Below are 72,089 nucleotides of genomic sequence, written 5' to 3' on the forward strand. Positions count from 1 at the left end.
AAGGTAACAAAACCATGTAGTACGCGCCTTTGTTTGTTTCGATCGCTACGTAGTCCGTACACTTTCGTATTGTTGATGATGATCTTCTGCGCCAGTGTACGAGTCAGTTAATTTTTTATCACCAACTTGCACGTAGTAGAGTCAAGTCAGCACTCTTTTCGAACAAGAAAGACTCACAAAGGGAAGCGAATATAGAAAGAAGAAGCACTACTCCTCCTAGGTGAAAGTAGAATATGCTAACTCTTATTATTCCAACTTCCAAGATGCAAGTGTGCCACCATCCTTAAGATTAAAGCTTGGTAGAAAGTTGTATGAAAATATGATGTTTTAAGTAGTGAAATCACTTTTTACAATAAAATCAATAGCATCAACCTTTTGGTTACAGTTATTTTTGACTTTTATTTGTCATTGGTTGTTAAAAAGATATAAAAATGTTTCACTTGAAACATGATTTTTTTTTTAAAAAAGCTTGTACATTTAAAATATTTTCTCTGTCCATAAAAATATAATTCTCATTTTTTGAGAAAATCAAACGGAACTTTGATTAAATTTATATAAAAGTATAAACATTCATAATACAAAATAAGTAGCATTAGATTAGCTATTAGTTATAGAATAGAATATATTTTTATTATAAATTTATTTGGAGATGTAAATATGAATATTATTTAATATAAATTTAGTCATACATAAACTACATTAATCTGATCGAGCACGGATCCAAGAGTTACTATTTAATATAAATTTGGTCAACCTTAAATCACTTTACTAGTATGTTTTTTTAACGGAGGAGTAGATAAGATGGGGAGCCCTCAGCTCCAGCAGGTAAAGTGGTAGGCATGTTTGGTTTCATGGACTAATTTCCAGTCCTAGTCACATAGGATGTTTGATATTAATTTTAAATATTAAATATAGACTGATTATAAAATTAATTGCACATATGAATACTAATTTGCGAGACGAATCTATTAAATCTAATCAGTTCATGATTTGACAATATGGTGCTGCAGTAAACATATGCTAATGATGAATTAATTAGGATTAATAGATTCGTCTCGTAAATTAATTTCTATCCATGTAATTAGTTTTATAATTAACTTATTATATTTAGTCCTCCTATATTTAGTCCTTCTAGCTAGCCTAGAACGTCTTATGTGACCTGAAACTTTCTTCCCTGGACCCCCTAAACCACTGCGATGAGCGGTTTTCAGCGACTACAGCCAGGATATAAATGGAATTGAATATATAAATACCAGGATGGACCTTTCTCCTCCTACGAGTAGCCATAGCCATTGCCATTTCTCCACATCCACCAATCTCAGGCAGGGAAAGCCTCTCAATCTAATCCCATCCGATCCGATCCGCCAAGATTTGAAACCAAGGTACTAATCGATAGAGATTAACCTTGCCAATCACACACATCCGCAGCAGCAGATCATCATCCAATCACAAGAAGATGAAGAAGGCATCTTCGCTGTCGGAGCTGGGGTTCGACGCCGGCGACGCCTCCTCGGGCTTCTTCCGCCCCGTGTCCGACGGCATGGACTCCACGCCGACGTGGCACCACCGGCGGAGGCTGACCAAGGTGTCGGTCATCGGCGCGGGCAACGTGGGGATGGCCATCGCGCAGACCATCCTGACGCGCGACCTCGCCGACGAGATCGCGCTGGTGGACGCGCTCCCGGACAAGCTCCGCGGGGAGATGCTGGACCTGCAGCACGCGGCGGCGTTCCTGCCGCGCACGCGCCTGGTCTCCGACACCGACATGTCCGTCACCAGGGGCTCCGACCTCGCCATCGTGACCGCCGGGGCGAGGCAGATCCCGGGGGAGACGAGGCTCAACCTGCTGCAGCGGAACGTGGCGCTGTTCCGCAAGATCGTGCCGCCGCTGGCCGAGCACTCCCCCGACGCGCTGCTGCTCGTCGTGTCCAACCCCGTCGACGTGCTGACGTACGTGGCCTGGAAGCTGTCGGGGTTCCCGCCCAGCCGCGTCATCGGCTCCGGCACCAACCTCGACTCGTCCAGGTTCAGGTTCCTCCTCGCCGAGCACCTCGACGTCAACGCCCAGGACGTACAGGTGCGTCTGTCGCCGTCGCTCTTTTTCTCTCTCTCTCTCTTGGCTGTTCGTGATGAGACATGAGTGGTGGGGTCGCGTGACACCTGGGCCCATCCCGGCCACTTGGGACGGAGGGAGCATCTGCTCCAATCTCCATGTGGGGACATCACTTTACTTCTCTGCCTGTCCTCTCGATCTAGTACTAATTCTAGGGATCTAGTGCTACTACCTAATTAGTTTAAACAATATTTTACTTCTAAGCATGAACAATTATGTTATGCAAGCATGATAATGACCACAAAGCCCGCGCGTTGCGCGGGTAATATTGGGGGAAAAAGGTTTGTGTTGTGTTGGGAAAAAAAACAAAAAAACGAAAGTTGTACTGTTCCTTAATGGGTAGGAGAACTGTTCATATCGTACCCGTTACCGTACATAAAACCGTTACTGTGCATAAAAATCCGCTACTGTAGAGAGAACTTTCACGTTAACTGTGCCGGTAACAGTGATTTGTGAGAGCGATCGGAGTTCTCAGATTGCACGTCTTTTATATTATAGTATAGATACCGGGAAGCCTAGTAGTACAATATTCCCTTTTCTAAGTATACTCGTACATGGTAGACAGTGTAAAGAGAGGACAAAACTGATACTATCTTCATAGTAAGTATATTTGAAGACATAAATGTTAATTCTATTTTTTATAAGCTTAGTAGTAAAATTTAAAAAGATTTGATTTGATTTAAATGTAAAATTGAGCAGTATATAGGCCCTGTTTGGTACAGCTTATCTGGGAAGCGTTTTCCAGATAAGCTGCACAAATAGAGTAAAAGCGGCGGTCAAAATAAGCTGGTCTGATGCAGCTTCCGCTTTTTAGTACAAATGGGAGCCGTGGGAATAAGCGTAACCAGATAAGCTGCTAAAAATCGTGACGTTTTGCTGTTGATTTCAATTTATTTTAGGGCGTGTTTAGATCCAAAATTTTTTGGGTTTTGGCTACTGTAGCACTTTCGTTGTTATTTGGCAATTAGTGTCTAATTACGGACTAATTAGGTTCGAAAGTTTGGTCTCGCGATTTCTCGGCAAACTGTGTAATTAGTTTTTTTTTCGTCTACATTTAGTACTCCATGCATGTGCCGCAAGATTCGATGTGACGGATACTGCGCAAAAATTTTTGGTTTTTGGGTGGAACTAAACGGGGCCTTAACGATAAGCAGCTTACAGGCCTACTGTTTGCCCTCTGTCCGGCCGGGCGGCGCACATGGTTGTCTCCTTGTGCCGACCACCTTCTTCAAAGTCTGTCAATAGGTCTCCTCGTGCACCTGCTTAAGAAAACTGCCACGACTAATGCTAGTACTACGTCTACCACACAGTTCATGAACCATGATGACCGGCACTCCAAAGTTTTTTCAAAGCCACCAGCAGCTTAATTCAACTACAGGTTGAAAGCGTCCCCTGGTGCCTGGAGAGCCACGATGCTTAAGTCTGTAACTCCAGCTTCATTTGGGTCTAGTACTCATTATTCATTTCAAAGGTGCATCATATCATTTCTGCTAGCCATCGATAGTACTCTGCTCGTACATGCGAAGAGTAATTAAGTTGAGCAGTTTCATCCCATCTGATTACGGCGGAAGCGCCTCTCAAATAGAATGTGATATATAGCACTTGCTCTAGTTTCGTCATTTTAGTTTATCTTAGCTTAACATGTGCAATCGAGTCAGCACACAACACTTAGCAGAGGCACATTCAGTTTAATTACATGTCTAGTGTTGTGTCACAATCGCATCACAATAGTTTGTTTCAACCTTCAATTATTGTCTACTCAAAACCCATATAATCAAAAAATAATAGCAGCTACTCCTTTAGACACTTCGTCCTATAGAGAATGCAGTTTTAGGCTTGGGATGAGTCCAAAAAAAATTAAATTTGACAAAGTTTATTATCATTTTTGTCTCCAAGTAGATTTACTATATATGCAAATATATTTATAACTAATTTAATGATGTTTATTTGGTATCATAAATGTAATTTTTAGTACTAGGCACTCCGATATATAGTGTGCACAGAGTGACCAATGCTTCCCCCCCTGCATGATGCAGGCTACTGAAATGAAAGCCGGCATGTTGATGGATCGATTTGTTTGCATTGCAGGCGTACATGGTGGGCGAGCACGGCGACAGCTCGGTGGCGGTGTGGTCGAGCGTGAGCGTGGCGGGGATGCCGGTGCTCAAGTCGCTGCAGGAGAGCCACCGCTGCTTCGACGAGGAGGCGCTGGAGGGCATCCGCCGCGCCGTCGTCGACAGCGCCTACGAGGTGATCAGCCTGAAAGGCTACACCTCCTGGGCCATCGGCTACTCCGTCGCCAGCCTCGCCGCCTCACTGCTCCGCGACCAGCGCCGCATCCACCCGGTCTCCGTTCTAGCGAGGGGGTTCCACGGCATCCCCGACGAGAACGACGTCTTCCTCAGCCTCCCCGCCAGGCTCGGCCGCGCCGGCGTCCAGGGCGTCGCCGAGATGGAGCTCACCGAGGAGGAGGCCAAGCGGCTGCGTCGCTCCGCCAAGACGCTCTGGGACAATTGCCAGCTCCTCGGCCTCTGATCGATCTCATTACATTCATCTCATTCGCGCTCCATTCCATCTTGTCGTGTTTAACAGTTTGATTTTTGGATCGTCGTAATGTTACTGTCTTAATTAAAACCGTTAATTACTGCATCAATCATGCTACTTGCTACCACACTAGCAGTTCATCCGGTGTTCAATAAAATTACTACTCCGGAGTATGTGTTTTCTAGTTGCATTAGTTAGCACTTAGTAGTAGTACTGATTTCTGCATTTGGTTTGATTGGTTCATCGTCGTAAACCATTGACGGCATTATTATCATCCCCAATTTCTTTTTGTAAGGATCAGCTCGTTTCATTTTTGGCACCGATGCAGTTAATCACTCGTCATTTATGATATGATTAATCTCAAGCTTCCTTCATTTTGGCCCAAAGAGAACTCGAGAGTGCTTGGCCTACGATGTGTGTGTGTATAGCGTGCTGAGAGAGAGAGAAACAAGAAATTTGTAACACACTCGTTCACTCGGGAGCTTCCTTTGTTTGCCTCCGATCCTTCACATTCCCCAAGTCTCCCTCTTCCTTCTCATCTATAGCAGCACCTGGCGCTCGGAGATGGAGGTGATCCTTGATGACATCAAACTGGAGGTCAATAATAGACCTGCGCAGATTGAGCCCGGATGGGTTTTCGCCCACAAGCCTTAGTGCATAGGTCCTGGACACATATCGCTACCTAGGAAAAACATTTAGCACTTTTTACACTGTAAACCGTGTGTGCGGGCCCGCCCAAGTCTAGGGCCAACGGTGGCAACCGCGCGCTCATCTGTCGGACCGCCCGTCAATAGGGCCAACGGTCTTATATATATTTATAGAGCGTGGAGAGAGAGTGACAAGAAATTTGTAGCAAACTCGTTAACTCGGAAGCTTCCTCACTCGAAAGTGGATTTTCCACACGTACCTTTGGCCGTCAGGCAGTGGCGAAGCTACGTTACGCGGTGCGATTCTGGCCAGCATAGACCCCGGCAAAAAAGAATGTATGACCCCGGTAAATCGCAGACCTAGACGGTGGCCACTGGCCAGCAGTCTAGCGTGGCAGGGCCCAGCCGGCCAACCTTGCATCACAGCTAGTACGCATTAACGCAAGTGGCCAGTGCCAAGGGCAAAAGGAAAGCCCAACCCAGTAGGCAATAGTCCGTTCGTGTCTTCTTCGTACGTGGACGTGCAGCACCAGCACATCGCTCGTCGTTCTCATCCTGGGCTCCTGGCAACTACTGCAAGGAGGCTTCGTCACTCTACCAAGCACCTAGATAAGGTAACCCAAAAGGCCAAATCCCAATTCTTCAGCTGCAATTGACGAAGAAAGATCCTATATTCAATTGAGGCAGAATAACCATTTGAGTCCCTCAACTATTATTCAAGGTTCAGTTTCATCCCTAAACTTTCAAAACAGACGTTTTAGTCCTCAAACTATACTTTTAGGCTCAATTTCGTCCTAAAGATATGAAGATGATCGTTTTAGTCCTCAAACTTTGCATTTTGGGCTCAATTTTATTTATAAGCTATGAAAGTGTATTTTGTTCTTTAAACTTTTATTTTCAACGCAACTTTGTCTACGTTCTATGTGGAACGCTGCACTGTTGCACCTGGTTATACCTCTAACACCACCAGCGATTGGAGATAGAAAAATAATATTCATCCAAAAACTCTTCCGTGGCCATTAATAATTCCAAGCTGTTATTTTTAGTGTTACCTTATAATGGTATCGTTTATATATATCTGACTAAATCATATTTGTGGGAGCAATTACTGTTACATCGAACACTATTTATTCTTTAAGAATACACGGATAAATTAAAACAATAGCAGATCTAAAATTTTGATAATTTATGGATGAAATTGTGCCTAAAAGATAAAGTTTTCTTTTTGAATAGACAAAATTTAGTTGAAAATAGAAGTTAAATGCACTTTGATAGTTTATGAATGAAATTGAGCCCAAAATGCAAAATTTGAGAACTGAAACGATCGTCAAGGGTGAAACTGAGCCTAAAACTAAAGTTTGAGGACCGAAACGGCCGTTTTGAAAGTTTAGGAATGAAATTTAGCCTCGACTAATTGTTGAGGGACCAAAATAACTATTGTGCCTTCAATTGATGAAGAAGGATCCTATTCAAATATTTGTAGAGTTCACCGGTTCCCAATTTGTTCCTTATGTTTCAGAAGAAGTCATCATATTTCTTTTGTTGATGTTTAGAGTTCCCTAATCCCCAACTGATAAATAAGGAAACATTTACTTTTTTCTGTTTTTTTTCAGTTATAAAACTTATATAAAATAGAAGCAAACACCAAACAATATCACATCATATTTTGTTTCTTTATAAAGAAAACAAGCTTCATCCATTGCGAGAAGGGAATCAGATCAATTATTATAAAGGCTTTTAATAATGAAAACAAAACTGACTTCATCTCTTGTGCTTAAGGAAATCACCTAGAGCAAGACTGATAATTAAGCTTACTTCCCTTCTCTCTCCTATATCTCAACATATAGCTCACCTACAACCCTTTTATTTTACTTGCTCTTAGTATCGTTGCTTTCAATCCCAAGAAAAAATCTTTTGTGATAACAAAATTTATAGTTTAATAGAGTTGGCTAAGTCACATCGTTCCGTTGATTTCAATTTAACACAAGTGAAGGATCTTGGTCATGAAAATAATATTTATATTGATAATATGCAAGCTTATAAATTAGTATCCATAATATTATATTGTTGAATATCATTAATATGTCTATAGTATTATATTATCACAAATTAAAAGTTAGCACAGTGTATTTTGGTAGACCCCAACAACATTTTATCCTGGCTTCGCCACTACCGTCAGGCCTCCCATGGGCGTAGGAGGACGCTAAGACTATGACGGGCCAACGAAGCCAACGTAAGGACGTAGGAGCGCGGGCCAGGTCCCGCGATGCGCCCCCGCCCTAACCTCGCCGGGCCGCTTCCTCCACCGCCCGCTCCACTAGTAGAGAAGTGGGCAACAGTCCTGGTTGGGAACTAGCTTTAGTCTCGGTTTTCTCAACCGGGACTAGGAATCCGAGACTAAAAGTATTGTCTTTTAGTTCCGGTTGCCTCAACCGGGAGTAAAGGTCCTCCTAGGCTAAAAAAACAATGCCTTCCACCTTTGCGGCTTGTGGGATTCAAACCCAAGACCTCATGCATGGTCTCGCGCGTACCTTTCCACCTCACCTACACAACATATGTGACCTTAGGTGGGATGCTTTTCTTTTGAATTATGCACATCGAAGGACCTTTAGTCTGGGACTAAAGGTCAAGACTCTTTAGTCTGGGTTGGTAATACCAACCGGGACTAATATAGGCTCTTTAGTCCGGGTTGGTGTTATCAACCGGGACTAAAGGTCTTCTAAAGCCCAGGGAACTTGGACCAGGGACTAATGGTCATATTAGTCCCAAGTCCAAGGCTAGCCGAGACTAATGTGCTGAATCGAAAGTCCGTTCTTTACTAGTGCTCTGGCAGCACCATCGTCGCCTCCGCCTCGCCGCCGTCTCTCCCATCTAATTTCCCTTCGTAAGGCCGCCAGAGATGGAGAAGAAGAGAGGGAGAGGAAGAGAAGGTCGTGGCCATAGTGGTGACGGGCGAGCTTGAGGTTGCTGGAGCCAGCGCGATGGCAGACGATGTGGCAGGAGCCGGGGCCGATGGCTAAGCACAGCGGAGGCCAGTGCGGTACCAGAGTTGTGGTTGTCGCCCTGGGGCAGCATTGGCTTGGGGAAACAATGCCATGGGCGGTGGTGGTGTCGGTAGAGGAGAGGGAGAGAGAGAGAGAAGAGATGCTTGAAGATTCATGCTGCAGAGATCAAGAATGGCTGAGATAGAACATGCGGCTGCATATACGTGCGGTCCTGCTTTTCCCTTCCTTACCCAATTGGTTCTTTGTCTCCTTCCGTTCTCCAAGTCTTCCTCTTCCTTCCAATCTATATCTAACACGATGCTGGATCCAGAGCGTATGTTGCGAATTACAGAGTCTCATAGCATACAATGTGTATTTGGGTAAGATTCTATATATGAATTTCTTCTTCTCGGTTCTCGTTAATTCGTCATCCATCGTGGTTAGCCTTGACAAGGCGTGCATCTCGTGATTATCATCCTCGTGCGGGGGTGTAATCATTCAACTCTCACGGCCGAAAATTTCTCTGTCGACTCGAACCGACAAGAAAATTGGTTCACCGATAACTATTTCTTCTATATCACCACTACAAAAACGATTTGTAGCAACGCCTTGCTTTCTATATTGAGCCGCCCCTATAAATGGTTGCCAAATGAGCCGCCCTTACAAATGGATTTGTAGGGGCGGCCGGTGTTATCAGCCGCCCCTACAAATGGCCCAACTTGTAGGGGTGGCTCTATATCCAGCCGCCCCTACAAATTGGATTTGTAGGGGCGGCTCAATATTGAAGTGCCTCTACAAATAGATGCCGAGTATTAAAAATTAAGCACTAAAATTCAAATTTTGTAAACGACCTCGGATGGAGAAACAATCAAAATGAAAGTTGTAGATCTCGAAAAGTTATGAAACTTTGTAGTTGACAACTTTTTCAGTTGAGATCATTTACTACTTGAAAATACTGTTTGAAATTAAAATTTGAAATTGTTGAATAACTCTGATTTCTCTTTTTAATCTCTGGCTAAAACTTGTAACTAGTCTTTCTCTCTCATGCTAACTTTAAATTTGATGATTTTTTTCTAAAAATTTCTAAAATCATGCCCTATCAATTTATTGTGTTCTTACCACTATTATTTTATCCATCTTTTCTTGTGACCGTGTTTTATCTATTTGAATTTTGAATTTCAAAAAATAACAACTTCAAACGTTATTTTGAAATACTATTTGATTTCAGATGAAAAAATCATGAACATAGAAGTTGCAGAACTTATCAAGATCTACAAGTTTTATTTTGATCATTTCTTCATCCGATAAAGTGGTAATAACATTGTTCACAAAATTTACATATCTCTCTTATAGTTTCATAAACAATAAGAGGGATATGTAACATTTGTGAACAATGTTACTACCACTATGTCGAATGAATAAATGATCAAAATAGAAGTTGTAGATCTTGAAAAGTTATGAAACTCTGTAGTTGACAACTTTTAAATTTGAAATCATCTTGTCAAGGAAAACTACATTTGAATTTCAAAAAAATTGAAATTTGAAATTTTTAAATGACCTCGGATGGACAAACAGCAAAAATGAAATTTGTAGATCTCAAAAAGTTATGAAACTTTGTAGTTGATAACTTTTTGATTTGAAATCATCTTGTCATCGAAAACTACGTTTGAATTTCTCAAATTTGAAATTTAAATTTTGTAAACGAGCTCGGATGGAGAAACTACCAAAATGAAAGTTGTGGATCTCGAAAAGTTATAAAACTTTGTAGTTGACAACTTTTTCATTTGAATTAGTTTAGGGCCTCAAATAATCAATTTATGTTCAGTTTTGTATAATATGTGGGGAACCAAAATGGAACGTAGACACAAGTGATCATGAGGTACAGTGGTAGAGGAGTTTACGCGCGAGTGAGAGGTCGCGGGCTTGAAACCCGAGCGGCGCAAAGTGTGCAAAAATCATGAAAAAATGCTACAACCGTAAAGTAAGGGTGTGTGTGGCTGCCGGTGGGGTCCTTCTCGGATTAAAAACAAATTGTTATTTTTTTGCCCATTTTTTCGTGATTTCTGGAAATTGATTTGTAGGGGCGGCTCAATACCCAGCCGCCCCTACAAATCGATTTGTAGGGGGCGGCTGATAACACCAGTTGTCCCTACAAATCGATTTGTATGGGCGGTCTGGGAACTGCCCCTACAAATCAGTGATTTGTAGCCACCCTTTCATAGGGGCGGCTGGCAAAACCGCCCCTACAGAGGCTTACCAGCCGTCCCTAAAAACCTTTTTCTACGTAGTGTATGTCGCTATTTTTTTTTATTTCCTTGCATTGTTGGTTCTGCACTGATAGGGGAATTTCGTTTTCCAGTAGGGTTTACTTGGAATTTGCATAATATATTACATAGGCGATGCCCAAATTCTAATATTTAGTACATGCATAGGTGTAGTGGCCGTGTGGGTGCTGGAGCAGCAGTTTTTTTTTTTTTCTTTCTCATAAGAGAAGTTGGGGGCATGCCACGTTTTTGGACTGGGCTGCCCGGCAATGACCGGTATATGATACACGAAAGGCAGATCATATTCATGGAAGCTTCCAAGGAGGAAGCTGCAGGTCGGAAATGAACGTGCGTCTAGATGTGCATGCACAACACAATTGACGACATGCATATCTTGTGTGTGGTCCTGGTCCAATCCAACGCATAGATAGTACTAGTACTATGCATGAATGAATAATCCACACGTTTTAAGTAGTAGAGTACGTACGTATGTATCACGCATGACCGAGCAGATAGTAGCCATGTATGTCGTGTCATGGAAATGGACCAACGATGTATATATATAGGACGACAACGACCAGTGGAAGAAGAATATATAGCAGGACGACAATCTAGATGATGTGGAAATGTAGGGAAAAAGGTGAGAAATGGTGGCCTCGATCTGCTTTCAGGGTCAGGCAGGTCTCTCCCTTGTCAAAACCGGCGACTTAGGAAAGGATGATGATTCTATCGTATCATCCTCCCTCAGCTGGGAAGAAATGAAGTACGAAGCCAAGACGGTACGACCGGCCGTCTATGCGTTTCACAAGTCTGTTCCTGTCCCGTCCCTTCCAAGGAAACATCGTCGTCATGCATATCAGAGAGGCCGATCCAGCAGGATTTTAATTTGCTATGGGGTGTGGGTGTGGCACACCCAAAACCTACTGTATTCGATCGGTAAACAACTGCAAAGTTTGTATATATATATATATATATTGTAATCTGGTATAAACAAAAGTACTAAATAACATAATAATAGGTCAACAATTAAGTACACAACACATCGATCAGTTGTTGATCCGATCAATATACATGCCGTGACGAGACCATGCAGGCAGGCAGGCCGGCCAATCAACTTCAGGCTACTCGATCGATCCATTGACCATTGGATTTGGATTGATCTTGATCCCCAAGCAAAGCAAAGCAAAGCAGCAGCTAGCTAGATAGGGACATGAAAACAAATGTAAAACTACTAGTACGGAGATCTAGACCCCTAATGCAAGGAAGGAAGGAGAGACGTACGACATGCATGTCGTCGCCCACGATGACTTTGTTTGAATTGAAATGAAGACCAAAAATCAACGAAAACCAGCAGCGACATTTCCCATTCCGGCGGGCTGCTGCCTCCGGTATTTGGTTGCATGCACCGGCGTGCGCGGCCCCCGGCCGTACGTCCGGCTTCTTTTTACTTTCCACGCCTCGAACTCTTCTCCAAGGTTGAATCCGGCCGGCCAACCCGGGCCGACTGCTGCCTTCTCACCTGCAGGCTGCAGCACTACCACCACTAACTTTGACACCGTAAAAAAAGAAGATTCTCCGTCATATCAAACTTGCGGTACATGCATGGAGTACTAAATGTTGACGAAATCAAAAACTAATTGCACAGTTTGGTTATACTTTGCGAGACGAACGTTTTGAGCCTAATTAATCAACGATTGGACAAGTATTACCAAATAAAAACAAAATGACACTGTACCTACAGTTCGTTTGTCGGCGCCAAATCGGCGGACCTAAAACGTGGCCTAACACAGTAAGGTCTTGCATTGCGCGCATATATATAATAATGGTGCCTCCTATTTAAGTACGCCTTCGCGAAAAGTTGGAAATTTGGCTACCGTAACACTTTCGTTTTTATTTGACAATTAGTGTTCAATCATGGACTAATTAGGCTCAAAACGTTCGTCTCGCAATTTCCAACCAAACTGTGCAATTAGTTTTTTTTCCGTCTACATTTAATGCTCCATGCACGTATCGCAAGATTCGATGTGATGGATACTGTAGCACTTTTTGGAAAAACTTTTCGCGAACTAAACAAGGGCTACGCTACTTATCAACCACTTGATCTGAAAAAGCTGATCTAACATTTTATTATTATGTTTGTCTAAAAGAAAAGGTCAGCGACGTACGATGACCACGTGGAGGATCCAAATTACACTCCTGCACTGCCCCCTGAATTTGAATGTATAGCAGTACCATATAGTAGTAGAACACATGCAAGTTGTTTCTGAATATACATACGCCATCTAACCTACCGTACCTACGTAATATTAAGCACATGCATGTCCATACCATACATCATGGATCTACTACTAGTGTGTACTCCCTCAGCTTGCTCCAAAGAAGACGATGCCGTCCTAGACTTGATCAAGTGTAAAACTTTATTGATTTTAACATAGATTTATAGAAAATAGCATCACTATTTGTATTTCCAAGTAGGTTTATCATGAATATGTATTTCATTATCTATTTAAAGGTATTTGTTACTATAAAATATATTACTACTTTGCGCCTGTTCGGATCCTCTCCTCTAAACTTTAGAGCCAAAGTCTGCTCTAAACTTTAGCACATCTCATATTAGAGCTTTAGATTTCAAAACTGAGCTAAGAAAGTGTTTTAAAGCTTCTAGAGAAGGAGGGGATCCAAACAGGCCCTTTGTGTATATATTTAGCCGAAGCTAAGATCGACTCCTTGAAAAATAAGAATAATAGTTCATCCGTCCACAAAAGAATACAACTATGGAATTTGTGCCAGTTAAACTAGTTTAGCTTTGACCAAGTTTATAGTGAATATTACTAACATTTATATCTCCAACTAAGTTTATTTAAAAAAATATATTTCATGATTAATTTAAGGATACTTATTTAGTATCATAAATGTTGATAATTTTTATATAAATTTGGTTAAATTCTAATTATTTGACTAGTCGAAAAGTGACAATTATATCCTTTTATAAACGGAGGGAGAATTCTTTTTGGGACGGATGGAGTACACATGCATCCTATCTTGTTAGTAATATGTGTACATACGTCCTCGAAAAGAGCTTAGCTTAGCTTGCAATAACAAAAAATCAATGCATGGAATCCAACGAAGAATCCCGGTATTGATGCATGCGACAATCACTAAATCACATGCATGCTCCTACAAGGAATTACTATATTTCATCTCATCTACAGTGGTACACTCAGAGTTGTACTCTCCATTCCAAATCATAAGCGATTCTAGTTTTTTTATATACATAGCTTTAGGATATGTTTCTTTTGTAGAGAAAAAATGTAGTTGCTACAACTATATGATAGATCTAAGATCATTTATAAATGTATTTATTCACATAGTGACTGTTTCTTACTTAGGATCTCGACAATACGAAACAATAGGTTGGTTATTAGTTAGTTTTCTATTGTTACTAGTAGGGTTCAACCATTTTTGTAAAAAAAAGTAACCCTAAAGAAAAACTATCAAGTTACACACTAAGCATTGCAATTATATTAAAAGATTTACTAATTTTCATTAAATCTTATAGAAAGAGGGATAATTTGTTTTTTAGGTATTTTGGAAAACAATGATATATCTAACAAAGGGTATAACTAGGTGTATAATAAAAGCTATGTATCTAAAAAAAATCAAATCGATCGGCTGGCTTAAGAACGGCTTAAGAACTGAGGCCTGAAGAAGTATCTGTGCGGCCGCGGTGTGTGTGACCGTACATATACATATCAAAAGCATGCAATGCAATGCAGTTGTGCAAATGAAAACCGCCTAACCGCCTCTGTTTTCAGGAAGCTTCATTTGGTACTGCAGTAGTTTACGCTGTCAACGACGCATACAGACGCCATTGGTTTGCTTTGGCTACCTATATCTATATATAATAAAGTCAAGCTAGTATCATTTCCTTTTTCAAAAAGTTTTTTTCTTTCAGAAAGATCGATCGAAAAAGACGCAGAGTTAAGCTGAAACCGGTTGGTTTCAGTTTCAGGGGGCTTATTAGGCGCTTAGCTACCTAGCTCCGAGTATAACCTACTAGCTAGTAGCTTATAAATAGCAGCCCTTATCATCTCACCACACAGCATCGATCAGCAAACAACCAAGGCTCCCTAAACACCCACAAACACTTCCCGTTGCTCCCTCCAACTAGCAGGGCTAGCAGCAGCAGCGTCAGCAGGCAAAGCAAGTCAGCAAGATGAAGAAGGCCACGTCACTCTCCGAGCTGGGCTTCGACGCCAACGGCGCCTCCGCGGGCTTCTTCCGCCCGGTGACAGACGGAATGGACTCCACGCCGACGTCGCACCACCGGCGGAGGCTGACCAAGGTGTCCGTCATCGGCGCTGGAAACGTGGGCATGGCCATCGCGCAGACCATCCTCACCCGTGACCTCGCCGACGAGATCGCGCTGGTGGACGCTCTCCCGGACAAGCTCCGCGGGGAGATGCTGGACCTTCAGCACGCCGCGGCGTTCCTGCCGCGCACGCGCCTGTTGTCCGACACCGACATGTCCGTCACTAGGGGCTCCGACCTGGCCATCGTGACCGCGGGCGCGCGGCAGATCCCGGGGGAGACGAGGCTGAACCTCCTCCAGCGGAACGTGGCGCTGTTCCGCAAGATCGTGCCGGCGCTGGCGGAGCACTCACCCGACGCTATCCTGCTGATCGTCTCCAACCCCGTGGACGTGCTCACCTACGTGGCCTGGAAGCTGTCGGGGTTCCCCGTGAGCCGCGTCATCGGGTCGGGAACCAACCTGGACTCCTCCAGGTTCAGGTTCCTCCTCGCCGAGCACCTGGACGTGAACGCGCAAGACGTGAACGCGTACATGGTGGGCGAGCACGGCGACAGCTCGGTGGCGGTGTGGTCGACGCTGAGCGTGGCCGGGATGCCGGTCCTCAAGTCGCTGCAGGAGAGCCACAGCAGCTTCGGCGAGGAGGCGCTGGAGGGCATCCGCCGCGCCGTCGTCGACAGCGCCTACGAGGTCATAGGGCTCAAGGGATACACGTCGTGGGCCATCGGCTACTCGGTGGCCAACCTCGTGTCGTCGCTCCTCCGCGACCAGCGCCGCATCCACCCGGTGTCCGTGCTCGCCGCGGGCTTCCACGGCATCCCCGACGACCACGAGGTGTTCCTCAGCCTGCCCGCCAGGCTCGGCCGTGCCGGTGTCCTCGGCGTCGCCGACATGGAGTTCACCGACGAGGAGACCAGGAGGCTCCGCCGCTCCGCCAAGACGCTCTGGGAGAACACCCAGCTCCTCGGCCTCTAGGCTCTATCTATAGCTGATCTGATCATATATTTTTTGTTTTGGGACGACGAAGGGAAGGGAGGAGTTCATTATTGATGCCGCTTGTTAATTATATATAGGCGACCAAATAAGATTTTTATTTTATGCTGTAAAATTATGCATGGGGCAAGCATTTGGTTCATCTATCGTGCGATGTAATCATTTGCTAGTTCTCAATGCAAGTCTTGACACCATTGTATTTTGAATCTGTATGTATGCCTACCTTTTTTTTATTTGAGAAAAGTATGTATGCCTACCTTGTAACTTGATAAAAAACTATGTGTTTTCCGGTTGCATTACAATAATTTCAGCAGGACCTCTACTTGAGCCAGTAGCTAAATATGGGTGGCTAGGTCAAAAACAGAGATACAACAGAGCCCCTACTAGAGCCTTCAAACTTGCATGGACACCCAATCCTCCCTCCCGCATCCATTATTTCTAGGGGCTCTATGCCAAGCTTATTTGGGTGGAAACCCAAATCCTCCCTCCTGCACCTATTTCTGGGCTCTATGTCAAGCCCTGAAACGACAATTTTCTTCTATTTGCGTTGTGGTAGCTCAACTGGTAGAGCATTGAGGATGACAAGTGGATTCAAATTGTCGGTGATTATTAAAAGGATTTAATGGCTCCTGCAGGAGCAGAGACAAAAACCAGGCCCTCAAATATGTGGAGAGTCCTCAAATCAAAAGTAGGGGCACTGATTTGAGGGCTTCTGCTCAAGATGCTCTCAGTTAGTATTAATTTTGCATTTGGTTTGTTTCATCGTGACACAGACGATAACATTATCCTCAATTTCTTTTTGCAAGGAAGGATCAGTTTTGTTTGATTTTGGCACTGATGCAATTAAGGCTGCTCCATCACTTGTAATTATGATATATTTCACACTTTCTTCTTATTGAAATATATTTTCCCCATGATTATCGTACGCCTATAATTTAACACGGGGATGGTGAATATCCTCGCATGACATAAAAAAACATAGACACACAAGTGGGGGACGATACAAACATTGGCATGAGTATCAAGGCCAATGGAGGAAGTCACACTAAAAGCTCCCGTGCTAGAAAAACTGCCAGCACTATTACAGAAAGGATCAAAGGTGCCTCCAGAGTAGATGAATAGGCTAATGGTGTTTCTATGGCCGTGGAAAAGATGTTGTGAGTTGTGAGCCGTGGAAAAGTTGCTATGAGCTATGGGCTGTGAGAAAGAGAAAAAACCGTTCGTTTGAAACAACTGTGAAACCGATAGACACTACTATATCAGCAGCCCCACATACCCTCTATGACTCCACATGTCAATCTCCCTATACATCTTCACCCTTTTTTCTACACATGTTCTTCTTCCTCAGGCCATCGTTGATCTGCACAATGAGGGTCCGTGAGCTCATCCACCAAGGCCTCCCCTTGTCATCGTGAGCTCATCAGCCGCGAGCGAAGAAGGTAGTCACCGACCTCCCCTGTAGCAGAGGACGAGAGGAGGGGTGGAGGGAAGCCATAGGCAGCCTCCAGCGTCCGCCGGCCTAGAAACCTAGCCCCGGGATGGACAAGAGGACGGTGGAGCAGGAGAGGACGGGGCGGAGAAGGAGCTCGTGCTCACTCGATTTGGGAAAGAACGAGCTTGTATCCTCATGTGTATAACCAGTGGTAAGCGGGTAATTTTAACAAATGTCTCGCTCCCTGTCGGTACAGAAAGTGACCAACTAGTGAATATTTGTAGTTTTGTTATACGTTGTGATCGAAGGTGGCCTAGCACTCAATGACACAGGATTTATACGGGTTCAGGCAACGTGCCCTACGTCCAGTCGGGGTCGGTCGATGACTTTATTCCTGAGCCTAGGTGCTCGAAGTTTGCTATGGGATTACAAACGAGAAGGAGAAAGATGGGGTGTACAAGAGGCCCGATTGGCTCCGGTCGGAAGGGCCAAGAGCGACGGGGACTCCGCTATGAGCTAAGTGTTCAAGCATGTGCTTGAGGTCTAAACCTTGCGGTTCTGTGGTTGTGAGCTATTGGACTAATGAATCTAAAGGAACTGAGCTTGGATGATTCGGTCTTCTTTGTTGGAGGAAGCGCAACGCCTTTTATAGATGAAGGGGATGGCTTTACAATTGAGAGGGTGAGGGACGTATGCTGCCGAGCCTTGTTGCCCACGCCTACCAAGCCTTGTTGCCCACACCAACAGGTACAAGATAGTGGTAGGCGCCTGCAACACTGTTGCTATCGCTATAGAATATCATATGCACACAGGAGGTCATGCTGTCTTTTTCAGGGATGGTGGACGTCGATACCTGCAAATACTGTTTGATGCCTAGAGGCATATGAGGAGTCACGCTATGTTCACCCAGTACGATAAATCCTGATGCCCATACCGCTATCGATGTCTAGAGACACGAGGGGGGTCTTACCGTATGGGAGTTTTAGCGACCCCTACAATACTATAGAGGGAGATGTCGGCGCCTACAATACTGTTTGTGTCAGGTGGTTGTAGAGTATTGTTCTGTGTAGGATATGGTCCCTGGTACAGTGGTTTTGACTTGTGAGCCTTGCCTTGCCTTTCTCCGCATGTCTTCTGGTTCCTACCGAGCGGACGTCCCTGGTTGGATGGCTCTAGTCGGCTCTGAGTGCGCCGGTCGGAGAAGAGCGGTGAGCAGGGTTCCTACGAGCCCTGGTCGGAGGGACGTGGGGAAAGAGTCAGAAGTAGGGCTCGGGGCAGGCCTTCTGATCGGAGAGGCCATCCGGAGGTGGCTGAAGCCTGAATTGAGCGCTTCGATCGGAGAGGTGGGCCAAAGTAGCTGACGAGCGGGCGTTGCTCTTCTTGGGCCTAGCCTTCTGGTCGGTTGCTGGACTGTTCCTTTGCCCTGTTGTTTTTAGACTCTTGGGCCAAGCCTTGGCACAGAAGCCGGTCCCCGAGGGACCTCGGGTTTATGAACTCGACATGAGCCCCCGAGCCCCCGGGTGATTCGGGTAGAATTGTCTAGGGGATTTTTTGTTTTGCCGACGGGTGTGCACGAGCACACCTGCGGGTGTAGCCCCTAAGCCCCCAGGTGGTTCGGGCAGAACTGTCTGGAGGGTGTTGTTTTAGCGGGCGTGTGTGCGTGTTTTTAGTTTGAGACGGAATTTTGTCAACCAAGGCGTCGTTGTGCAGCCGAGGTGTTTTTAGGCGCGAGGATTGGATTGAGACAGAACTTACTGATCTCGGTGTCGATGCGCACCGTGGATCCGGCGAGGAAGTTAGTTCGAGCATGACAGAGCTCACTGATCCTAGCGTCGATGCGCGCCGTCGGATTGGGTGAGGGAGTTAGTTCGGTCGTGAGAGAGCTCACTGATCCTAGCGTCGATGCGCACCGTGGGATCGGGTGAGGGACTTAGTTTAGATAAACCCTAGCATTGATGCGCGCCGTAGTTTTGAAATGGTTAGTTTTTTTAGGGGTACGATGAGACCGAGCCCGTGGGTCCTGGCGTCGGTGCACGCCGTGGGACCGGGCGGGTTGGTTTCGTGGATCCCTGGTCTTAGCACAGCCTAGGCAGCCGAGGTAATTAGTTCAGTTAGGTTTCACGCGAGTTTAGAGTTGCGGTCCCTGGATTTTTGGAGCGCAGTCAGAAGTGAAGCCGTTACGCGAGTTTGGAGTCGTGGTCCCAGGCCATAGCCGGATGTCGTAGATCCTGTCGACGCGAGTTTGGGGTCACGGTCCTAGGGTTTTTGGAGCACGGTTGGAAGTGAAGCCGTTACGTGAGTTCGGAGTCGCGGTCCCAGGCCATAGCCAGATGTCATTGATCCTATCGACGCGGGTTCGGGGTCATGCTCCTAGGGTTTTTGGAGCGCAGTCGGAAGTGAAGCCGTTATGCGAGTTTGGAGTCGCGGTCCCAAGCCGTAGCTGGATGTCGTAGATCCTGTCGACGCGAGTTTGGGGTCATGGTCCTAGGTTTTTTTTGGAGTGAAGACGAAGCGTAGTTAGTTTGTTAAAAGATCGGATGAGGCGGTGCTCGCGAATCCTGGCGTCGGTGCGCATCGAGGGACCGGGCGAGTCATAGTCGTGGATCTGGTGAGTTCGAGGTCGCTTCCTTAGCATTTGTCTTATGCCCCCGAGCCCTGTCGGGCCTTCGTGGGGGTCGATGTGAGTTGTGTGTGTTACCCCGTCTGGTTCCTCACAACCGGAGGGGCTAAGTTTCGTCGCTTGTCCCGATCGCTTGGGCTCGAAGACTAGCTCGGTGAGTTCGCTAATGGGTGTGATCGAGCAGAATCTGGGTCCGTCGTTCGTGACGGGGTTGGCATAGCCCTCTTGTGATATTCCACTACTGCTTTACCTACAACCCGGTAGATGCCTAGGTCATTTCGGAGACCGACCCGGGTGGCCTAGTGGCCTCCCCTCGATGGAGATTCTGTGGGCCTAGCGAGAGGTTCAGGATCGAACGAGAAGGTTGAGATGACTCGGTCTACCAGATCGGGCGAGGGCCGCACGATGCTCATCTATGGTTTTCTCCCCTAGCTCTATTGGTTACTCATGTCGAATGAGGCAACCGCCGCTTCATGACGCAACACGGAGCGTTCTGATGCATTTCGCTGCACGTGCGATGCTTAGTTCTTGAGCCTCTGGGCGGTTTAGGGCCCGAATCATCCTGGAGGCGCGGGCGTATGGAATGAGATGCACGTATGGATGTATGAAATGACTTATAAGGAAATAGAGGGGTTCGGTACTGCTTACCTTGATGGCTTAAGTGATGAGGTTCAGAGAGCTTCAGTCAAAAAAGTCTAACCGGGACCTACGCTTGTCAATCGTGGGTGAGTCCTCATGTGAACAGTTTTTGTATTAATGAACACATGCTCACCTTGATGGCCTGAGTGATGGGGTTTTGGAAAGCTTCGGTCGGAAATGTCTGACCGGAACCTTGACGACCTGAGTGACGGGGTTTAGAGAGCTTTAGTCAGAAATGTCCGATCGGGACCCGTGCTCGTCGTTCATGATGGAGTCGGCATGGCCTACATGGGGCACCCCTTTGCTTCCTTACCTGTCATTTGGTGTCTATCCTGAGTGATTCGATCGACTCAGGGGGTCGGATGGTTTCTTCCGGTGGAAGATTTCGCTTTGGGTTCTTCTAGGTCTGGCCTGGGGAAGCGGGGAGCCGCCCACATGCGGTGGCACTTCGGTTCCTGTGCCCATCATGTGGTAGTGGTTGATCGTGCAGTAGTGGTGGGCCATGGCCAGGCCATGTCCCTTCGATCAGGAGCCGTTCCGTCAGGCAAAGCACGTCTCATCGGTCAAGGCATGTCTTATCTGCATTAAATGGAAAAGAGAGAAATTCTTGCTCCGTCGTTCTGGCTTCCCCGATCAGCGTGTCCTTCCCTAACCGTTGTTCCCTTTTCCTTAAGTAGGAGAAGGGAGAGGGTTTTCGTTCCGTTCTTTTGCCTATTCTTCATCTGCCGTCGCCTTCTCTCTTCCTTTTTTGCCGTGAGCGTTCCTGAGAGCCGCGGAGGTTTCTAGGGAAGAAAGGGGAGAGAGCGAGGGAGAAGAGAGGAACTCACCAAAATGTCAGACTGGAGGTCATCCACCATGAGGACGTCAGTGCTGGAGGCTTTCATCATAAAGGGGTTTCTGTCGCCGCAGGAGGTGGCGCACTAGACGGTCCCTAGGAGGGAGGAGTTCCTGCAACCTCCTCCCGATGAGGTGGTTTCTTTCCTTACCTTTCATGAGTGTAGATTAGGATACCCCGCTCACTGGTTCCTGCACGGGCTCCTCAACGAGTGGGGTCTAGAGCTACAGCCCCTCAATCGGATGGGGGTGCTGCACATCGCTGGTTTCATCACCATCTACGAGGCTTTCCTTGGAATGGAGCCGCACGTAGATCTCTTCTGGCTTTTCTTCTCTAGGAGAGCTATGATGGTGGGGAATTCGGTCGAGACTGCACCGGTGGGGGGGGTTCGCCCTGTAGAGGAAGCCAAGTGCAGGAGGTGTGTATCCCACGTACACCCCATGTGACTCCAACTGAGGATGGCATGGGGAATGGTTTTACATATAGAATCCGATGGAGGCGCCGTTTCTGGCGTTCACTGGTGGGAGGCCGGTGAAGCAGAAAAGTTGGTCATGGGGTTGCACCTGCACAGAGAGGCACAAGGTGGAGGTAATCGAGGAGGAGCTGTGGAAGCTCGTAAGGCTCGTTCTTGATGGGGTGCAGGTGTTCCACACCCTCTTCCGCCACCGGGTTGCGCCGTTGGTGGAGAGAATGCGGCCGATGTGGATGTACGGTGGCCGGTCAGACTCAAACCGTGCGTCATCGGAGGACCTGCTAGACAACGAGGTCTAGAGTCGCCTTGGCTGGGTGCTACAGTTGAGGTCCAAGGATACGGTTGTGGGGAAACCCATACCGTTCAATGCCTCGGTCGTGTCCAACCTGGTATGATCCCTTATTTTGTTCGTGTTTCTTCCTCTACCTTTGCTGTTTCTTGATCTCGGGCCATCCGTTCTATTGGGGCTTGAAAGGTACAAGTGCCGACCACACCTTCCTAAGGGACCAGAGGGCAGGTCCCTACAGGCCGCCTAGAAGGCAGCGACAGACGCCCGAAAGAAGAAGAGAACCAGGGAGGTTCAACTGAAGGAAGAGAAGAAGGAGGAGGTCACTCGGTGCGTGAGGATCGAGGAACGTAGGAGCGACATCGAGTCGGAACTCACGTCGGATGATCCTACAGATTTGGATGACATGGTCTTCTCCGATGAGGAGGAGAGTCGGGAGGTCATTGTGACCTCGGTGGAGCGTCGTGACCCTACGGCAATGTCCGTCGGTGAGGAGCAGGAGGTCGCGCAGCGTGCAGAGGTTCCTGCGTCGAGGAAGCGTGTGGCGGGTGTGGACACCGTCGATGGACGAGTGGCGAAGCGGACGCGATCACCGCGTCAAGGAAGCGTGTGGCGGGCGTGGACGCTGTCGATGGATGAGTGGCGAAGCGGACGCGATCACCGCGCCCCTCGGTGGTGTCGCCGGTCCTGTCGTTGCCCGTGGCGGACACGACTGAGCGAGCCGGGCGGTCCAAGGAGCGGACCGGCACTCGTGCGCCGATGGGACTGGTGCCAACACCTGGCTCACAGCCGGAGGAGGCCCTACCTACCGTGGGTGCGGTCGAGCAGTCCGGGCAGTCTGAGGAGTAGACTGGCCCCTGGGCGACGCGCGTCTTGCAGTCGGAGGATGCTCCGTCCGCTGCTCTGGTCGGGGAGTCCTGAGCCGAAGGTCATAGTGACCCGTAGGCCGGGCAGGAGCTGGTCAGGATGACTCCACCCCCATCTAAAGTGAGGGGGCATGGGTCACAGCCTAGGAGCAGTCCTCGTGCTGCAGGCCCATCGACATCAGGCCCTGCTTTTAGAGTTGTGCCACTCACCTTCTGGTATGTTTTTCTTTCTATTGTTTTTCGATACTCCACTGGTTGAGCTTTTTGGAGGGTGACTTACCCGCACTTTCTGTTAGCGGCCGGGGGATGCCAGGGTTGAGCGTCGCTCTGACCCCCGTGCAGGAGACTTGGAGGCCTACCCTGCAGTGTTCCCTCCCGGGGGTGGGGCCCCCTGGGGCGGCGCTGATAAGGCGGCAGCGGCGGCGATCCTGGTGCCAATGGCGGGGGTTGCATCGGAGGTAACTCTCACGGCCCCTCCTCCACCGGTCATGGTGGAAGAGACGAGGGAGGGCAAGCTCCCTATCTTGCTAGGTGGAGGGCCGCATGGCTTATCCTTGTCGTCGGAGCCAAAGGCGCCAAAGGGAAGTGTGGCCGAGATGGAGTTGGGACGCCTGGCGGCGTTCCATGCGAATGAGGTGGTGGACATCCTGTCTGACGACGAGGCGGATGTTGCAGCGGAGCCACTGGTGTCGCCGTCGGAGCCGGCGGTGGTCCAGTTGGAGGCTGGGCCCTCCGGTGGTTCGCCGGAGGGTGACCTAGAGTGGCCCTGCTCTGAGGACCCATCGAAGGCGCGGTTCATCCTCTGGGATTCTCGAGAGTGTCAGCTCTAGGATATTTTTGGGGGGCAAGGGCATGCCGTAGTGTTCGAGCTCACCAAGCTATAGGCGAAGCTTGAAAGTGCCCGAAAGCAGGCTCAGTTCGCTCGGTAGTTGGTTGAGGGCGACCTATAGCTCGTCGTAGAGGTGAGTTTCTAGTACTTATACTTGCCCTTTGAATCTTTTGTCGGTTGTTTTTAGCATGCTTGTTTTTCATAGGATATAAGGAATATGTCGTCCCACAAGTCTTACTTCCTCTAGGCGGAATACGCCCGGATGGCTGAGCTCGAGCATCGGGTAGAGTCCACTCATCGTGAGTCCCAGGACCGGGCAGCTGAGGCGCGGGCGGAGGGGCAGCGTGCAGCGGAGCGGGCGACTGCCGCTGAGCAAGGGCTTGAGATGATGAAAGCCCGCCAGGCGAAGACTGAGACAGGGTTTCGGACATCCCTGGCGAGCACCGAGGCGGCGCTTCAAGAGGCCTTGGCGGCCCTCGAGCCAGAGCGGAGTGCTTTGGCGTCAGAACAGGCTACCCTGGAGTCAGCGCAGATGGCCCTAGAGGCGGAGTGGAGGGCCTGGTCGGAGGTGGACCAAGAGGTGCTCACGTTCCGAGGCCGGGTGATGGGGACGGAGGAGGCGAACACTCGGCTGTGCGCGTAGGTGACTCAACAGGCGGAGGAATTCTTCGCCCTTGAGAACTCTCGCGCTGGTATGTACCCTTTCTTGTTTTTCGTTGCGTTGGTTTCTTTCTTCAGCCTGTTCCTGAGCTTGTTGTCCCTCCTTCAGAGCTAGATGGAAAGGTGAAGACGCTGGAGTAGAACCTGGAGACAACCAAGGAGACCCTCAGCCGGAATGCGGAGGAGCTAGCCAAGTCCCATGAAGAGCGATGTGCTCTTGAGGGGGACCTTGACTAGATCTGCAACGTTGCCTAGCTCGTCATCTCGGAAGTCTTCGGGTCGGTGCCAAGCACTAGCGTGCCTGCTGTCCAGCTGGCGGAGGTCCCAGACACGGTCAAGGACCTTGTCAGGAGCAGGCTGTTTTACGAGGCATCGAGGGTGCTGACCTCAGTGGCAACGCACCACCTAAATCTAGACTTCACCACTATCTGCAGCGGGTATGCTGAAGGCCTAAGCATGGAGGACATCCCATTGATCGAGGAGAGCTTGCTGCCGCACGCGCGGTCAGTGTCGGAGCAAGTCTCCGCCGAGTGGGTGATGGACGTTCGCCGTGAAGACATGGGCCGAAGCATGCGTGGGGAGAACGCTTCCGAGCCTATGGATAGTATGGAGCCTGGTTCGGGGGGAACGTTGCCTCAGCCCCGATCGAGCCAAACGTCGTGCTGCCGAGGAGTGAGCAGCCTGCGCCTTCGTCGGTCGTGCCATCAGCAGATGCCATCGGGCCAGGTTAATAGCTTGCATAATATAAGTAGTTAGTAAACATAAAAAGTTTAAGCTCATGGGGGAGCCCCAGTGTAAAACGTTCATGTGTGTTTTAATGACTGCAACCAGTTTTTGTTTTTGTGATGGAGTTGCTCCGTTCAAGGAAGCTTGTTCCCTTTCGTTCCTTAGTTTTCCCTTAGCATAATTTTGTTTTTTATTTGTTTCTTTCTCGTACCTGCCCGTTTGTCCCGTAGGCTGCAACTTTGTGAGCCCGGGGCGTGGCTCGTGAGGCTCGGCCGGTCGTAACAGTAGGAAAAGGCGGGGTGCGATCAGTCGGAATGTTTTAAAGCAAAGCTACGTAAGGTAAATCAAAGGAATGAACTATCCTTTTGTTCGGGTAGGAAGGAGTTTCTCCATATGAAAGTAAAAGAGTACTTAAGGTAAAAACAAAACAGAGGGGTAGTAGAGCCTCCTAGTGGAGCTCCCGAGCTCCCCGAGACAAAAAGTGTTCAGGTCGGGGTGCTTTTATAGGAGCGTTCGCTAAGTAAACAAAGGTAAGACAGAAACTTAGGAAAAGAAAAAATGACATAGCTATTCCAAGGTGCTCGGAGAGAGCATCGTTGTTGTTGTCCTTTAGTTGGTAGGTGTCTGGTCGGATCACTTCATCCTTCAGTCGTCTGGATCCTTGCACGCTACGCCCCCTTCTTCGGTTGCTGTCTCTTCGCCTTTTTCTCTCCTTGGCATGCCAGACTACCTCAGTAGGCGCTTGAGGAGCTAGCAGTCCTTGTAGAGATGTTTGATGGGATAGTCGTGGTTGGTGCACGGGCTCTCCATGAGCTCATGAAAGTGACCCAGAGGGTCTTGCTGGGGTTGCGTGCCCGCGTGATCGGCCGCGGCGACTGATGCGGAGTTGGCTGGTCGGCGGCGATCCTTTCTGTTCTTTTCCCCCCTACATGGAGCGACCCTCATCTTGATCCTAGCACTTGGCCTTACCTTTGCCGTGGCCTCCGTTGAAGCACGGTGGGAACGACGCTTGCTGGAGGTGTTGGACAAAGGTCCATGGTCCTAGGCTATCTGGGCTAGGACTCCAGTCGATGCTGCGCATGTCTCAGTTCGGCCCAAACCGCACGTAGACAGGCAGTAGGCATGGAGCGGTCGTCAAGTCGAGGTGAGGTGCCATTGTGGCTTCCTATGCCGCACTCTATGGTTGTTGCGGTGATATGGTGTAGCGCCCCATCTGCTGCATCCCTATTCCCCGGACGGGGAGCGAGGTCGCGAGTTGGCATCATGATACGGAGCACTCCACTTGTTGAACAGCGACGGTCTCCAGCAGTGCCTGGAGGTTTTGGTGGATCGCTTGTTCGCGAGGGTCGTTCGGCTCGGACAGGTCACGCAAGAGCATTGCCGTGGCGGCAATGTTCTGACTGGCCTGAGCGAACTATGGGCGATCGGTCCCCCTAATCGGGATGTTGCGTTGGACCTAACAGGCATGACCCCGAGCACCGTTCACCGGTCTATGTGCATGGGGCGCAGTGTGGTGCACCGAGCGCGCTGGTGCAGTCGGTGGCTGATGCCGCCATTGTAGTCATAGATCCTTCCTGTGCTCACGTGTGAGCTCGGGGTTCTCCGCATGAGGACCCAGAGGGGCGTGAGTCCATGAGGACTCCGTTATCCCTGGCGGCTGCTCCAGAGCGTGCGCCATAGCGCACTTGTGGGACGGACAGTGGCTAGGTGCCACGTCGCCAATGCTGGAGCCGTCACTCTCGGTGTCATCATCCATGATGTCGAGGAAACAGGTGGGAGCATAGCTCACCATCCCCATGAATTCAGACGTGAGAGGGAGCGGCACCATAATTTTTTGGAGCCCCTAGGCGCACACGTTTGCAGGAGATATGAGGCCGTAGGGGAACCGGTCGTACGGTGGCGGCAATGGGGACAACGGCAACCCTCCGGGTATTTGGCGGAGGATAGAACGTAGTAAGTGAATAACAGCATGTATATTACTCACAGTGGGGTTTAAACAGAGAGTTTGCTCGGAATGAAGCGCAGATGTCGCGCCGTTGAAGTCGCACGTCCCGGAGTCGATGGAGGACATCTCTTCGATGGGTGCCGGGTCACGAGTCTCCTCGTGGAGGTGGAGTACACCGAGCCGGTCGGCGACAAATTCTAGGCTTCTGAAGAGGAAGGACTAAGATGGCTCGAAAATGGGTGGAACCCGCATCCTGACGGGCGAGAGTGCGGGAAGCTCCAACAAGCCAAAGCGAATCGTATCGCCCGAGCCCGCTACGGCGGGGGTGACGGAAGTATGGGCCATCCGATGACAAAAAAAGTGTTGAACGTACAGCGTCTTCCCCACGGACGGCGCCAACTGTCGGTACAGAAAGTGACCAACTAGTGAATATTTGTAGTTTTGCTGTACGTTGTGATCGGAGGTGGCCTAGCACTCAATGACATAGGATTTATATTGGTTCAGGCAATGTGCCTTACGTCCAGTCGGGGTCGGTCGGTGACTTTATTCCTGAGCCCAGGTGCTTGAAGTTTGCTATGGGGTTACAAACGAGAAGGAGAAAGATAGGGTGTACAAGAGGCTCGGTTGGCTCTGGTCAGAAGGGCCGAGAGCGACGGGGACTCCACTATGAGCTAAGTGTTCAAGCATGTGCTTGAGGTCTGAACCTTGCGGTTCTGTGGTTGTGAGCTATTGGACTAATGAATCTAAAGGAACTGAGCTTGGATGATTCGGTCTTCTTTGTTGGAGGAAGCGCACCCCTTTTATAGATGAAGGGGTGGCTTTACAAATAAGAGGGTGAGGCACGTATGCTGCCGAGCCTTGTTGCCCACGCCTACCGAGCCTTGTTGCCCACACCGGCGGGTACAAGATAGCGGTAGGCGCCTACAACACTGTTGCTGTCGCTATAGAATGTCAGATGCACACGGGAGGTCATGCTGCCCTTTTTAGGGATGGTGGACGTCGGTACCTGCAAATACTGTTTGATGCCTAGAGGCATGTGAGGAGTCGCGCTATGTTCACCTGGTACGGTAAATTCTGGTGCCCATACCGCTATCGATGTCCAGAGACACGCGGGGGGTCTTACCGTATGGGAGTTTTAGCGGCCCCTACAATACTGTAGAGGGAGATGTCGGCGCCTACAATACTGTTTGTGTCAGGTGGCTGCAGAGTACTGTTCTGTATAGGGTATGGTCCCTGGTACAGTGGTTTTGACTTGTGAGCCTTGCCTTGTCTTTCTCCGCACGTCTTCTGGTTCCTACCGAGCGGGCATCCCCGGTCGGATGTCTCTAGTCGGCTTTGAGTGCGCCGATCGGAGAAGAGCGGTGAGCAGGGTTCCTACAAGCCCCGGTCGGAGGGACACGGGGTCAGAGTCGGAAGTAGGGCTCGGGGCAGGCTTTCTGATCGGAGAGGCCGTCCGGAGGCGGCTGAAGCCCGAATTGAGCGCTCTGGTCGGAGAGGTGGGCCGAAGTAGCTGACGAGCGGGCGTTGCTCTTCTTGGGCCTGGCCTTCCGGTCGGCTGCTGGACCGTTCCTTTGCCCTGTTGTTTTTAGACTCTTGGGCCGAGCCTTGGCGCAGAAGCTGGTCCCCGAGGGACACCGAGATTATGAACCCGACACTCCCAAAGCCAGTGGAAGCAACTCGAGAGTAAATGTGGGTTTCCAGCTACGTGCATGAAAGTTGTTTTTGTTGAAAGCCACAACTCTGACCGGTGCACTTTGGTTGGCTTTTGGCTTTTTGAGAAGCCACAATAGATTTGGAAGCCCAGCTAAAGGCACCCTAAATCTGAATGCTCATCTCTAGAAATCGATTTCTAAAGGTGGACCGAATCCCAGCTCGGCTCTAGAGATTGGTTTCTAGAGGCGGGCTGAATCTGAGCCGTCTCTCTATATAATTCGTTTTCTAGAATTTGTAAATCGGACAAAAAAAACATAGTAATTTTTTTTTAAAAAAAATGGAAGTCACAGGATACAAGATTTTGCACGTTGAAATACGCATGCATACGGCCATGGGATCAAACTCACGACCTCAAGCTTCTCTTGGTGCTTCCTTATTACCATTATGCCACAAAGTCACTTGTGATTAAGTGATGGATACATTTATTTTGTATTCACTTTCATGAATGTTGCAATGCATATTCAGACCCTAAATGAATTTTAATGAAAGAATTTTGAATTGAAAAGTATTAGACCTCTTCGAGTATTACAACTTTGGTTTAATTAGATCGTTTCTCCATCCAAGGTACATTAAAAAGTTTTAAAATGTTGAAACAAAATTTCTTGGTAATTATAGGTACTAAATGAGTTCAAATAAAGAAAGTAGCCAACTACAAAGTTACCAATCCCTTCGAGTACTACGACACTGATTTAAGTCGTTTCTCCATTCGAGGTCATTTGAAAAAATTAAAATATCAAAATTCAAATTATGATTATGAGAGCTGAAAACATGGCATTAAATGATTTTAAATGAAAAGGTCGTCAACTACAAAGTTGTAAATCTTTTCGATTACTACAACTTTAATATAAAGTTTGTCTTTAGTCAATTTGATTTGAAAAAATTATGAATTTTACTATATTGTACCTATTTTTAGAGATGGACCAAATTGCCAAACACCTCTAAATATACATTTCTATAGACAACTAAAATTCTCAACTGTCTCTAAAAATAGATTTCTATAGGCGAACCGGCTTAGAAACCATTTTAGAGACAGGTTTTGATAGAGCCGCCTCTACCAAAAAAAGAGATGCTTCTAAAAAATAGTTTCTATAGTGAATTAGGAATAAATATTAGAATACGGTTGTCTTTATAAACCTTTGTCTTAGTAGTGATATTAGGGCCGGTCCTGTTTTGTTACAGCTCTGCTTTACTATTGAAGCGGATTTTTTTTTACTTTAGCTCTACCGAGCAGCTACACTAATAGAGTTGAAGCTGTTTTGAAAAAAAAATGGTAAAACAACTTGTCATAGTAAACTATGACATAGAGCTGAGAGAAGCTGCATTTTCATCTCATCTGGATCGATCCCACTCCCACCCTTGTAAGAGCGGATTTTCACCTGTGGAGCTATTTTATTTTATCTTGTTTGGTAAAAGAAAAAACAAATCCAAATAGCTCCTGAAAAATGCTAGAGTAGGACTTGCATACGTAGGCTTTGGAGCAGCAGCTTTTATTTTTCGGGAGAAATTGGGGGACATATCATGTTTTTGGATTGGGCTGGCTAGTAATGACGGATAGGATACGAAAGACACATATTCATGGAGGCTTCCAAGGAAGCTGCAGGTACAGGAATTGAACGTGCAGCGCGTCTAGATGTGCATGCATGACAATTTTTTTTTCGACGAAAGACCGCATGCATGACAATTGACGACGTGCATATATGTCGCGTGTGGTCCAATCCTATATATATATATATATATATATATATATATATATATATATATATATATATATATATATAACAACTACTCTATAGCTGGCTACAAAATAACTTATTCTGTAGCCACCTTGAGTTACTATAATTACTATGTTAATTTATGAGATTATAATAACTCCTTACTAAGTGGTTTACTATAACGTTATGGTAAATATCCCTATGTGTTATAGTAACCCAACTATCGTAAATATGTATTGATATTATGGTAAATTAGTATATAAAATTATAGTAAATGGAGGTGGCTACAGAATAACTTATTTTGTAGCCGGCTACTGAATAGCCTTATATATATATATATATATATATATATATAGCCTCTCCCTATATATATATATATATATATATATATATATATATATATATATATAAGGCTATTCAGTAGCCGGCTACAAAATAAGTTATTCTGTAGCCACCTCCATTTACCATAATTTTATATACTAATTTACGATAATGTCAATATATATTTACTATAGTTGGGTTACTATAACACATGAGGATATTTACCATAACGTTATATTAAACCACTTAGGAAGGAGTTACTATAATCTCGTAAATTAACATAGTAATTATCATAACTCAAAGTGGCTACAGAATAAGTTATTCTGTAGCCAGCTACAGGATAGTAGTTCTATATATATATATATATATATATATATATATATATATATATATATATATATATATATATATATATATATATATATATATATATATATATATTGCTCTCCAAGTACTAACTAGATCGAGTACGTATATGTATCATGCATTGACCCAGCAGTCATGGAAACCAAAAGCAAAACCGGCCAAAACGTGCAGCAGCTAGCAGCTTCATTTCCCATTCCGGCGGGCTGCTGCCTCCAGTATTTGCATGGTTGCACCGGCGTGCGCGGTCCGCGGCGGCCGGCCCGCCGGCTACTTTTTCTTTTCAACGAACGCCTTGAATTCTTCTCCAAGGTAGTAAGAAATTAAATCCGGCCGCCATACCACTAACACACACCGAGATCAAATCCACCATGCCGGTGGTTGATCTTGCACATATGATACCTAGTTATATAATAATGTACCTCAGTCTCACAAAGAAGGTCATTCTCACTCCCCGAAAAGTTAAACACTTTTAACTTTATCCAATTATATATAAAATAATATTAATATTTATAACTAGAAGAATGCCCCGCGCGTTGCTGCGGAAATTGCAGATTAGTGGATTGCGTGGCATGATGACATGGACAACAAAATACTAATGCGTCTTGTTGACGTGGACATTACAATTGCATGAGCCCGTGGATTTTAATTGTGTGTGATAGTGCATTGCTTAGTTGGACAACTTATATGTTGAGAGAAATAGATGACTTGCTGATGTGGACATTACAATTGCATGGGCTAGTGGATTTTAATTTTGTGTCACAGTGGATTGCCTAGTTGGACAGCTTGTATGTTGAGAAAAATAGGTAGTGGGGTTTTAGTGGATTGCGTGGCATGATGACATGGACAACAAAATACTTATGCGTCTTGCTGACGTAGACATTACAATTGCATGGGCTAGTGGATTTTAATTATGTATGATAGTTGATTACCTAGTTGGACAGGTTGCATGTTGAGAGATATAGGTAGTGGGGTTTTGCACAAAGAACGTCATTCTCACTTTCCGAAAAGTTAAACACTTTTAACTTTAACCAATTATATATAAAATAATATTAGTATTTATAACTAGAAGAATGCCCCACGCGTTGTTGCGGGAATTGCATATTAGTGGATTGCGTGGCATGATAACATGGACAACAAAATACTAATGTGTCTTGCTGACATGGACATTACAATTGCATGGGTCAGTGAATTTTAATTATGTGTGATAGTGCATTGCTTAGTTGGACAACTTGCATGTTGAGAGAAATAAGTGACTTGCTGACGTGAACATTACAATTGCATTGGCTAGTGGATTTTAATTTTGTGTGATAGTGGATTGCCTAGTTGGACAGCTTGCATGTTGAGAAAAATAGGTAGTGGGATTTTAGTGGATTGCGTGGCATGATGACATGGACAAAAAAAAATAGTTGTGTGTCTTCTTGACGTGGACATTACAATTGCATGGACGAGTGGACTTTAATTGTGTGTGATAGTGGATTATCTAGTTGGACAACTGACATATTGAGAAAAATAGGTAGTGGGGTCTTGCTTTTTATAAGAATATAAGATACATAATTAGTACGTACAATTAGATGAACCGTGACAAATATATTTTCATAATAAATTTATTTAGTACTACAAATGTTGTTAATATGTTTTATAAAACTAGTCAAACTAAGTTTGACCAGCACGCATTCTTTTTGAGACAGAGGTAGTGTATGATACTCCATATATGATGACTAGTAAGTAACATTATATTGTATATATGTATGCTACTTATCAACCACATAAATTTGGAAAATGTGATCTAACATTTTATATATTATTTTATATTTGTCTAAATAAAAAGACAGCGGCGACGACGGCAATGACCGTGACCACATATAGTGGAGGATCCAAATTACTACTCCTGGCATGCCCCCTGATTTTGAATGTGTATAGGAGCATATAGTATGTGCAGTATAGCACATGCATCTTCCCTATATCTGCTGATGACCTAGTAATTTAGCACATGCATGTGCATGCACCATGGATCTACTATATGCTACTCTACATATTATTGCTTAATTATTGCAATCTTGCTATAGTAATGTGTTGTGGTATCATACTTATCATTTACCTATAGCTTAGCTTGATGCTTGTTCACAAGGCATTCATCATCTAGGAGTACTAGTAGTAGTATAATAATACTATTACACTTCAGTGCTTCATACACTACAGTCAACTCCAGCAATACCCAAGCATGCAATGCAATGCAAATGAAAACCGCCTAACGCCTCTGTTTTCGAGCTTCATTTGTTACTGCAGTTTACGCCGCCATTGGTTTGTGTATTTGGCTACCTAATACGCCGCCATTGGTTTGTGTATTTGGCTACCTAATACTCCCTCCATACTCTAAAATAAAGTCGTTTTGGACAGCGACACGGCCTCCAAAGTATTTCTTTGACTCCTTGTTTTTATAAAAAATATTTAATAAAAAGTGATATATGTATATTTTTATGAAAGTATTTTTCAAGACAGATCTATTTATATGGCTTTCACATTTCCAAACTCAACAACTTAAAAATTATTCATGATTTATATTCCTAATGTTTGACCCAAACCTCGTCAAAACAACTTTATTTTAAGTACGGAGGGAGTATATATAAAGTCAAGCTAGCATTTCCTTTTCAAAACGACTTTATTTTCTAGGGACCCAGTGGACCCTCTCCCAAATGTTTTCTGTGCAACACCATGCTCGCTTGTTGGTTTTAGCCAGCCCAAACCAGCCAGTCAATAGTGTTTTTCTCTTACAACAAATCAACACCAGTCAACCTAAACTAGCCTAGAAACCCACCAGCTAACAGGCCACAAGTAGCAGGGCAGCACAGCACATCATGCGACTGCTGGCCCGGGCCACTCCGCCCCCGCGTTACGTACAAATAGCAGCTGTTAGCCCCTGTCATGTTTACATGTATACATTCACTTTTATTTCTCTATAATAGGAGCACATTACATCTTATTGAATCATATTTTACTACTTCTGTTTAGGTATAAGCTATGTGTTCGATTGGTGTAAATTGATTATTTGTAAATGAGAATGGTCAGAATTATCCGAACAATTATCTGATCATTTTTTAGCCTTTTCTGTACGTTTGATTTGGTTCTCCTTTGAAATCTTCCAATTTGGCTTGGCTTTTTTTTCTATGCTTGATTTGGTTCTACTTTGAAATCTTCCGATTTGGCTTCCATAGAAATAATCCGTTTATTATTTTTTTCCATTTTTTATTTGTTGTTTGTATGTTTATTTGTTTTTCTTTGAATTTCTTCCAATTTGCACTTTATAGTAATTATCTGGAAAAAAAATTTATTATAATTTTAACATTTATTTGATATATTTTATTTGTAATCAATAGATCTTGATCGAGTGGTCATAGAAATCGAGTGTTTGGATGGGATCCCACACTCGATTATTGTTGTTCGTTGGAATCGCGTGTTTTAAGGAGACCTGACACTCGAGTGACAGACGTCCTTGGAACACCCGAACCTCTAGTAGTCGTAGATGGACCAAGAAGAAGCAGAGTTAAGCTGAAACTGGCTGGTTTCGGTTTCAGGGGGGCTTAGTTAATTAGTAGTAGTAGCTTACAAATAGCAGCCCTTATCATCTCACCGTACAGCGTCGATCATATCTCGCCCCCAAACACGTGTAGCTCCGCAAGTAGAAGTAGCCAATAACCAAAGCTCCCTCTCGCCCACAAACACTTCCCGCTGCTCCAACTAGTACGTCGCAGCAGCAGTGCCTCAGCAGGCAAGTAAGCAAGATGAAGAAGGCCACGTCGCTCTCCGAGCTCGGCTTCGACGCCAACGGCGCCTCCTCGGGCTTCTTCCGCCCGGTGTCCGACGGCATGGACTCCACGCCGACGTCGCACCACCGGCGGAGGCTGACCAAGGTGTCGGTCATCGGCGCGGGCAACGTGGGGATGGCCATCGCGCAGACCATCCTGACGCGTGACCTCGCCGACGAGATCGCGCTGGTGGACGCGCTCCCGGACAAGCTCCGCGGGGAGATGCTGGACCTGCAGCACGCGGCGGCGTTCCTGCCGCGCACGCGCCTGGTGTCCGACATCGACATGTCCGTCACCAGGGGCTCCGACCTGGCCATCGTGACCGCGGGCGCGCGGCAGATCCCGGGGGAGACGAGGCTGAACCTCCTCCAGCGGAACGTGGCGCTGTTCCGCAAGATCGTGCCAGCGCTGGCGGAGCACTCACCCGACGCTATCCTGCTGATCGTCTCCAACCCCGTGGACGTGCTCACCTACGTGGCCTGGAAGCTGTCGGGGTTCCCCGTGAGCCGCGTCATCGGGTCGGGAACCAACCTGGACTCCTCCAGGTTCAGGTTCCTCCTCGCCGAGCACCTGGACGTGAACGCGCAGGACGTGAACGCGTACATGGTGGGCGAGCACGGCGACAGCTCGGTGGCGGTGTGGTCGACGCTGAGCGTGGCCGGGATGCCGGTCCTCAAGTCGCTGCAGGAGAGCCACAGCAGCTTCGGCGAGGAGGCGCTGGAGGGCATCCGCCGCGCCGTCGTCGACAGCGCCTACGAGGTCATCGGGCTCAAGGGATACACGTCGTGGGCCATCGGCTACTCGGTGGCCAACCTCGTGTCGTCGCTCCTCCGCGACCAGCACCGCATCCACCCGGTGTCCGTGCTCGCCGCGGGCTTCCACGGCATCCCCGACGACCATGAGGTGTTCCTCAGCCTGCCGGCCAGGCTCGGTCGTGCCGGTGTACTCGGCGTCGCCGACATGGAGCTCACCGACGAGGAGACCAGGAGGCTCCGCCGCTCCGCCAAGACGCTCTGGGAGAACACCCAGCTCCTCGGCCTCTGATCTCATGCATAACATTCATTCGCGTTCCGTCGTTCCATGTCATTGTGTTGCCATCTTAAACCATTAATCACTGTAATGCGACCACACTTCAACCAGTGTTCAATAGTATCGATAAAACTATGTGTTTTCTAGTTGCAATATAGTTAGTATTAATTCTATATTTGGTTTGGTTCATCGTGACATTTTTTTTTTGAAAAGGGAAGATTTTATTTCATCCCAAGATCATTACATCGAGTTGATACACGGCCTTGGAACAACCTCCCAGTCTCAGCCTCTAAGTGAGCACACAGCTTAAGATCAAAAATATTCTGAGCATACTCTAGTGACATTCAATCATAAGACTACATCGCCACTGATATGCGTTGGTAAAGATATGATTCACCACTTGCTCCAATTTCATCCTGACACATTGACGGTAACATTATCCTCAATTTCTTTTTTGCAAGGAAGGATCAGTTATCCTCTTCCTTAGGCCATTGTCGATCCGCACAGGGAGAGACCATGAGTCGTCTGCTAGGGTCTCCCTGCTGTCAGGAGCTCATCCATCGCGGCCGGAGAGCAGAGGAGAGGGAGCCGCAAATGGAGAGGGCAGCCATAGGTCGAGGGCCTCCTCCCATAGGCAGGGACGAGACGAGGGGCATAGGGGAGCCGCGGCCAGCCCCGACGGCCACTGACAAGGGAATCCCGATCGCTGGCCTGGAACCCTAGCCTACGGGGAAGGAGCCACGAGCAAAGGAGGGAGTTGTGGGCCTCCTCCCACAATCGGGACGAGAGGAGTGGACAGAGGGAAGCAACGGTCGACCGTCAGCAAGAGAAACCCAGTTGCCGCCCTGGAACTCTAGCATGTGGAGGCAGAGCCGTGAATGGAGAAGGGAGTCATGGGCCTCCTCTGGTAGTCGAGGACGTGATGAGGGGGTAGAGGGAAGCCGTAGGTAGCCTCCGGCGCATGCCGACCTAGAACCCTAGCCCCAGGGCGGGCGGAGGACGATGGACGAGGAGAGGACAGGGGCATAGAAGGAGCTCACGCTCACTCGATTCGAGAAAAGAACTGGTATGCTCATAACCAGTGGTAGGCAGGTGTCGGATGGTTTATACTAGTTTGGGCAGAATGTCCCTATATCTAGTTCGTTGCTGCTGCTCATATTACTAGCACTGAAAGTTCGTAGTAGGGGTTACAAATGATCGAGAGAGGGACTGGTCCCAAGTCTCTGGTGGTGTGTTGCGGTGAGTTCCGATTCGAGTTGAGTCGAGTCGAGTTCGGATGGGATGTCCTTTGTGGGATGCCCTGCTTTCCCTTTTATAGGCCAAGGGAAAGCACGGATTACAGTGGAGGAAGAGAAGAGAATGAGAGGAAGAAGTCCTTCAGGATCGCCGGGTCATTCTTCTCCTTTATGTGGGCCCCACCGACATCAACGGGGGCAGCTTCTCGTCGTGGCCCTATCTGTCACTGGCACCATGTGCAGGTGTTGTCTGTCGGTCATGGCGCTCCACTCCGTCCTAGCGGATGTCATGGTGAACTGACGCATCTGTCAGTGTTTCGTACGGAGTTTAGGCAGAACAGCATCGGTATGCCCGACGCTGTTCCTGATGTGAACCCTCAGGTATGGCCCGTCGTGGGTCGCGGGCTACATCGAGGCGCGCTAGTCACTTCCATGGCGTTAGAGCTTTGACCCAGGCCCATACATTTGGACCTAAAGTGGTTGGTGGCGGTATGGGTCTCCGTCGGGCAAGACGGAGCCTCCAGCCCTGGGGTCGGGCGAGGCGGAGCGCAAACCCAAGGGTCGGGCGAGGCGGAGCCCGCAGCCTTGGTGTCGGGCGAGACGGAGCTCGCCCCAAGAGGTCGGGCAAGGCGGAGTCCGCCCTCAGGGGTCGGGCGAGGCGGAGCGTGGACCCAAGGGTCGGGCGAGGTGGAGTCCTACCCTCAAAGGTCGGGCGAGACGGAGCCAACCCTCGGAGGTCGGGCGAGGCGGAGCCGGCCCTCAGAGGCCGGGGCGAGGCGGAGCTTTCGTACCTGGGGGTCGGCAAGAGCTGTAGTCGCGCTCTTGACCGCTCGGATGAATTAACGTTGATGGTTATTAGCTCCTCCTCTTCGGGTACCCTAGTATTGGTCCCCGACAGCAGGAAATTTTAATAAACGTCTCGCTCCCACAACTAGTGAAAGCAACTCGGGAGTACTTGTGGGTTTTCAACTACTTGAAAGCTGTTTTGTTGAAAGCCACAGCCCACAGCACTGGTCGGTGCCAATTGGTTGGCTTTTTTTGAGAATCCAGAACGGGTTTGGGAGCCCAGCGAAAGGCACCCTGAATCTAAATACTCGCCTTTAGAAATCGATTTCTAAAGACAAACCGAATCCTAGCCCGCCTCTAGAGATTGATTTGTAGAGGCATCCTGAATTCGAGCCATCTCTATAAAATATTTTCTAGAATTTATAAATCTAGGCAAAAACATAGTATTTTTTTAAAAAAAATTGCAAGTCACGGCTCACAAGATTTTTCACGTTGAAATATGTGTGCATGGGGCCATGGGATCAAACTCACAACCTTAAGCCTCTCTTGTTGCTTCCTTGTTACCACTATGCCACAAAGACACTTGTGATTATGTGACGAATACATTTATTCTGTATTCAATTTCATAAATATTGTGATACATATTTCAGACCATAGATGATTTCAAATGAACGAAATTGAATTGAAAAGTATTAGATCTCTTCGAGTACTACAACTTTGGTTTAGGTCGTATTTCCATCCAAGGTACTTTAAAAAAATTAAACGTTGAAACATAATTTCTAGGTAATTCTAGGTTGTTTCCTCAAAAAGGTAATTCTAGGTACTAAATGAGTTGAAATAAGAAAAGTAGCCAACTATAAAGTTGCAAATCTCTTCGAGTACTATGACTTTGATTTAAGTCATTTCTCCATCCAAGGTCATTTGAAACAAATTAAAATGTTGAAATTCAAATTACGGGCATTAAATGGTTTTAAATAAAAAAAAAGTCGTCAACAACAAAGGTGCAGATCTATTCGAGTACTACAACTTTGTTATGAAGTTTGTATTTAGTCAACTTGATTTGAAAAAGTTATAAATTTTACTATGTTGTACCTATTTAGAGACGAACCAAGTTGTTAACCGCCTCTAAAAATTCATTTCTAAAGACATATGAAATTCTTAGTTGTCTCTAAAATATTTGGTAAAACAGCTTCTCATAGTAAATCTATGACATGGAGCTGAGAGAAGCTGTATTTTCATCTCATCAAGTCCCACCCTTGTAAGAGCGGATTTTCACAAGTTCACTCAAGGATCTGTTTTATTTTATCTTGTTTGCTAAAAAAAGACTTCAAATAGCTTCTGAAACTGCTAGAGTCGTAGGACTTGCATATATACATAGGGGTTGGAGCAGCAGCTTTTTTTTTCGGGAGAAATTGAGGGGCATATCATGTTTTTAGAGTGGCCGGTAGTGACGGATAGGTTATGAAAGACACATCATATTCATGGAATGCAGGAATTGAACGTGCAGCGCGTCTAGATGTGCATGCATGACAATTTTTTGTCGACGAAAGACAGCATCCATATGACAATTGACGACATGCATCTATGTTGTATTGTTATCACTACTACAGAAATTAACTGTAGGGGCGGCTCTAGAGCCTCTATAGGGGCGGCTGCGCCAGCCACCCCTCCCAGGGTGTTCCTATAGAGGGTGTCTCTGTAGAGGCGGTTTTCTGACCGTCCCTGCAGTGCCCTCTGTAGGGGCGGCTGGTGTTTTCAGCCGCCCCTACAGTGTCCTCTGTAGGGGCGGCTGGTAATATCAGCCGCCCCTGTAGTGGACTTCTGTAAGGGCGGCTGTATCACCAGCCGCCCCTGCTGTGTGTATTTGTAAGGGCGGTTCAATCAAGAACCGCCCCTACAGTGGATTTTCCAGCAAAAAAAAAAAATAATTCAAATTCAAATCTGACCACATATATATATAATTCAAATTCGAATCTGACCGCCACAAATATACATATATACATCCACAAACACAAGACCATGTTGAAAACTTTAGAAGGCGCAAGTATTAGCTTCCATGTTGAAAAACATGACAAGAGTAAATAATTTATCAAAAACTATTGTGACAGTTCTATCATTCTCTCAGAAATATAGAATTTTATCTCAGATTTTCTACAATCCTTCAGGAAGCTGTTGATATCAGTGCAACCACAAACTTCAATCTTAACTCATGCTAATTTAGTGCAAAACGAGAAATGACAGATGAAGCACACTGAAGCTATCACTAGACCAAGATACTCACAGGAGTGAAGAACTTGGATGCACTTAGAGGTATACAGCCAGGTAGTCCACCAATCTGAAAGAATACAGAAAAAATGAAAGAATCGGATGATGCACTTAGATGACACTACCATAAGTTACATGTGCTATAAAATCAATTTTCTCAGGAATCAGGTGTAAAGCTTCCATGTTGCACAAACTCTGAACCCAACAAAAACAGTACCACACCACATATATAGAAGCTAGAAATATCCCAAGTTTTATTTTTAGTTCCCAGACTTTGTGTATAGAGCATAGAACATATATTGAAACCAATTACTAAAAGAAATTCAAGTTTGGATGTTGCAAGTTGTGACAAAGTGGTACAGATACATGTGGAGATAGCATATCGAACAAAATGTATGCATAGATAATTAGATATCAATTTCCAAGGTAAAGCTTGGTACAAGTACATTTAAGTTAGAATCTTACATTATACAAGTCAATTACCAGTTCATCAGGGTTTGGCGAAAATGCACTGTTGATATAGACAAACTGTTGGCAACACAGACCACAACTCAGTAAAATTCCAGTGTCATAGATAAAATTCTCATAGAACTGACAAAAATATTCCTACTAGTGTATCTTGATGAAGTTGTCGGCGAAGAAACTCTATGACCTTCAAAAACTTATCTCGTCCTGAAATCTGGTACGAGATACACAAATAACAACTTAATCAGGTTCAAGGTATGAAAACAAAGGAGAACGTCACTTAAGCCAATTTCAGGGACGGACAGCAGTAACAAGCTGATGATGACAGGATTTAACAAAATCAACCACTTGAACTAAATCCTTGTGCCAAGGTTTACTTAGTGACATACTGACATGAGGCAAAGATCATGTCTAAAGGACTAACCAGAGAAAGATTACAGCGACTTTTTCACAAAAGAGAAATAAACACTACCAATAAGAAGCATTTAAGCAACTACATGGAACTCACTCTCTCTTAGTACTATACGACACAACATATATGGATCTAGCTGCGAGGGACAGTGCCATGGACGACACCCACCATATGCTCGATCAAATGACTACAAGGTTTAGCTCTCTTTAGCGGACAGTTATACTTTGCATATGAAGGGCTTCATTAACTGATAGAAAACTTTGGTCTTTGATTCATTAGAATCTACTAAACCATACCTGTCACAGTGAAGAAGATAAGAATCTTTTGTAAACGAAGACATGATTTTTAGAGGCCTCAGAAACATAGCAATCATCATTTGTTCATCAACTTGGAGCGTCAAGGCATGGTGTTAACTGATGGCCAAAAAAAGGCATGGTGCTAATTGGTTTACCCTCAGAAACTGCATGATATCAGTAACATAACACTCATGCCCAGTACCTCACAAGCGAGCGAACATCAGATCATATCATTGAGCAATGCACATGTAATTTTCATCACAGGCTCAAGAAGGAAACAATAGCAAGGCGAGAGGGACGGCTGCTTGTATTGGAAGCTGTGTTGCTGAGGTGGACCAATCAGATAAGACGAAGATGATGCGGTGCTGGCATGGACCAATCGCAGTTCTAGGGGCGACGTGTACCAACTCGCTACCCAGGGAGGCCTTCCCGAATAGAGGGCTCAGAAACATAGCAACGATCATCATTTGTTCATCAACTTGGAGCCTCAAGGCATGGTGATAACTGGTTGACCCTCAGAAATTGCATCATATAAGTAACACCCATGCCGAGTATCTCACAAGCGAACGAACATCAGATCATATCATTGAGCAATGCATATGGAATTTTCATCACAGGCTCAAGAAGGGAAAAAATAGCAAACGGCAGATGCTAAGATCATCTGATCATAACCAAATCTCGGTTTAGAATCAGAAGGTTGACCACGGTAGGGGAGCTAGGCAACGTGACCCCAAAATCGCCTCTAAAATCAGAAAAGGATGTGATTTTGCGGTCATAATTTGGCCGCTAACCAGAAATTTGGAATTTGAATGGCACTTAAGCTAACATGGACTAAATTTCACAAAATTAGAACTGCATAGAACCATGGCAGAATTACCTCTGGGAACTGCATTTTAATATTTTATCATATTCTTTAGAGGTAATAATGCAGGATCTTAACTATTGTATGCAATTTCCAAGCAGGTTGTAGCTAAGAATCCCTCTCTGCACCTACCATGGGTTCTTACAAATTCCTTTACATGTTGGAAATCACCAACATATAAGAAAAAAAGAGCACTGCAAGGGATTCTATCATATTGCTATTAAACTTACGTAGTCATAACCAGCATAACTACCAAGAAATGAAAGCAGCATTAGTTGACAGACAAATAATGTCGCAGACAACCAAAGCAGCATTAGTATGCACCAAAAAAATTAACAGCCATGTAACAAAGGTTCTGAACATGCTGAATCGTATCTAAGAAGGATGCATGAATACACGCACCTCTTGTCGACTGGCCATGCTTGACAGAGTGTACCAAATCAGGAACCTGCAACAAACAAATCGAGGTACATCTAAAAAAATACAGAGGCATAAAATCAAACTACAGCCATAGGAGGACCTCAGCTAGGTGCACATGCCACAGGGAGCGAAAGGAGCCGGGGGCGGGTTCGATGTGGCAGAGAGAGAGAGAGAGAGGAGTCAGGGGCGGGGTTCGGCGCTAGGAGCTCCCGACCTAGGGTTTCCTGTAGCATATGAATGCCCGCGGGCTAGAGGAGGATGCGGCGCCGGGGGGCAGGCACGCTGGCGGGCAGCCACCGGCAGGGCCCGGTCACGCTGCGCCGTGGCCGGGGACAGCCACCGCTGGCGGCCACGCGCGGTGCCATGGCAGAGGCCGGGGAGCGCGGTGAGCCGACGGCACTTGCCCGACCGGTACGCCGTGGGGAGGCGGAGGAGGAGGACGAGGGCGACCGCAGCAGCGCCGCGCTGTTGGCGCCGGTGGCCGCCCTGGCCGCGCGTCGGGAGAGATAGGGAGAGGGAGGGAGCGGACGAGAGAGAGCGAGGAAGGGGAAGGAGAAGCAGAGGTTTGGAGAAGGGAAATCAGAAGCTGGATATTATGTTCGTTTCGCTGGATTCTGAGAAGAAGCCGTAGAAGGTAAATAAGAGCGCGAAGGACTCGAAGAAGCCGGAGAGGACGACGGGAAGCTACTCCGGACGAGAATCAGATTTAAGAGATCTGGGCCATCGATTTGAAAATCCAACGGAGGAAAAAATTTCTGCCGACGTGGACAGGGCTCCTGTCGGAGGAGCATGTCCGGTTTGTCTAGGTAAATTATACTGTGATACAGCTGAGATAGCAGCTTTAGTTCGAAACTACTAAAATAATTTTGAGACACCAAATGATCTCAAATGAAAATTTAATAAACACCAAAGTTGTAGAGGTCATGAAGATCTACAACTTTTATTTTGGTCATCTTGTCATTTGACAAAATTTGAATCTTTAAAATTTAAAATTTTAAAAAATGACAAGTTCAAACCAAAATTTGAGACTCAAAATGATTTCAACATAAAAAGTGATGAATACCAAAGTTGTTCAACTCATTAATATCTACAACTTTTATTTTAGTCATCTTGTCATTTGACAAAATTTGAACCTTTCAAATTTGAATTTTTGAAAAACGACAAGTTCGAACCAAAATTTGAGACCCAAATTGATTTCAACATAAAAAGTGATGAATACCAAAGTTGTTCAACTCATTAAGATCTACAACTTTTATTTTGGTCATTTCTTCATTTGACAAATTTTTAGCATACATTGTTCACTAATCTTACACATGTCTCATATAATTTATAAAACCATATGAGAGATGTGTCACATTTGTGAACAATGTCACTATCACTTTGTCATATGAAGAAATGACCAATACAAAAGTTGTAGATCTTGATGAGTTATTCAACTTTGGTATTTATCACTTTTCAGCTGAAATCATTTGGGGTACCAAAATCTTGTCTGAAGTTGTATTTTTTTTAAATTCAAAATTTAAATTGCTCAAACTTTTCATATATATATATTGACAAAACCAACAAAATAAATTGATAAAGAATGATTTTAGAAAATTTTAGGAAAAAAATCATCAGATTTGGAGTTAGTACGAGGAAGAAAAACTAGTTACAAATTTGACCCACAGATTAAAAAAACAAATCACACTGTTCAATATGATCATGTAATGGTCATCTAGAACAGTGTGATTTCTCTTTTTAATCTGTGGGTAAACTTTGTAACTAGTTGTTCTCCCTTATACTAACTCCAAATGTGATGGTTTTTTTTCCTAAAAATTTCTAAAATCATGCTTCAGCATTTAAGTTTGATCAAACTTGGATGTGACAATGTTTTACACATTTTAAAATTTGAAATTTGACAAGTTCAAACCAAATTTTAAAACCATAAATGATTTCAGATGTAAAAGTGATGAATACAAAAGTTGTTCAACTCATCAATATCTACAACTTTTATTTTGGTTATCTTGTCATTTGACTAAATTTGAATCTTTCAAATTTTGAATTTTTAAAAAAAGACAAATGGGCACTGCAGGGGCGGCCGGTGATTGAGCCGCCCCTACAGATCAACCCCAACTGTAGGGGCGGCTCAGGTTACCAGCCGCCCCTACAGTGCCATCTGTAGGGGCGGCTGGGCTGCTGGGGCCCGAGGACGTCCACTGTAGGGGCGCCCCTAACCCCAAATGCCCCCATAGTAAAAATGCCCCCGTTCCTACGGTAAAAATTTGGCGTAGTGTATTGCTCTCCAACTCCAAGTAACTGTCAAGGTAAATAGCCGTGTATGCATGAATGCACGCGTTTTACTCCCTCCATGTCCCTAAAGAAAGTTGTTTGCAACTTTGATCACTAATTTTTGCTATAAAATATTTATAGAATACCGTCAATATATACTTTTATAAAACTATATTTCGAGATGAACTCAAACTCAGCTCAAAAGAATTTATTTGTAGTCAAAATTCAAAATATTTTACTTAAGACAACCTCAAAACGACTTTCTCCTTCAAGAACATGGAAGGGAATAAGTGCTTACTAGACTAGAAGTACGTATATGTATCATGCATTGACCCAGCAGCTAGTCATGGAATGGACCAACGATATTTAGGAGTAAATATAATTAGGACGACGATCGACGAGGCCTGCAGGGATCGGAGCGAGTGGAAGAATATATGTATACATATATAATAACAATCTAGATGATGTGGAAACGTAGGGGAAAAAGTGATCGAGATGGGTGGTCTTTTTCAGGCCGGGTCGTCAGGTCTCTCCCTTGTCAACGCCGGTGTCCCAGCGTCTGGAAAAATGCATGGCTTGCAAAGGAGGAAAAGATGATGCATGCAGCGATCTCGGGTCGATCATCCGTCAGCTGGGAAGAAAAGGAAGCCAGGATCCGATTCGTACGTCCGTATCCCGGGCTACTGCTATGGCCAAACAAGTGCCAAGTCCGTCTTTCCTTAATTGCTTCCAAAGAAACATCAAGGAATATTGCGACCATTTTTGCATGCTAGTGTCACTGAGTTGAACGGAAACCAAAAGCAAAACCGGCAGCAGCTCGCAGCTTCCCATTCCGGCGGGCTGCTGCCTCCAGTATTTGCATGGTTGCACCGGCAGCGTGCGCGGTCCTCGGCGGCCCGCCGGCTACTTTTTTACTTTCAACGCCTTGAATTCTTCTCCAAGTAGTAAGTTTGAATCCGGCCGCCGTACCACTAACACACACCCTGCCGGTGGTTGATCTACGCATACGATACCTACTCGTGTCTCCTGTGATACAGCGTATTCTATGAATTTTAAGAGAGAACATAAAAGACGCATGTACCATCGTTTTATTTTCGAATCAGATGCTATCATCAATACATGATTAATGGTGATTGGTTAATAAATGTAAAGTTTTTAATGCAAAATTGGTTTTTATCCTCTATAATGCATTATATTTGATGACAAATTTTAAAAGCTATAATACACTATACTACAGGATGGAGGGAGTAATTATATATTGTACTCTCTCCGTCCCAAAGAACGTCATTCCTATTTCCTGAGAAGTCGATACTTTTAACTTTAACCAATTATATGTAAAATAATACAAGTTTTGTGGTGGTTCGAAAAAAATATTGTCCATTAATTCAGATCGGACGGTGAAAAAATAGAAAGCACCAAAAAATAACTGAAAGTACTAAAACACACGGGATCAGTACCAAAACATGTGGGACCGGTATACATAAATCATTAGGTAACTATCAGATATTATCAAACAAACAATAGATACTCCAGTAATTTCACTTCCTCCTTGGTCCGTACAGATACAAATTTCTACCCCGATACGAATTCTACCGCTCCTCCGACCGTATAGATACAATTTCGCAATACAATTTTGAGTTGCTGCAGGGCGGCAATGACCAAACACATCTTTTGTCGGGATCGCACAGCTTTGAAGAAAGACTTGCCTGATTAACTGCCTGCCTTTTGGACACCGTTTTCCGCAATGTCTTAAGCATTTCAGGCAGACGCTGTTAAATAGAGTAGCAGTAATATGAGTTTCAGAAAGGTTTACAGAGTTACCCTTCTCTCCATTAATTTATTCTACTATATTAAATTAATTGTTTGCCAAAATAAAAATACAAAGTACTACTCTAGAGTACCAGTAGTACTTTCCAACCATCAAAACAAGCCTAAATAAATAATATCAATATTTATAATACATAATTAGTACCATTAGATAAATCACGAAATTTATTTTTTCAATAAATTTATTTAGTGATACAAATATTGTTAATATTTTCTATAAACTTGAGAAAGTTTGATCAGCATGCGGGATTTGCTAAATTTCAGGAGACTGAATTTTAGTTTTCTTTCAGGCGATGGTTATTGCATATATTTTATACTGAAATTGCAGTTTTAGTTATTGCAGTTTTAGTTCATTGCAATTTCTGTAGACGCAATCTGTAATTTTTTATTCCCAGGATAAAAAACCCGTTAAACAAAACCACAAACCTGACAAAATCTTATATATGTTGGTACAAAGACAATTTAATAATTTACAATTATTTCTATAGTCAGACAAAGACAAAATTTTGATATGTTATGACACAAAGACAAATAACAAATCACAAAAGTGATAATTTACTTGTATTAATTGGTAGTACAAGAGTGTTGCCTAAAATTATCTTAAAAATCAGGCACCTTAAATATAGGAGAAGTGATATTGTATATTTGTATGCTACTTATCAACCACTTGATTTGGAAAAGGTGATCTAACATTTTATTATTTTATATTTGTCTAAATAAAAAGACAGCGGCGTGGACGGCAATGACCGTGACCACACATATAGTGGAGGACTGGAGGATCCAAATTACTCCTGACAAGCCCCCTGATTTTGAATGTAGCATTATTATAGTAGTATGTATAGCACATGCAAGTTGTTTCTGAAATATATATATACGCCATCTCCCCTATCTGCTGATAACCTACCGTACCTACGTAATTTAGCATATGAACGTTCATAGCTTAATTCTTGCAACCTTGCTATAGTAATGTGTTGTGGTATCATTTACCTATAGCTTAGCTTGATGCATGCTCACAAGTCATTTCATCATCATCTAGGTGTACTAGTAGTACAATACGAGCTATTACACTTCAGTGCTACGTACACTACAGTCCAACAATACCAAAGCATGCAATGCAATGCAAATGTAAACCGCCTAACGCCTCTGTTTTCAAGCTTCATTTGGTACTGCAGTTTATGCCGTGAACAACACACATACGCCATTGGTTTCTGCATTTGGCTACCTAATATATACATATAAAGTCAATCTAGCATTTCCTTTTCAAAAGGTTTCAATTTTCTTTCAGAAAGATCGAGGAAGACGCAGAGTTAAGCTGAAACCGGTTGGTTTCGGTTTCAGGGGGCTAAATTAGCCAGTAGTAGTAGCAGCAGCAGCAGCTTATAAATAGTAGCCCTTATCATCTCACCATACAGCATCGATCACCATACATACGACCAAGGCTCCCTAAACACCCACAAACACTTCCGGTTGCTCCCTCCACAACTAGCAGGCGACTAGCAGCTCTAGCGCGTCAACAAGCAAAGCAAGATGAAGAAGGCCACGTCGCTCTCCGAGCTCGGCTTCGACGCCAACGGCGCCTCCTCGGGCTTCTTCCGCCCGGTGTCCGACGGCATGGACTCCACGCCGACGTCGCACCACCGGCGGAGGCTGACCAAGGTGTCGGTCATCGGCGCGGGCAACGTGGGGATGGCCATCGCGCAGACCATCCTGACGCGTGACCTCGCCGACGAGATCGCGCTGGTGGACGCGCTCCCGGACAAGCTCCGCGGCGAGATGCTGGACCTGCAGCACGCGGCGGCGTTCCTGCCGCGCACGCGCCTGGTGTCCGACACCGACATGTCCGTCACCAGGGGCTCCGACCTGGCCATCGTGACCGCGGGCGCGCGGCAGATCCCGGGGGAGACGAGGCTGAACCTCCTCCAGCGGAACGTGGCGCTGTTCCGCAAGATCGTGCCGGCGCTGGCGGAGCACTCACCCGACTCTATCCTGCTGATCGTCTCCAACCCCGTGGACGTGCTCACCTACGTGGCCTGGAAGCTGTCGGGGTTCCCCGTGAGCCGCGTCATCGGGTCGGGAACCAACCTGGACTCCTCCAGGTTCAGGTTCCTCCTCGCCGAGCACCTGGACGTGAACGCGCAGGACGTGAACGCGTACATGGTGGGCGAGCACGGCGACAGCTCGGTGGCGGTGTGGTCGACGTTGAGCGTGGCCGGGATGCCGGTCCTCAAGTCGCTGCAGGAGAGCCACAGCAGCTTCGGCGAGGAGGCGCTGGAGGGCATCCGCCGCGCCGTGGTGGACAGCGCCTACGAGGTCATCGGGCTCAAGGGATACACGTCGTGGGCCATCGGCTACTCCGTGGCCAACCTCGTGTCGTCGCTCCTCCGCGACCAGCGCCGCATCCACCCGGTGTCCGTGCTCGCCGCGGGCTTCCACGGCATCCCCGACGACCGCGAGGTGTTCCTCAGCCTGCCTGCCAGGCTCGGCCGCGCTGGCGTCCTCGGCGTCGCTGATATGGAGCTCACCGACGAGGAGACCAGGAGGCTCCGCCGCTCCGCCAAGACGCTCTGGGAGAACACTCAGCTCCTCGGCCTCTAGGCTCTATCTATAGCGGATCTTATCATATATTTTTGTTTTGGGACGACGAAGGGAAGGGAGGAGATCATTATTAATGCCGCTTGTTAATTATATATAGGCGACCAAATAAGATTTTTATTTTGTGCTGTAAAATTTTGCATGGAGCAAGCATTTGTTTCATCTGTCGTGCGATGTAATCATTTGCTAGCTCTCAAAGCAAATCTTGACACCATGTATTTTGAATTTGTATGTATACCTACCTTGTAACTTGATAAAACTATGTGTTTTCCGGTTGCATTACAACAACTCTAGCAGAACTTTTACTTGAGCCCGTAGCTAAATATGGGTGGCTAGGTCAAAAACAGATGTGCAGCAGGGCCCCTACTAAAGCCCTCAAATTTGGGTGGACACCCAAATCATCCCTCCCGCACCCATTTCTAGGGCTCTATGTCAAGCTTATTTGGGTGGACACTAAAATCCTCCCTCCTGCACTCATTTCTGGGGCTATATGTCAAGCCCCGAAACCATTTGTGTTGTGATAGCTCAGCTGGTAGAGCATTGAGAATGACAAGTGGGTCCAAATTGTCAATGACTATTAAACGGATTTAATGGCTGCTGCAAGAATAGAGACAAAAACCAGGCCCTCAAGTCGCTGCAGGAGAGCCACAGCAGCTTCGGCGAGGAGGTGCTGGAGGGCATCCGCCGCGTCGTCGTCGACAGCGCCTACGAGGTCATCGGGCTCAAGGGATACACGTCGTGGGCCATCGGCTACTCGGTGGCCAACCTCTTGTCGTCGCTCCTCCGCGACCAGCGCCGCACCCACCCGGTGTCCGTGCTCGCCGCAGGCTTCCACGGCATCCCCGACGACCATGAGGTGTTCCTCAGCCTGCCCGCCAGGCTTGGTCGTGCCGGTGTACTCGGCGTCGCCGACATGGAGCTCACTGACGAGGAGACCAGGAGGCTCCGCTGCTCCACCAAGACGCTCTAGGAGAACACCCAGCTCCTCGGCCTCTAGGCTCTATCTATAGCCGATCTGATCTTATATTTTTGTTTTGGGACGACGAAGGGAAGGGAAGAGTTCATTATTAATGCCGCTTGTTAATTATATATAGGCGACCAAATAAGATTTTTATTTTGTGCTGTAAAATCATGCATGGAGCAAGCACTACCCCAGATCTGTACATCACTGTCAGTTCAAAAAACCCCATCACTATCGGATTTTGAACCGACAGTGGCATACCGGCAGTGACGAGGGGTTAACATCACTGTCGGTTCTTAAAAACCGACACTGATATACCAGAAACAGTGTCGGTTTCTGGCTCCACCCGACAGTGTCTAGTTGAACAACACTGTCAGTTTGTAGTCCCAACCGACAGTGATGGTTGCTTCAAGAGTGTCGATTCTTGGCTCAAGCCAACAGTGTTGAGCAAGCCTACACTGTCGGTTCATGGCTCAAGCCGACAGTGTTGATCTAGACAACACTGTCGGTTGATGGCTCGAGCCGGCAGTATTGAACAAGACAACACTGTCGGTTCATGGCTCAAGCCGACAGTGTTTTGTAAGACAACACTGTCGGTTTGTTGATAACCGATAGTGTTTTGCAAGACAACAATGTCGGTTCGTTGCTAGCCGTCAGTGATGGCCCATTCGCATTTTATTGTTTTATAATTGATTTTAATTTATATTTTTTCGTGGAATCAGATTTCGCTTTATATACGCTACGTAGACGACAGGTCCATCAATATTAAACATTACAAATATTACGGTTACAGTTCAAATGTTCTTATCCAGATCTCGATCCCTCAAAAAAATTGTTCTCGGACTTTACAGATTGTGCAATGCTTCTCGGACTTCTTACAATAATCTAGCGAGCCGCTCTGGGCCATACTGGTCCTTGTACCTCACGGATTGTGCAATAGAAAATACTCCATCTTTTTCCAATACCTTGGCTAAGATGAATTTTGCGAGCTTCGATTGCAGTGCGGCGATCTCCATGTCTAACAACATTTGGTGGTTATATCTCTTACGCCGTCGTTCAAAAAAGATGATATCCAAAGAGAAAAATTAAATTATTTTGTTGAATTATTAACAGACATAAATGAAATGGGGATTATACACATCAACTTATCGGCTTCTTCCGATTTCCCGCCGATGTAGCGAAGCATTGCCCACATTACATAAAATCCGCATTCATTGTTTCCCGCCGGCTATGACAGGTACTTCCCCTCCATTTCGACAACCTTGAATGGGACCGACGTCCCACCGATATGTCTTCTTCGGACACTGAGCAACATTAAAGGGAGAAACATTAGAAAATGATATGTGTGATTAGAAAATAATATGTTATTAGGATCGCTTACTAATTCAGCCCTGCCACCAGTACATCCAGATGATGAAATGGTTTTTTCTTCGAGTCCCACACCTCGATCAGATTTTTGGCAAGATTGACACAAATGAAGACGAAATGGTTGCTACAATCACAGAATCCTAATTATCGAATAATCTTAATGAAAAAAGAAGCATAAAATTAAAAGCCGAGAACACATACTCGTAGTTGTAGGCTAGAAGTATGTAGGTTTTCTTCTTCATCATGAATTCATCGAAAACAGCAATCAATCTCTGTTTTAGGTCTTCCACATCATATCCATAGAGGCCTAGACATGTCCTCTCATTGACTCGCAAGGGGTCCAAGAAGCCTATGTAATCCTATTTGTTTTTTAGAATGCAAAATTTTGCTATAAACCTACATAAAATCATGGGAAGTGCTCAAAAGTTAACAATTTGTCTCGACAAAGTAGTTAATTGTAATATCATACGTGTAGGGTATTTACATAGTCCACAACGTCAACATTTGAACATCGAGAGAGCATTTTTGGTATAGCTGAAACAAGCACTCCCACTCGACATCGAGCTTCTCTTCTTCAGGATAATGGAAAACATGTGTCGAACGGATAATAACCTCCAAACCAAAGTCGTTCGTCTCTATTGCTTGAGCCATGTAATATTCATGCAACTGGCGCATATATGTTGTCAGATTTTTATGCTCCTCATCGGGAACCAAAAGATTGCCCTTTTATACTTCATTGCCAGTGTTGTCGTCCCTTGTACATCATAATAGATGGTCACGGCCTCTTCCATGGTTAATCCTGGGTTGTCTTCGACGTACTTCTATATGTTCCTTAAATCTTTATTGTGTATTTCTTCGTCTCTTGTTGTAGCATATTTATTTTGTGTTTGCCTTTCGAATTTGGACTTCAACAAAAACGAAAGCAGTGAGGCACAGAGATTGAAGAAACTAACGCAATCTTCCTTCGAGATGTGTGCTATAAATTTTTATTTCATCATGGTGGTAACGCTGCCACTGAACGGCCTTTTTCTTTTCTGTTGGTCCACTTTGGGAGCATTAGCGACCGAATCCAAGGACATTTTTTGCGACTGCGAGGATCTCCTTGATCTTATTTTGGGCTGAGGTGGAGGAGGAGAAGGATGACGACGAGAATTTTGTTTTCCCAGCACCGATGAAGATGGAGGAGGAGGGGGAGGAGGAGGAGGAGTCTCTTTTCTCGGGGCTGGTGAAGATGGAGTCGGACAAGGAGGAATAGAAGGAGACATCTGTCTTCTCGGGAGTGATGGCTTCGGATGAGGAGGGGAGTGATCTCTGTTGGGAGACGGTGAGTGATCATCATGGGTGGGTGAAGACTCACAATCGTCCTCATCATTAGAGGACAATTAATGGTCAAGCTTAATGAAGCACTTGCGCCAGACCACTTAAGAGCACTTATTTTGATCAAGTTTCAACCTGTCTTCTGCTACGGGGTACTCAATGGGTATCTTGTTAAACTTTTTATCAAGTATTCTGTCAATGGTGATGTGAGCGCACCCCGGTGGAATTGGGCGGCCATTAATTGTCCCGTCTCCCGTAGGCCAGGCCTGGCCGAGCGCCACCTTGTCCTTTATCCATTCCTGATGGATGTACAACCTGACATTGATGGGTTCAGTGATGTCATCCACCGGATGAGGCACATTCACCTCTTCTTCATCGAGCGGGGTTGATCCGCAGCTGCTGCGACCCCTAAACTATAGGAGTAGGGTTTTGTGGTACTACTGACCCCTTGAACAGCAAAATTTGCTCGACTCGCGCTTCAACGGTCGCCTCAATCCATGCTTCCATTCTGTCTTCTATCTCTTTTAGTCTCCTCAAATACTCTACCTCCTATTCCGCTCTACCCTTCGAGCGGCTCCGGTAAGTGTTAGATTCTTGAGGGAGTGCTAGTTTCTAAGGAACAACACCAGTTCCTCTAGTACGACCAGGGTGCTCCTTAGTTCTGAGTGCTTGGGTGAGCATGTCTTTCACCCTATTAAAAGTGCAAGTCCCTTGCCTCACCTCCTCAATTACCTAGGAGATCCTCTAGATGAGTTCGCTCATGGGTTGATTTGAGGAGCAAAAGCTCTCATCCTCGGCGTGTCGTACATTTCTCCCCATATAGTATAATATCTATCTAGGCTCCTAATCCACGCTCTCAACCTCAACGCCTTCCTCAGCAAGGCGATCCATCTTTTGAAGTTCTACTTCAAATTCTGTCATATTTTTGGCGTAGCCACGAAAACCGAGATGATGAGGATTCGTCGCTTTCTGCGAATTCTCCTTATTCTTTCTGCTCAGTTCTAAGTACTCCTCGGATAACCTGTATTCCTTGAAATCCTGCCAGAATTCCATCTGCTTGCTAAACTGTCCACCATCGAAATCTGGTTCTTTATTTTAGATGACAAAATTCTTGTACAATGTCCCCTTAAAATTCTTGAAGCATGTCCCCATAATTTCTTTTGCTTTTTTCTTGACTAACTCCCTGTCATACTCGGCTGGGAAAGTGAAATACTCTGGGATCTTGACATCCCATATGTAATCATTCTCGCTTTCAGGAACCCTCCACCGGTCATTATCTTTCCTAATCCACTTCTTGTACATAATTGGGATGAAGTCCCTAACAAGTAACCCGAGGATAGTCTTATATTTGGTCAAAGCTATAGGCGAGGAGAGTGGAACCCCGAATTCATCGACCTCAGTAATGTGCTAGTGTGCATTCCTACCAACAGGAATCTTTGACACGTCTCGCTTGGATCTGGCCTTCCTGCTACTCAAACCCTCTGGCTCCTTGGTCGACGGAGGCTCCTGCTAGAGACACCAAGTAAGCTATGACCCTCTCAATTGATTAGCGTGTGTGGCTACATAATCACATGATACCAAAGTTACCTAGCCATCTTGGTCATTTTGACCTAGATCGAGCAAGCTAGACGGGGTCCATGGCTGCTTGTTCTCACCGATCTGATTGAGACCGTCGCCGTTTGTCGGATCATGCGGCTCTCCCGTCCCAGCGATATCAGCCGCTTCTTGTTGCCGATCTGTTCTTCAGCGATGGGGTAATAGACGACGATGACTCATGGCTGTGACACGATCGTGGTTAGTTTTGGTCGCGGACAACTACTAATAGCATATGTTCATATATATAATATGTTTAATGCAAAGTCTAATAATAAGTCCACATACAACAAAGTCAAATAATAGCATATGTTCACCTAGAACAAATTCATTGTTTGATTGACCACATACAACAAAGTCCACCTACTGTTCTACGAAACTGAGCCTACATCAACTTCCAAATAAGAAAAGCGATGATCATAGCCATAAATAAAAGCATGACATCTTTCCAAGACCAAGGAGCAATTCTTCTAATCTTCACATCTCCGGCGGGTGGCTTCTCTTCGATCTCCAGTGCCAGCAGATGGCCATGGTTTGCATTCATTGGACCATAGTAGGTCGGTTGCCCATGGTTTGCAAGGTAGGCCGGATGACTATAGTAGGTCCTCAAAGCTTCAGCTTCTGTGTTATATTTTTTGTGCAAATTACCAGGGTAGCGATTGACTTAAGCATAGCAATCTTTCTAGGTTCAATAAATCCCAGGCATGTGACCAACATGCACTACATACCATGCCATGGTTGCCTATACATTTAAGTAAATTAGGCATGTGGTAAGTGGTAATGATAACTCACTGAACAAGAGTTATTATTCAAGTTATATGGCCAAACTAAATCTATTTAATGTTCTTTATCCTTGACATGATAAAAAATTACCTCAATAATTGGACTGTTTAGTATTTGGAGATCAATGTGGTTTTGTAATCATACTTGTTGCTGCTGCCGAGCCAATTTTAAAAGTTGTTTTTAACTTTTTTTTCTAGAACAAACATCTATAGATGCCTTTTTTAAGCATGCTATATATTCCATCAAAATCAATTGACACTCTACCAATAGCGATTATACCTGTACACATTTGATAAGAATCCATCATTGCTTATGCAAGAGCAAAAATTCTTATCTAACTCTTACACAAACAGAACACTCCCTACCGTCACAAATAAGACGTCCACAGTCATTAACGTGTACCTTTGACTCCTAGTTTCCATTGCTTGAAATAATTACAAAGTATAGAGATATCAGAACATTATGCAACTACTATTCGAGACAGATATGCTCATATCATTGTCACATATTCAATCTAACTATGTCAAGAGGTGTTGATGATCAATATTTAAATACTTAGACTGCACACAGCACAAAAGGTCACTTAGCTGTGACTCGAGGGAATAACTTGTTGCGACAACATGCAAATAACACCAATAGTTCTTAAACAGTTTAGGGCCATGATTACTAAGTCCTCAACAAATCAGTAGGTAGCATAATCTCTTCAGGAAAAAAACTAACTGGTTTATGTAACAACATATACATACAAGGATAGTATGGGGGTATGGCCCCCAAGACATGGGCCGCACCATCAGAGGTGGCCCAGCCCACAAGATCAAGGCATGCACAGCGCTGCTCAATGTGCACCGCAAGACATTATATAGTACCAAATAGGATACTTACCTTGTAACCCTGCTCCTCCAGACTATATAAGGAGAGGCAGGGGTTCCCTAGCGGGCATGATCCATCTAGATCTATCTACATATAGATCAATACAATACACCAAAGACACAGGACGTAGGGTATTACGTCGATCAGATGGCCCGAACCTATTTAAATCGCTGTCTCTGTGCCTTGTGTCACCATCCGGTTCCAGATTACGCTCACCTCCACCGACAAATCTACCATCATGGGGTGCCCCTCGGTGGACTGCCGATGATATTCTGTCGATAGTTGGTGCGCTAGGTAGGGGTGTGCGTGTTGTTTCCTTATCGAACAAGATGGCTTTTTCCATAGGCTCTTCGTCCCTTCCACAGCCCGGCCAGATCTTCACGGTCGGATCCATCTCGTGGGTCATCAACGCTGACGAAGTCAGAGAGCTCCTCGAGCCGGAGCAGATCAGTTCTGCGCCGGCCACCCCTGCACCTGCAACTGCAGATCCGATCTCAGAGGTGATTCTGAGATCTCTTTCGGCAACAACTCACCGTCCGCTTCCTCGCTACCAGAGGAGCCCGATCAACAACGACGATCTGATCGAATCCATCGATCGGGTCGGACTGAAGCTCGCTGATTGTCTCTCCGTCGCCGAATCAGCACTGGACACCCTGGTTCAGCGTCGACCACCCTCTGATCTAGATCTATCGGAGGGTGCTCGGGAAACTACAAGGGCCATGGCCCTACCCTTCGGATTCTCCAACACCGCCGCCACTTACCAGCACGCCCTAAGGGGCAAACTCGCTGACCAGATCGTCGTCTAGCTCCCGCCAGCTGTCAACATGCTACACTTAGGCCAGAGCCCTGGGGCGCACCTCCAGACCATCCTAGAAGAAACTCCAGGCTCTGAGTCTTAGGGCTCTACGAAGACCCTCGCCGAAACCTTCTCCGATCAATTTCTCCTCCCACCCTTCCGAGGTGGTGCAATCTTCAACGTCAGCATCGACAGCCCTCCTCGGAATGGTGAAACTGAGGAGGAGCGCGTTGCTCGGGAGAACCGAAACGTCAACCGCGCGCAGCAGTGAGAAAACAAGGCAGCCATCGCAAGGGCCGAGGCTGCTCGGAATAATCGGCTTGACTCTCAAGGAAGACCGCTCCCGCTCTACCACGACCTCAATGAGGAATTTCTCCACGTCAATGGCCATGACGTCTTCAAGACTCCAAGCGCCAATTTGGCAGTAGCCGCCAACGAGCTCGCTCATTTCCCTCAAATGCTCGAGCTCACCAAGATCGCTGCCATGCTTAAAGCGGCTCACTATCAGGTCAATGAGATCCGCGAGGATCAGAGACCTTCGTGCTCTACGAGCACGATTCATTGATCAGCTGCGCCGAGGTCCAATTGCCGCCCAAGTCAAAGCCATTTCGTCGACCAGTCATTACCTCTCCAAGGGGGACCCGGGGGGTATCACGCCGAACACCATCGCCAACACGACCAGGAGGTCGAATAGGACGCTAGAGTACATCTTAGCAACCTCCGGGATGCGCGGTGGCGTATCGAGCACCATTGCTTTGGTCGCCATGAAGATGAAGTACGTCGCCACTAGGATTACGAAAGGGAGTACGGCAACCCAGACTCAGCCCTCGAGCCTATCCCCGACCACAGCGTCGTAGACTACGGTGTCGACAATCCTAAGGGGCCTCCGACTTTCACAAAGGCACTCCGAATGCTTCGATGGCCCCGTGGTTTTAAGATCACTGGGGTCGAGCTTTACAAAGGAAGAATGAACCCAACTCAGTGGCTGCAGGCTTATGCCACTGTCGTCCGTACCACGGGAGGAGACACCAACGTTATGGCAAATTATCTCCTTGTCATGTTCACGCCACCCGCCATGAGCTGGTTCACCAGCCTTATGCCAGACTCCATCGGCTCGTGGGAAGAGTTGAAGAAAGTCTTCACCGACAACTATATGGCCACGTGTACTCAACCCAGCACGAAGCATGATCTCATCCGCATTAACCAGAAGCCATCCGAGCTCCTCCGCAGCTACATCCGGCGTTTCTCCGAGATGAGGAATTCTATCCCCAACATCACGGAAGCTGAAGTCATCACCGCCTTTATCCGAGGACTCCACCATCGCGAGCTTCGCTCCAAATTCAACCGTAAGCCGCCGACCAGTAATGGCGAAATGATAACTACCGCCAACTAGTACGCCGATGCAGAGGAAGCCGAGGTGCGCTTCAACAAGGATGTAGGCACTCAGCGACCACCTCACTGATATGACGATCGCCCCGATGACCGACGTCACAATGACCGCCGTCTCGACGACCGCAGCTATCATTGCGATAGCGGCCGTGATCGAACAGGAGGACACAGGCCTGGCCAAAATCACCGCCGCCGGCCACAACACATCTTTGCCGTCATTAATCAACCTTGTGCCAAGCGTAACTACGACGAGCAGTACCAAAAGATACTCGACGGCCCGTGCCCTCTTCACAAGAACGCCAAACACAAGATGAAGGACTGCATTGGTCTAGCCAGGGAGTTCCAGGACAAGAGGCTCGATGACGACGCTAACAATGGAACAGGAGGTCGCCGACCACCTGGGAACAACAACAACGCCTTTTCAGGACCGCGATAAGGTGGTTGCCACCATCTTCAGGGGCCTCGCCTCCACTGAGAGTCAAAGGGAATGGAAGCTTGCCGCTCGACGAGTGCTCGTCGTCGCTTTAGAAGAAACTACCACCGACCCCAGCTATCGCCCATGGTCCGAGATCCCCATCACCTTCAGCAGGGCCGACCAGTGGGCAGACATACCATATACAGGGCGTTTCCCCCTCGTCCTTGACGCAACCGTCTAGAAGTTGCTATTTAGAAAAGTCCTTGTTGATGGTGGTAGTGCTTTGAACCTACTCTTTGCTAGAGCCCTAAGGGAGTTGGGCCTCACGACATCAGATCTCACACCATCGGACTCCTCCTTCTGGGGTGTGGTACCTAGAAGGGCATCCAGGCCACTTGGAGAGATCACCCTACTAGTACAGTTCGACACGGCAAGCAACTACCGCATCGAGCATATCAACTTCTACGTCGCTGACTTCGACACCGCCTACCACGCCATACTTGGCTGGCCAGCTCTGGCCAAATTCATGGCCGTGCCACACTATGCGTATCTGGTGTAGAAGATGCCTTCTCATGTAGGAGTCCTGGCTCTGTGGGCCAACCTTTTCGGCGTCTACGCCTACGAGACAGAGAGTCTCGCTCTCGCCGAAGCCACCGACCTCTCCATCCAGATGGCTAGCGTGGTCGCCGAAGCCAAGACAGTACTGACCGATGCCATGGAGATTCTAGAGCTAGAGCTTCCCCATGCCTCCACCAAGTCCAAGGAAATCAAGGAGGTCGGCCTTGGCCTCAATGACGCCTCCAAGACCGTGAAGATTGGGGCTCACCTTGACCCCAAATAGGAAAGCGCGCTCGTCTCCTTCCTACATGCCAACGCCAATGTATTTGCTTGGAAACCTACAGACAACGGGGGTACCATGGGAGAAGATCGAGCACTCCTTGAATGTCTCGCCGACCGCCAAATCGATCAAGCAGAAACTTCGCCGATTCGCGCCAGACAAGAAGGAGGCTATTAGGGTAGAAATAAAACAGCTCTTAGCTGCCGGGTTTATAAAAGAAGTGTATCATCCAGATTGGTTAGCAAACCCTATTCTCATTTGAAAAAAGAATAAAGAATGGAGAATGTGCGTTGATTATACCGATCTTAACAAACACTGCCCTAAAGACCCCTTCGGCTTGCCTCGGATAGACGAGATTGTAGACTCTACCGCCGGCTACGAACTACTCTCTTTCCTTGACTATTACTCCGACTATCATCAGATCTCCCTCAAGGAAGAAGACCAGATAAAGACGTCGTTCATTACACCTTTCGGTGCATACTACAACAAAACTATGTCCTTCAGACTCAAGAACGCTGGGGCTACCTATCAAAGGGCCATTCAGATGTGCCTCGACCAGCAGATCAGCTGCAATGTCGAAGCCTACATCGATGACGTGGTCGTCAAAACCAAGACCGTCGACAATCTTATCGCCGGCCTCGAAGAAACCTTCGCCAATCTAAACAAGTACCGATGGAAGCTGAACCCTTCAAAGTGCATCTTTGGAGTTCCATCCGGTATACTGCTGGGCTACATCATCAGTGCTCGAGGCATCGAGCCTAATCCTGACAAGGTCTCTGCCATCACCAATATGAAACGGCCAATGTGTGTCAAGGATATACAAAAGCTTATAGGTTGCATGGCTACTTTAAGCCGCTTCATATCACGCCTCGGCGAAAAAGGATTACCTTTCTTCAAGCTCCTCAAGGCCTCCGAGCACTTTTCTTGGTCGGAGGAAGCTGACTCAGCTTTTGAGCAGCTCAAGTTGTTCTTAACAAAGTCGCCGATCATGATGGCGCCAAGGCTAGATGAGACTCTGCTAATATACATCACCGCCACTTCTCACGTCGTGAGCATAGCTATCGTCATCGAACATGAGGAAGCCAGGCATGCTTACAAGGTGCAATGTCCGGTCTACTTTATCAGTGAAGTACTTAATGAGCCAAAAACTCATTATCCTTAGGTACAAAAGTTGTTATATGCAATTCTGATTATGTCGCGCAAGCTCCGACATTACTTCGAATACTACAAGATCACCGTGGTCACTAAGTTCCCCTTAGGGGACATTCTTCGCAACAAAGAAGCCAATGGCCGTATCATTAAATGGGCTATTGAGCTTGGCACCTATTCCATTGAATTCAGAAGCAGGCCTACCATTAAGTCATAGGCGCTCGCTGACTTCGTCGCTGAATGGACCGAGATCCAAGAGCCCATCGCCGCTGCTTGCCTTGAGCACTGGGTGATGTACTTCGATGGCACCCTTAACATCAACGGTGCTGGTGCGGGCATTCTGTTCATTACGCCGACCAAGGATAAGCTACATTATGTTCTTCGGATACACTTCCCGGTCTCCAATTACGCTGTGGAATACGAAGCATGTCTCCATGGTCTTCGTATAGCCGTTGAGCTTGGCGTCAAACGCCTAATGGTGTATGGGGACTCCACATTGGTTATCAACCAGCTCAACAAAAACTGGTCCTATTCCAGCGAGAAGATGGATGCTTACTGCATTAAAATCAGAAAGCTTGAAGGAAAATTCTGTGGTATCGAATATCACCACGTGGTATATGACCAAAATCAACACGCCGATCACTTATCCAAGCTCGGTTCTTCTGTGGTGGCATCCTTCAGCAACCTGATAGGCTTGATATCATGACAATGACACTATCCAGCCGTTGCTCCAGTTTTTTCCTCCACGGTTGGATTACTTCGATAACTCCGCCTACAGATCGGGGACTGGTGGTCTTTTCCGTTGTTTTTTTGTTGTTTCTCTGTTTCTGACCCTAGCACCACGTGACTGCGCCACCAACTGTCAGGCTCGGGTACTAAGTGGGCACACTTCACCTTGCAGTGAATGTGCTGTGTCTCTTTTTGGGCCACGCCCGGGGACTGGCTGCCTACTCTGCTGGTTTTCTACTTTTCATCTAGTTTCTGACCCAGGCACCACATGACTGCATCATCTACTGTCAGTCTCGGGGACTAAGTGGGCACACTTCACTTTGTGGTGAGTGTGCGAGGTTTTTTCTCAAAGACTACATGCCTATAGAGGAAGATTGACTCCTACAACTTTGTTCGGACTCTAAGTGGACACACTTGGTTCACTGCGGAGAAATTTTTGATTCTGAACTTGAGCTCCTTACACCCTTATGGCAAGCTATACTCAGGTCACTCTGCTCAGTGGTAGTTCACGCTGTTCGGCGACAGGTCATGCTGCTCAGCAATGGTTCACACTACTCGGCGACGGTTCATGCTGCTCGGCAGTTCAGCATGGTGGTTGGACCATGAGCTTGACTGCTTGGCGTCATTCGCACCTGCTCAGACAAGCTCAAGACGGCGTTGCACAATGGGTACAAGGCTTTTAGGGACTAGCTGTGGGGTGTACGACCCCGGATACCCATGGTAGACCACATGGGTTGCGCCCCTAGGGGTGGCCCAGCCCACAAGAAGGATCCTTGTGAGGCACGACTCTGCTCGGCGCCTTCCGCAAGATATCAGGAAGATATCCTGGAGATAATATGAGATCTGTTAGGATATGTATGATCCCAAGATTCCTGTAATCAGTTATTACTTTCTAGTTATCTCTTAGATCTAACCGACTTGTAACCCTGCCTCCTGGACTATATAAGGCGGGCAGGGACCCCCTCTAAAATCACGGCATATCATACGATAGCTAATACAAACCAACAGACTATAGAAGTAGAGTATTACGTCATACTGACGGCCTGAACCTATCTAACTCGTGTGTCTCTGTTGCCTTCTTGTTCTTGATCTCGCGCTCCTCTACCGATCAATCTACCTTCGTGGGATACCCCTCGGAGGACTATCGACGATATTATATCGACAGATAGCTAAACCAAGGAGTAACAGCATATAACTCAATCGAATAGGAATCGGCTGCTATTGGGAAGACAACAACCGTGGGGCATTTTATCAAACACTTAGCTGGCAGTGAGCCACGCACTCACCATGGGGGTGGGAAAGCAATTATCCGCACGCTCCTGAAGGCATCGGCGGTGCTTCGGCGTGGGGCGATGGACGGCGTGGGGAGTACTCTGGCGTGGGGCGGTGCACGGGAGTCGGCGTCGAAGAAGAGGAGCGCAGGGCTGGGAATGACAGCTCGAGGGGCGGTGGACGGGTGCTCTAGTGTGGGGCGGTGCACGGGCGTCGGCGTCGAAGAAAAGCAGCGCGGGGCTACGAACGGTTGGCACGGGGTTGAAATTTGGATAATTTCAACCCGCGCCGGGCTTTTATACCAGACCTCATCACTACCGGTTCTAATTATAAACCGATAGTGATGGAGGGTATATCGCTGCCGGTTGTAAGTCTAAACCGACAGTGATGTAGAAATATCACTGTCGTGCCATTCTTTAAATCGGCAGTGATTGCCGTGTAGCGATTCTAGCATAAGTAAGTTATCTTTTTCACTTCCTTCGAATACCTCCTACTGGCTCAACGGTTAAGACCCCGCAACTTAGCCCCCGATACCCGTGTTCGAATCCCAGGCGGCCCAATTTTTTTGGTTTAATTTTATAATTTATTAAGCGGTCTAAAGGTTAAAAATAAAAAAATAAATAAACCTTGTCACACATCCTATACTAGCGCAGCGGTTAAGTCTATGAACTCTATAGCCCGAGACCCGAGGGCTGGCACAATTTTTTTAATTTTTTATATATCACTGCCGGTTTTTAAAATAAACCGACAGTGATAACCAGCATCACTGTCGGTTTTTTCTCATCACTGCCGGTTTTTTGAAATCGACGGTGATGTTTATATATATTAAAAAAATTCTTTTATATACTGAATAAATAGAAGCATATGTATTCCTATGTCGAAATGGCTTGAATTTTTTTAGCAAGCTTGTACACCCAAATTAAGATCTCACAAAGGATCTTAGGTTTTTTAATCATTTTTTTGTTTATTATATTTTTCTATGTGCTGAATGAGATAAAAGAAGGTGAATTTCATCGTGGACACTGTAGATTTTTTCATCCACCTCCACAAAATTCTTATCCCTAGGGCACATTAGAGCCTATGTAAAAGTTTGGCACCATTTCGGATTTTTTTATGGGTAGACTCAGTTCAACCTATAATTAATCGGTGTCATCGCGCGGAAATTCAATTAAACCTCACAAAGTAGCAAACCATCTCTGAAAAATCCCAAACTAGGTGTTTCCTTCGCACGTGGTACGTGCAAGCCTAAGAAAAAGTTTGAGACCAATACGACACCGAAATACGTATGAACCACAGAAACCTTGATAACCTATGTGTATAGTCATGGTTCGATGAAAGGCACATGTACCTCTGTGAAGCATGTATACTCCGCCTATTTTGAAATGGCTTGAATTTTTTTTTGACAAGCATGTACACCCAAATTAAGACCCCACACAAGATCTAAGGTTTTTTATCATTTTTTATTTATTATATTTTTCTCTGTGCCGAATGAGACAAAAGAGGATGAATTTTATCTTGGACCCAATAGATTTTTTCATCCACCTCCACAAAATTATTATCCCTGGGGCACATTAGAGCCTGTGTAAAAGTTTGGCATCATTCCAAATCTTTTTGTAGGTGGACTCAGTTCAACCTATAATTAAACGGTGTCGTCGCGCGGAAATTCAATTAAACCTCAGAAAGAAGCAAACCATCTCCGAAAAATCCCAAACTTAGTGTTTCCTTCACACGTGGCATGTGCAAGCCTAAGAATAATTTTTAGACCAATACGACAATGGAATGCCTATGAACCATAGAAACCTTGATAACCTATGTGTATAGTCATGGTTCGATGAAAAGGCAAATGTACCTCTATAAAAGCATGTATACTCCGCCTATGATGAAATGACTTGAAATTTTTTTGGTAAGCATGTACACCCAAACTATGACCCCACACAGGATCTTAGGTGTTTCTGATCATTTTTTTATTTATTATATTTTTCTCTGTGCCGAATGAGATAAAAGAGGGTGAATTTCATCTTGGACCCAATAGATTTTTTTATCCACCTCCACAAAATTCTTATCCCTAGGGCACATTAGAGCCTGTGTAAAAATTTGGCACTATTCTGGATCTTTTCGTGGGTAGACTCAGTTTAACCTATAATTAGATGGTGTCGTCGCGTGGAAATTTAATTAAGCCTCAGAAAGTAGCAAACAATCTCTGAAAAATCCCAAACTTGATGTTTCCTTCACACGTGGAACGTGTAAGCCTGAGAATAATTTTGAGACCAATACGACACCAGAATGCCTATAAACCACAAAAAAACTTGATAATCTATGTGTATAGTCATGGTTCGATGAAAAGGTAAATGTATCTCTATGAAGCATGTATACTCCGCCTATGTCGAAATGGTTTGAAATTTTTTTGGCAAGCATGTACACCCAAATTAAGATCCCACATAGGATCTTAGATTTTTTATCATTTTTTTATTTATTATATTTTTCTCTGTGATGAATGAGACAAAAGAGGGTGAATTTCATTTTGGACCTAATAGATTTTTTCATCCACCTCCACAAAATTCTTATCCCTAGGGCACATTAGAGCCTGTGTAAAAGTTTAACACCATTCCAGATCTTTTCGTGGGTAGACTCAGATCAACTTATAATTAAATGTTGTCGTCGCGCGAAAATTCAATTAAATCTTAGAAAGTAGCAAACCATCTCCGAAAAATCCCAAACTTGGTGTTTCCTTCACATGTGGCACATGCAAGCCTGTGAATAATTTTGAGACCAATACAACACTAGAATGCCTATGAACCACAGAAACCTTGATAACCTATGTGTATAGTCATGGTTCGGTGAAAATGCAAATGTACCTCTGTGAAGCATGTATACTCCGCCTATGTCGAAATGGCTTGAAATTTTTTTGGCAAGCATGTACACCAAATTAAGACTCCACATAGGATTTTAGGTTTTTCTGATCATTTTTTTATTTATTGTATTTTTCTCTATGCTAAATGAGATAAAAGAGAGTGAATTTCATCTTGGACCTAATATATTTTTTCATCCACCTCCACAAAATTTTTATTCCTAGGGCACATTAGAGCCTGTGTAAAAGTTTAACACCATTACAGATCTTTTTATGGGTAGACTCAATTCAACCTATAATTAAATGGTTTCGTCGCGCAGAAATTCAATTAAACCAGCAAATCATGTCCGAAAAATCCCAAACTTGGTGTTTCCTTCACACGTGGCATATGCAAGCCTGAGAATAATTTTGACACCAATACGACACTGGAATGTATACTTCTAGTTGTCCAACAAATGTTACACGAATTACATGCATGACAATAATTAAACACACAAAGCCGTACATATTAAAATTAGAACACAATTAAACTACGACCTTGAAAAAACCTAGCTAAATAAACATTAATTACTATTAGAATCACTGTTGGGATTGATCGGGCCACGCACACTAGCATATCTCTGTAGCCATATATGGTAATCGATGTCACAGATTATGTATCCGCTTGTATCGATGAAGTCCAATGCCCGTATGAGTGCACTCTCTGTGTCGGTTTGAGCAACCGACTGTGATAGAAGCTATCACTGCCAGTTTTAAAACCAAAACCGACAGTGAAGGGTCCTGCCACCAACTTTTAGTAAAAAAAATATAAAAAAACACTATCGGTTTGGAGCCTGCCATCGTAGTCTTTTTGTAAAAAATATTAAAAAGTTTGGCCCGCCTGAGATTCAAGCGTGGGTCGCGGGATCGAGAGTACGCGGCCTTAACCGCTGAGTTAGGATAGGGAGTTCGGTTAGAATGGTTTTATTTTTTCTTTATTCCATCGTAATGCACTACTAAATAATAAATGTAAAATCAAAAAAGTTTGAACCGCCTGGGATTCGAGCGCGGATCTCAGAGTACAGAGTGCGCGGCCTTAACCGCTGAGCTAGGGTAGGGAGTTCGCTTAGTTTGCTTTTCTTTATTTATTTATTAATAGAAATAATGCAGTTAGTTTATATTCTAAAGTAACACAAAAATTTGTGTCTTGATTATTTAATTCTATGATAATTAATTAATGATCTATAATTATCAAATAATAGTGTTTGTGAACATCATCTTAATATTTGATTACATAGTCAATAATTAAATTGTAGAGATGCGCACAAAATATAAATTAAATATTTAGTGCGAATTGCTGATACAACGTCTGTATAATGATTACATAGTTAATAATAATCTAACTATCTTTAGGTGCATCGACAATGAGGGCCTCATTGTGATCAATTCGTACGTAAACATGTTCGTCAACCTATTGAAGGATAGGTAGGGGTACGTTCGCCCCGAATGGAGGCATTTCCTGATAGCCCCTGTAGTCTTCTTCGTTTGTCACTCCATCGATACCGATAATCTTTCTTTTCCCTTCTAGACTACTTTTAGCCTTCCTTTTGTCTTGTTGTCCCTTGCATAGAAGACTTGCATAACATCTCTTGTAAGGTTGAAGGGGTCGTCTCTATATGCGGTCTTAGTGAGATCAACAGTAGTGAACTCTTTGCTGTCAGTGTTGATTTCCTTGAGCCGGACCCACTGACAGCGAAAAAGAGCTGCCTTCAACGAACCATAGGCTATGGTTCCTTTGTAGGCAGCTCTTTTGATCGTTCCTTTGCAGGGAAGACTACGTGGCAGTTCCTTTGCAGGCAGCTCTTTTGAAATATGTTACAATAGACGACCATATTTCTTTGCCACGTAGTCTTCCCTTGTGGTTCGTTGAAAAAGAGCTCCCATATCTCCTCTATGAGGACCCACTGACCATATTTCACCCCGATCGTTCCTTTGCCACGTAGTCTTCCCTCGTGACGAGATTCTAGAACTCCAACCCTTTTGATGTCCAGATAATATGTGCAGAACTCAATGGCCTCCTCCGTTGACCATCCTTCAACCATACCCCCTTCTGGCCTAAATCTATTTCTAACATACCTTCTGAAACTTTCATCAATCTTTTGAAAGGGAACATCTGATGCATGTACATTGGGCCAAGGGCTCTAATTTGGTCAACAAGATGAATGAGCAGATGTAATGAGATATCAAAGTAAGTTGGCGAGAAATGCATCTCAAGCCTAACGAGAGTTTCGGCTATGTCCTGTTGTAGCTGCTCTAGCGTGGACACATCAATGACCTTTTTTGAGATCGCGTTAAAGAACGAGCAAAGCTTTATGATTGGGGCGCGGACCTTTGGGGGGAGGATACCACGTAGGGCAACAGGGAGCAGCTGAGTCATAATGACATGACAGTCATGGGTCTTCATAGGGCCATAGTTGAACTTGAGTTCTCTCATATTCATTAGCCTCTTTGGGTTCGCACAGTAGCCCATCAGGACTTTGAGTTCATTGAAGAAAGAAATAAGCGCACGTTTTTCTTCCTTCTTCAATGTCCATGACGCAACCAAAAGTTCGAACTGGCCATTCTCTAACTCCATGGGATACAGCTCCTTCCTGATTCCCAAGTGTTGCATGTCTAGGCGTGTGGCTAGTGAATCCTTTGATGTCCCCCTGGTGTCCATCAAGGTGTTAAGAGTGTTAGCGCACACGTTTTTAGTGATGTGCATGGGATCAAGACAGTGGCGTACACTCAGAAATGGCCAGTAAGGTAGTTTCTAGAAAACCAATTTTTCTTCCAAACGCTCCCATCAGGCGTTGCTACTGTATTGTCCCCCTTCCTAAGGACAACCTCTAGTTTGTTGAGTTCTCGAAATATCACAGGCCCATCTCGATATTTTGGAGCTAAGCGTTTCTCAATAGTATCGTTGAAATCTTTTCTATTCCTACGGTAAGGGTGATCCTTAGGTAGGAACCTACGGTGTCACATATAAACTATCTTTGAGTTATTTGGTAGATTTACTACATCGGTGTCGTCCAAGCACTCGACACATCCAGTATAGCCTTTTGTCTTCTCTTCAGACAACGAACCTCGACCTAGCAGGTCGGTGATTGTAGCGATAAGTACTCCCTTGATCGTGACATGTTCCATTTTGTACTCGTCCCAAACATCCAACACACCCTTTTCAAACATCTCCACTAGTTCATCGATCACTGGTTCTAGAAATACATCGATGTCATTCCCAGGTTGTCTTAGCCCTCGGATCAGTAGTGGCATCTGGATGTACGACCACTTTATATAGACCTAAGGTGGAAGGTTGTATATACAGAGCGTCACTGGCCAGGTGCTATGATTGCTTCTAACATGGTCAAAATGATTCATCCCATTTGTGCTCAAAGCAAACCAAAGGTGCCTTACCTCTCCACTGATGTCCTTATAGAACATAGTATTGATAGTCCTCCAGTCATGCCCATCGGCGGGGTGCCTCATCATTGTATCTTTCTCACGCTCTTCACCATGCCAGCGCAATAGCTTGGCTGACTTTTCATATGCAAACAACCTATGCACCCGAGGAGCTATAGAGAAATACCAAGTGACCTTTACAGGACCTCCTCTGGTCTTGGTACCCTCGTTTGATGGCCCATCCTTGTACCATGGAGCTTCACACTTAGGGCACTTGTCCAAGTCTTTGTATTTTTCTCCACGGTACAATATGCAATCATTAGAACACGCGTGGATTTTTTCAACCTCGAGGCCGATGGGGTAGATCATTTGCTTGTCCAAGTATGTCTTTTCTAGCAACTCATTTTTTTCTAGGAGCATTTTCCTTATTATACCTAACAACTGATCGAAGCCTTTATCGCTCAATCCGTTTATCGATTTGAACTCTAACAACATGATGTCGGCTTCCAGCTTACTTATTGGACAATTCCTATACAATGATGTTTTGCCATCTTGTCTCATTTTCTCTAGCTTTCTTAGTTGTCTTCACTAAGACAACCGGTCTCTACATTACATAGCAGCTGAGAAATGCCATCGTTATCCTTGGTGTCATCAGGTAGCATATTCCTAAACACATTATTAATTGTGGCCATAGGTTCTGTGTTGACACCGGGTTCCTCGTCAGCATTGTGGATGGCTACGTCAGGCATGTCCACATCATCATTGTTTCCCTACAGAACATTCACACCAACCTCGCCATGCATAGTCCATATTATATAGTTTGGCATGAACCCCCTGGTAATCAAGTGCGATCGTATAGACTCAATTTGACGAAAGTTCCTATGATTCTTGCAATCTTTGCATGGGTAGAAGACAGGGTTCCCATTCCTAGCATGGGCTTTGACATCGGTGATAAACTGGCTGACGCCATGCATATACCGCTTGTCCGTTCGGGACAGATGCATCCACTCTCGATCCATCTCTACACAAAAAAATACTGAGACAGTAATTACAAAGAATTAACAAGAAATCGAGCTTCATGAACAACAATTGTAGCTCAAAAGTACCATTTTTGGAAAACATTATTGTACACTAATTATTGAAAAAATGAAATTGATAACCCCGGCCCTGTAAATTGAAAATCATAGTAAAAAACAATTATTGCACAATATTGAAGAACAACTATTCTTCTCTACTTCTAAGAACTAATTATAGCATCACATACTAACAATGATGATCTTGACCACCATGGAATAATTAGCTAGGAATTTAAATATGTTCATAAACATCAACCTTTTGGATGATGGATTCACCACAATTTGAGCCTTGCACAAATGTCCAATTAGAAAAGTGCTCTCCAGAATGAAGAAAGAACTAGAATGAGAATCAAGCAATGTAGCCATCAAAATGAAGCTAATTAAGCAACAAAATCAAAGGAGTGGATGTTTGTTACTAACCTTAAAGTAAAAAGATCAAGCCTGTGGGGGTATGGCCCTCGGTATCCTCAAGACAAGACATGGGCCGCACCATTAGAGGTAGCCCATCCCACAAGATCAAGGCGTGCACGGTGCTGCTTGGCGTGCACCGCAAGACATTGTATAGTACCAAATAGGATACTTTACTTATAACCCTGTCCCTCCAGACTATATAAGGAGAGGCAGGGTCCCCTAGCGGATAGATCGGATCTACATACGGATCAATGCAATACACCAAAGACATAGGACGTAGGGTATTACGTCGATCAGACGACCCGAACCTGTCTAAATCGCTGTCTCTGTGTCTTGTGTCACCATCTGGTTCCTGATTACGCGCATCCCCACCGAAAAATCTACCATTGCGGGATACCCCTCGGTGGACTGCTGATGATATTCTATCGACAGTTGGCGCGCCAGGTATGGGTGTGCGCTTGATCCATGGTGAGCTAGATGGACCTCAAATCAAAGCACGTTCTCATCAATCTCGTGGAGATCCATGTCGGTCCACGACGATGATTCATCGCTAGCTACGCCAACCCCTGCGACTATAGATCTGATCTCGGAACCACCTCCGAGGATGTCTTCACCAACAACTCACCGCCCGCCAGGTGCTCGCCATCAACGCCAACCAGATAGTGCCATACGCCACCGACCAGACGCTCCGTCTAAAGCTAAGTCACGCTTTAATATTATTCTAAATATTCTCCAATCTCTGTATATCGCCATAATGTTTCTCTGGACTATTTTCTCCATATTTGCTCTCCAAATGATTTCCCGAACCCTCAAATAGTCACGTTGATGCTCAGACACCTCCAGAGGCGGCCCTGCCTTTGGCTCCTCCCTACACATGTTACGGGCTCCGTGCTCTGCGTTATGGGTGGTCGGCTGTGGTTCCTTGGTCATGTCTATTCCTCCTACACGTGCATGGGCTCCACGCTCGATGTTATGGTTAACAGGCTAGCTAGGGCTGAAGACTCAGCTACACACTAACTGTTTGGGAGATTTGTATTAAATATAAATACATCTTTACACCAACTGATCGCCGAGCTGCATACGCTATTTCATCGCCATTACTGATTTTTCTCTGGAGTTTATATATTTTTACATCATGTACTACCTGTTCTACATATTTGTATTGCAGGATCATCGTCCAGCTGATCGGACCACCTGGTGCTCGGACTTCTCCACCGATCAACTGGTCAGACCGCTTGGTTCATGGACTCCGTCGCCGACCAGTTGATCGGACTGTTCGTCGATCGCTTCTACTCAATGCTCACTTGGCCACCGACCAGTT

General features: G+C 45.8%; 5 protein-coding genes across 5 annotated transcripts; all 5 read left to right on the top strand.

Annotated features, from left to right (window-relative positions):
* The first annotated feature begins 1,253 nt into the window (after nucleotides 1-1,253).
* LOC136475510 (L-lactate dehydrogenase) lies at nucleotides 1,254-4,784 on the top strand. Its single transcript, XM_066472986.1, has 2 exons — nucleotides 1,254-2,077; nucleotides 4,202-4,784. The coding sequence occupies exons 1-2, from the start codon at nucleotides 1,457-1,459 to the stop codon at nucleotides 4,646-4,648; spliced, it is 1,068 nt and encodes a 355-aa protein (XP_066329083.1). The 5' UTR covers nucleotides 1,254-1,456; the 3' UTR covers nucleotides 4,649-4,784.
* Nucleotides 4,785-14,672: 9,888 nt separating this feature from the next.
* LOC136470880 (L-lactate dehydrogenase A-like) lies at nucleotides 14,673-16,097 on the top strand. Its single transcript, XM_066468610.1, has one exon. The coding sequence runs from the start codon at nucleotides 14,769-14,771 to the stop codon at nucleotides 15,834-15,836; it is 1,068 nt and encodes a 355-aa protein (XP_066324707.1). The 5' UTR covers nucleotides 14,673-14,768; the 3' UTR covers nucleotides 15,837-16,097.
* Nucleotides 16,098-35,052: 18,955 nt separating this feature from the next.
* Nucleotides 35,053-36,123, top strand: LOC136470881 (L-lactate dehydrogenase A-like). The gene has a single exon (XM_066468611.1). The coding sequence runs from the start codon at nucleotides 35,056-35,058 to the stop codon at nucleotides 36,121-36,123; it is 1,068 nt and encodes a 355-aa protein (XP_066324708.1). The 5' UTR covers nucleotides 35,053-35,055.
* A 12,254-nt stretch (nucleotides 36,124-48,377) lies between these two features.
* Nucleotides 48,378-49,738, top strand: LOC136470882 (L-lactate dehydrogenase-like). The gene has a single exon (XM_066468612.1). It carries the CDS (start codon nucleotides 48,472-48,474, stop codon nucleotides 49,537-49,539), a length of 1,068 nt encoding a protein of 355 aa, XP_066324709.1. The 5' UTR covers nucleotides 48,378-48,471; the 3' UTR covers nucleotides 49,540-49,738.
* Nucleotides 49,739-49,749: 11 nt separating this feature from the next.
* On the top strand, nucleotides 49,750-50,506 carry LOC136478062 (L-lactate dehydrogenase B-like). Its single transcript, XM_066476386.1, has 2 exons — nucleotides 49,750-49,764; nucleotides 50,141-50,506. Exons 1-2 carry the CDS (start codon nucleotides 49,750-49,752, stop codon nucleotides 50,504-50,506), a joined length of 381 nt encoding a protein of 126 aa, XP_066332483.1.
* Nucleotides 50,507-72,089: the final 21,583 nt, after the last annotated feature.

Source organism: Miscanthus floridulus, chromosome 8 (assembly GCF_019320115.1).
Source record: "Miscanthus floridulus cultivar M001 chromosome 8, ASM1932011v1, whole genome shotgun sequence".
NCBI lineage: Eukaryota > Viridiplantae > Streptophyta > Magnoliopsida > Poales > Poaceae > Miscanthus > Miscanthus floridulus.

What these genes read in the sequence shown, in the direction of transcription:
- LOC136475510 (XM_066472986.1), top strand. Translation starts at nt 1,457, where the DNA reads ATGAAGAAGGCATCTTCGCTGTCGGAGCTGGGGTTCGACGCCGGCGAC. An exon ending in TCAACGCCCAGGACGTACAG is followed by an intron (nt 2,078 to 4,201) that starts GTGCGTCTGTCG and finishes TTTGCATTGCAG; the next exon opens with GCGTACATGGTGGGCGAGCA.
- LOC136470880 (XM_066468610.1), top strand. Translation starts at nt 14,769, where the DNA reads ATGAAGAAGGCCACGTCACTCTCCGAGCTGGGCTTCGACGCCAACGGC.
- LOC136470881 (XM_066468611.1), top strand. Translation starts at nt 35,056, where the DNA reads ATGAAGAAGGCCACGTCGCTCTCCGAGCTCGGCTTCGACGCCAACGGC.
- LOC136470882 (XM_066468612.1), top strand. Translation starts at nt 48,472, where the DNA reads ATGAAGAAGGCCACGTCGCTCTCCGAGCTCGGCTTCGACGCCAACGGC.